At 31.6% G+C, this 72,089-nt stretch overlaps 2 protein-coding genes across 3 annotated transcripts; both read right to left on the reverse strand.

Moving 5' to 3' along the window:
• Nucleotides 1-19,094: 19,094 nt before the first annotated feature.
• Nucleotides 19,095-29,010, reverse strand: LOC139898192 (chloride channel protein CLC-d). The gene is made up of 23 exons (XM_071880918.1): nt 28,682-29,010; nt 28,527-28,599; nt 27,578-27,799; nt 27,436-27,482; nt 26,890-26,988; nt 26,254-26,328; nt 25,092-25,180; nt 23,772-23,912; nt 23,618-23,688; nt 23,447-23,526; nt 23,188-23,331; nt 23,024-23,083; nt 22,510-22,584; nt 22,051-22,202; nt 21,844-21,979; nt 21,640-21,771; nt 21,198-21,275; nt 21,055-21,110; nt 20,506-20,592; nt 20,248-20,404; nt 19,742-19,843; nt 19,597-19,643; nt 19,095-19,484 (listed from the first exon to the last, which is right to left on the reverse strand). The coding sequence occupies exons 1-23, from the start codon at nt 28,883-28,885 to the stop codon at nt 19,403-19,405; spliced, it is 2,409 nt and encodes an 802-aa protein (XP_071737019.1). The 5' UTR covers nt 28,886-29,010; the 3' UTR covers nt 19,095-19,402.
• A 1,013-nt stretch (nt 29,011-30,023) lies between these two features.
• Nucleotides 30,024-36,224, reverse strand: LOC139898193 (cyclin-T1-3-like). 2 transcript variants are annotated; one of them, XM_071880919.1, is made up of 7 exons: nt 36,050-36,224; nt 35,012-35,598; nt 34,849-34,930; nt 34,628-34,762; nt 34,041-34,216; nt 30,619-30,764; nt 30,024-30,293 (listed from the first exon to the last, which is right to left on the reverse strand). In XM_071880919.1, exons 2-7 carry the CDS (start codon nt 35,593-35,595, stop codon nt 30,262-30,264), a joined length of 1,155 nt encoding a protein of 384 aa, XP_071737020.1. In that variant the 5' UTR covers nt 35,596-35,598; nt 36,050-36,224; the 3' UTR covers nt 30,024-30,261. The 2 variants fall into 2 exon arrangements, 1 of the variants encoding a protein (XP_071737020.1); XR_011776911.1 differs by lacking the exon at nt 30,024-30,293 and adding an exon at nt 33,313-33,813 and having other exon boundaries at nt 30,634-30,764.
• Nucleotides 36,225-72,089: the final 35,865 nt, after the last annotated feature.

Raw genomic sequence — 72,089 nt, forward strand, 5'->3', positions numbered from 1 at the left:
ATTTCTCTCTCAAAATACTCTTAACTTCATACTTGATCATCTCCAAGCATTTTCCCCATCATTTAGCTTCAAAAACCTTACTTAAACACCATAAGAAAACCATACAAAAACACTTCAAGAAATCCTTCCAAGAACACAAACTTACTTCCAATCTTTCATCCAATTCCATCACCCTTTTGGTTCTAGCTTTATACTCCTCTTTTACAGCAACCTTGTCCAAGGAACTTGAGGTAGTATCTATGTTCATAACCTTATTCGATTCATATATATATATAGCTATCATATTTTGTGGTATACAATTTTAACAACAAGAACATAGTTTGAAAGTTTTCAAACTTGTTTGCAAACTAAATAGATCCTTCTAACTTAACTTTTAAAATACTTCAAGACCTGTAATATAACTTAAATATATGCTAACTTAACAAGGTATAACTTGGTTTTTCAAAGAATATCTTAAAAACTGTTTTTACGACGTCGGAGTGCAACCGGGGACTGTTTTGGGTTGGATAATTAAAAACCATTTTAAACTTTGAATTGGAGGTTTATTTTCTGGAAAAATAATTTTTACTATGAATATGATAACACATAAAAATTTCATGATTTAATTCAAAGTATAAGTATTTTTAGAAAAATGGTCATTAAGTGTTATTTTTTTGTAACAAAAATGTTTAACTTCATAAGTGTCACTAAAGTTTCACCTATGCCGTGTGATTTTGAATACAAACCAAGGTATTTTCAGTTCATAGTATTAAAGAGGGACTCGATCCAAGGAGATGGCAAGTTGAATCAACGAAAACGGATTTGTAACGAAGAAACTATGACCGAAACAAAATTGGTTATCCTAGACTTGTTTAACTTCGGGATTAATTGGGAAAAATTAAATAAATCACATATTTCTAAGATAACATGATATTTTATATATATGTACTTATAATTCAGTTTTATATGGTTCAGGATCACCCGTAAACAACACGAGAAGATTAATCATAAGATCCCATGTTTGTACGCAACACGTCATTTGACAACACCGGTACTTTATGTACGCAACACGTCATTTGACAACACCGGTACCGTGGGTCAAGATTAATCTCGACCAATACATATACGATGGGGTTTTATTTATTTCGTTGGGGGTTTTATTTATTTCATTGCGGGTATATTAAACATCTAAAAATGAACCATTAAAATTGAATTACTAACAACGAGCTGCTAACTACGGACTAAGGAATTATTCAAAGTATTAAAAGTATAACAAGTATATATATATGACGTTTGTTTAAAAAGAAAAGGTATTGATATATTATATATGGATAGGTTCGTGATATCAACCGGAGACCAAGTCAAATTATATATATCTTCAAGACGAAAGTGAGTATATAGTCCCACTTTTAAACTCTAAATATTTCGGGATGAGAATACATGTATTTTATGTTTTACGTTATGGACACAAGTAACTGAAAAATATATTCTACGTTGAGTTGTACCACTGGCATACTTCCCTGTAGCTTGGTAACTAATATTTACAGCGGTATTGTAAACGCGAATCCTGTTGATAGATCTATCGGGCCTGACAACCCCAACCGGACTGGACGACCAGTATTCAACGGTTGCACAGTACTTCGTTTCGTGACTACACTTGGTACAGTGTAGTAAGATTTCATATTAAAGGGAATATGCGACGTGATTAATTGTTAAGTATGGTTACCAAGTGCTCAACCACTTAGAATATTTTTATTAAAATGTTTATATATGAAATCTTGTGGTCTATATTTATATCGCTGTCGACATTAAACCTATATCTCACCAACTTTATGTTGACATTTTAAAGCATGTTATTCTCAGGTATGAATTAAGTCTTCCGCTGTGCATTATCTCGTACTAAGGATACTACTTGAGGCCATTAAGGACTTATATCATAAGGCGTTGCATTCGAGTCATTGAAGTTCATAGAGACTATTATTAAGTAAATGGCGGTTTAGGTCATTTGAATATTATGAAATGTCAGGCAAATATGTCAATTATGGATGTAACTATAGATTGCCTTTTAAGAATAAATGCAACGTTTGTAAGATGTATCATATAGAGGGCAAGTACCTCGCAATGTTATCAACTATTGTAATTCGTTTGTAATCAATATGGACAACGTCCGGATGATTAGTTTCGGATCCTTTCAGTTGGTATCAGAGCGTTGGTCTTAGCGAACCAGGCCTTGCATTAGTGTGTCTAACTAGTAGTTGTTAGGATACATTAAGTGAGTCTGGACTTTGACCGTGTCTGCCTGTCAAAAGTTTTGCTTATCAATCCTAGTCGGAAATCATCTGCTTATCATCCTTAGGGAACTGCCTGCTTATCATTCTTAAGTCTAGACACGTCTTACTGCATTTAGTGCATCGATAATGTATAGACAAAATTCATATCCTAGCGTATCTGTTACTATAGACATTGCCTGACGTATTTCAAAGATTCTCCGTAATTCATGGGATTTTGATATTATATATACATATGTAAATTATGTATTGAAGAGTACCAAACCCAACTCCTATAATCTATTCCAAACCAAAAATTCATTTCTCCGACCATACAAGATGGATTCTTCATCCAGCTCAAATTCCTCCGACTTCGATAGCTTCGCCGATATGGATTTCCATTCGAGCTCCGAGAACAGCGTTACCGGAATGGATCAACCAATTTCCCATCATCTATTCTGGATGAATTGGGGATGGGTTCGTAATATACTAAATTTCTGGAGTCAAGAAGAAGGTGATCCATTCCATCCACCAAATTGTCCTCTTAACGATGAACCTGAAGCACTTACCGGCGAACCTATTCGAAACACCATTTTCTCGCTCATTTCTAGAGTATCTCGTCATGATTACATACTATCCCATATTTCAAATCTTGTTCATTCGCTCGTTCCAACCGTCAATCATCCCGGTATAATAGAAGAAGTCAACGAACTCCGTGCTCGGGTAGTGGTTTTGGAGAATATGGTGCGAAGGTTACAAACACCAACAGCAGCACCAGCAGCATAATCCGTACTACCATCGTCAACGCCGACAGTACCTTTATCACCCCAAACACAACCGCGCCTTAAATCTCAACATCACAATCTGTATCTCGAATATCAACATCACACGACTCAATATCTGTACTTCGAGTATGATCTTCGTTCTATATATTGTTCTACATCGATTATCTTCGCTTTACGTATCGTATGACGATTATGTAATTTCTAAAGTCTTAGAGATTATGTAATCTAGAATTAACGATAAATCAAATGAGTTTAATATCTTATTGACTCATTAAATCTATGATTATCTCTGAAGAAAATATATATGCAAGTATATTTTCATAAAGATAGTAATTAAAAATTCCTTCGTACAAACTATTAATGATGAAAATATTTTAACGGGTGGGTAGTACCCGAGGAATATTTAGAATTCACATTAATAAGTTATATTGTACATTCTTGAATCTGATTCAACGGTTATCTATTATCTTACTTACAACCACCGATATTCGTATCCACTCACCCCAGAATAACCATTTTCAATCAAATTTCATATTCGGATTTTGACCTACCAGAATCCAACAAGTGGCATAAAGAAGAAAACATTGGACAAAATAAAAAAAAAAATTGTTAGAAACACACGATTTAACTAATTAAAAATCTATTAAGGATTCCACGCTAAGTGTTCCGGCTAACTCTGGACAATTAAAATGAATTAAAATGTTGATTGTAACATATGAAGCTAAACAATTCTTCAAGCTTGCCACTTGATTTTATCTTAAACCTCATTCGTAACTTGACGATTACAATTCGCATTCAAATCCTTTCATGATTCCTGAAAACACCTCGACCGAGAAGTTGAACCCGCCGCACCTCGCCTACGGAATGAAGATTTATACATACAGTTATACACCTGAAGAACTCTCGAACCCAAATTCATAATTTAACACATAACGTATTGAATCCTTTGCCATTTATTAGCAAGAACAACCCTACAATTCCTTTTCAAGAAGCTAATTTTGTCACAGCTCCACTTCGACTTTTCAGTGAGATTATTTCTATTATAATCATGATATTTATACCTTGTCCTTTCGCCGTCATTACCGGAAAACCTTTTATATCCCTCGACAACATCAACAGGTGCACCAGCAGATCGTTATCCTTTTGGCGAAATCAACAATCATTATTTTGAAAATCTCGCGGAACTTCTTCCATCATATCTATAATGTCTATCCCTAAGAATTTCATAATCTGAACATGAAGTTTCTGAAAAACACCCGGGACTATGAAATAGTTCTTGAAATGCTAACGAAGCAGCAAAAACTGTAAACGACTTTAACGGTCAAAAGTTTGATGACAAAGAATAGTAAGGTGGTAAAGCTGAAAAAAAAAAAGTTTGGAACTAGAAAACGGATGAAGCAAAGTATGAAAGAGGCTGTGGATAAATCACAGGGACTGAACCTGCTCTCAAAGAATACAAACGATTCCGTACCTCCTGAAACCATCAGTAAGAACCCTACTCTTTATTCAAAACCTTGCCCGGATGATATTTTTCATCATCATCTTATCTTAGATATTATAAGATATCTTCATATCATTCGTTATACATATTTTTCATATTTCTGGAGATATTTTTACAACTATTCCTATCTGCGATCATTTATCTCTCCGTAACATCTGCGTTACAATATAAAAGAAACTGTGTTAATTTCTAAATTCTGAAACCTCCGAGATTAAAATATAAATGATTTGAAGTAGTGTTGGGAACTGATGCATGAATTAGTATAATATAATGAAACTTGATCAACTTTATTATATTACAGTAAGTCATGTTAAGTTTCTAATGGAATGTGATGATTCACAGTACCGTCATCATGTGCCATGTTACACGGCTCTTACATTCTATCAAGTCTCCAAACATATTAGAACGTATCACCTTGATAGTTCTATTTTTCCGGAATATTCGAGTAATTTAACGAATCAAGATCGTGTCATTACAATTTCATTCTAAAACCAATAGCTAGGTTCATTCCAAATTTCCTACCTACGAATTTCGGACCATTGTTCGCTTGGCTCGAGGACGGGAAGAAGAAACGAAGGGACAAAACCTCAGAATAGAAATAGGAACATAAACCACAGCAAATAAGAGAGAGCATTAACTGTGGATGACAATGATTTTAAGGGACGGGAGTAGGAACATCGAAATATAAGGGAAGGTATAAAACCTAACAACAACCCCGAAACTACAAACCGTGCATATCAATACGTATTGCAACGTAAAGGCACGGGAGAATTAAAAACATTATAATTCCAAGGAAAGGATAAAAGAGAATAGATTCTTCTGGTGATAGATGAAAAAGAAGAATGAAAGATATGAAAGTTAGAAATATAACAAGGATTAGAATGGGATGGAGCATATTAGCGAATGTCTTAAAGTAGGAACTAAAGAGAAAGAATAGAAGATGTGGGAAGAAAGAAAGGGAAGGAGGTAAATTTATAGTGAAATATTCGACAAAGAAATCAAAACAGATTGCCGCGTTAAATCAAAGAAGATCCTGATCGCCGCAAAACTAAATCTTATTACATAAGATTTTCTTTAAAACCCTTAAATCCCGGAAATCGATCATAATCACGTCATCGATTACAACAATTCTATATTTACTCATTTCACTCTTTTGTGATAGCTTCGCTCGTGCGTCTCACATAACCGAATCGTTTTATCTAAATCTTTCAATAATGATAAAATTTAATTATTACCTCATATTCGTCATGAAAACATTCCTATTGTTATTTATGACAACCTCTACCAAATTTCGAGGACGAAATTTCTTTAACGGGTGGGTACTGTAACGACCCGGAAATTTCCGACCAAATTTAAACTCTAATCTCTATATGGTTCCGACACGATAAGCAAAAACCCTAAAGTTGACCCGCACTTTTTCGATCGTTCTATACTCATAAGATTGATATTTACATAAATTAAACCTTACCAACATGATAAGCAATCCAAATTGTTGAGACTTATGTTTTCGAAAAGAGTTTTACACAACGTTTGACCGTCTAGTTTGACCGATGATATCACGAACTATACAATATATGATAATTATACGTTTGTGTATATATATGTATATATACATATTTAACATGATCTAAGAATGTTTTAATATCTCATTTTGTATTAATAACAATAAGTTATAAGTATATTTTGAAACTACTAACTTAAGTTTTCAAAACGATAACCATACGTAACGTTATTTGACTTAAATACTTATGACCTATAATGTTTATACATATATCGTATAAGTAATGTATTTAATCACTTTTAAAGACTTAAATACATAAAACAATATAAGTATATTTACAAAAGATAGCTATATTTGAATCCTCGTTCCGTTTTCTCAAAGATTTCTATACGTATACCTAGGGTATATGTACCCGTATCATACGCAGCTTCTAGATGTATTTACTATTGGTATATACAATAAAAATCTACTCCTTAGCAGCCTTAAATGATTAAGAAACATGTGGAACCAACCATTTGTCAAGTAGCATGAATTATTTAGCAAGAAAACAAAGTTAGGTATTTTTTTTTTCCTTTATAACCTAAAAACGTTTTTATGCATGCACACCATTTCTTCACCCCATTTTCTCATACTTACACTTCCATTTCTCTCTCAAAATACTCTTAACTTCATACTTGATCATCTCCAAGCATTTTCCCCATCATTTAGCTTCAAAAACCTTACTTAAACACCATAAGAAAACCATACAAAAACACTTCAAGAAATCCTTCCAAGAACACAAACTTACTTCCAATCTTTCATCCAATTCCATCACCCTTTTGGTTCTAGCTTTATACTCCTCTTTTACAGCAACCTTGTCCAAGGAACTTGAGGTAGTATCTATGTTCATAACCTTATTCGATTCATATATATATATAGCTATCATATTTTGTGGTATACAATTTTAACAACAAGAACATAGTTTGAAAGTTTTCAAACTTGTTTGCAAACTAAATAGATCCTTCTAACTTAACTTTTAAAATACTTCAAGACCTGTAATATAACTTAAATATATGCTAACTTAACAAGGTATAACTTGGTTTTTCAAAGAATATCTTAAAAACTGTTTTTACGACGTCGGAGTGCAACCGGGGACTGTTTTGGGTTGGATAATTAAAAACCATTTTAAACTTTGAATTGGAGGTTTATTTTCTGGAAAAATAATTTTTACTATGAATATGATAACACATAAAAATTTCATGATTTAATTCAAAGTATAAGTATTTTTAGAAAAATGGTCATTAAGTGTTATTTTTTTGTAACAAAAATGTTTAACTTCATAAGTGTCACTAAAGTTTCACCTATGCCGTGTGATTTTGAATACAAACCAAGGTATTTTCAGTTCATAGTATTAAAGAGGGACTCGATCCAAGGAGATGGCAAGTTGAATCAACGAAAACAGATTTGTAACGAAGAAACTATGACCGAAACAAAATTGGTTATCCTAGACTTGTTTAACTTCGGGATTAATTGGGAAAAATTAAATAAATCACATATTTCTAAGATAACATGATATTTTATATATATGTACTTATAATTCAGTTTTATATGGTTCAGGATCACCCGTAAACAACACGAGAAGATTAATCATAAGATCCCATGTTTGTACGCAACACGTCATTTGACAACACCGGTACTTTATGTACGCAACACGTCATTTGACAACACCGGTACCGTGGGTCAAGATTAATCTCGACCAATACATATACGATGGGGTTTTATTTATTTCGTTGGGGGTTTTATTTATTTCATTGCGGGTATATTAAACATCTAAAAATGAACCATTAAAATTGAATTACTAACAACGAGCTGCTAACTACGGACTAAGGAATTATTCAAAGTATTAAAAGTATAACAAGTATATATATGTGACGTTTGTTTAAAAATAAAAGGTATTGATATATTATATATGGATAGGTTCGTGATATCAACCGGAGACCAAGTCAAATTATATATATCTTCAAGACGAAAGTGAGTATATAGTCCCACTTTTAAACTCTAAATATTTCGGGATGAGAATACATGTATTTTATGTTTTACGTTATGGACACAAGTAACTGAAAAATATATTCTACGTTGAGTTGTACCACTGGCATACTTCCCTGTAGCTTGGTAACTAATATTTACAGCGGTATTGTAAACGCGAATCCTGTTGATAGATCTATCGGGCCTGACAACCCCAACCGGACTGGACGACCAGTATTCAACGGTTGCACAGTACTTCGTTTCGTGACTACACTTGGTACAGTGTAGTAAGATTTCATATTAAAGGGAATATGCGACGTGATTAATTGTTAAGTATGGTTACCAAGTGCTCAACCACTTAGAATATTTTTATTAAAATGTTTATATATGAAATCTTGTGGTCTATATTTATATCGCTGTCGACATTAAACCTATATCTCACCAACTTTATGTTGACATTTTAAAGCATGTTATTCTCAGGTATGAATTAAGTCTTCCGCTGTGCATTATCTCGTACTAAGGATACTACTTGAGGCCATTAAGGACTTATATCATAAGGCGTTGCATTCGAGTCATTGAAGTTCATAGAGACTATTATTAAGTAAATGGCGGTTTAGGTCATTTGAATATTATGAAATGTCAGGCAAATATGTCAATTATGGATGTAACTATAGATTGCCTTTTAAGAATAAATGCAACGTTTGTAAGATGTATCATATAGAGGGCAAGTACCTCGCAATGTTATCAACTATTGTAATTCGTTTGTAATCAATATGGACAACGTCCGGATGATTAGTTTCGGATCCTTTCATTCTACATCTAAACACCCTTTAATTCGGATTATTAGTGTTCTTGAACAAAAATATACCTAATTTGATTTTGATGATTTCTAGTGTAATTGTGTTTAAATTGATTGTATATTATGCTTGTATAACATAGATTGATGCTATTTAACATGATTAGAAGCCTTAAACTTCAAATTTTGAGTAATCTAGGGTTTGTGTTCTTGAGCAAAATTGGAGCTTTTTGATATAAACGGGTTATGGCCGAATTTTGATGTTAGTTTATACTAAATTGAGTAGTGTATCATGTTTAGGTTGCTAAATGATCAAAAATTTGATCCTAAACATGATTTCCAAGTATTAAAGTAGACTTTTTGAAGAAAAAAAATACATGAACTCAATTTAATTGATATGAAGGCCATTTAGAACTTGTTTAATTGCTAGTAATGATTATTTTGGCATGTTATTTGAGATAAGAGCTAAAGAACATTGTATACATTCTCATATTTGTTCATTTGTAAAAGTATAGAATTGTTAATGTTCTAAAAATGCGTATAAAGTTTAATATGGATTAAACATGTCATTATGATTGTTTTGGTTTATGATTTTGCTAACACTAATGCATATTTGGATGCACAAAAATTGTGCTTAATGTGTTTTGCAGACTGAAAGGGGTGAATCTTCATCCGCATCTCAGGCTCATAATGCTCCTCCTGAGAATGCAAAAGAACAGGAGATTAATGACCAATATAGACAAGATCTACCGCATCAATTCATTTCATATTCAAATATAGAATTGGCAGATTTACATCCTAATTTAAGGTTTGATCGACATTGGATAGATTATCCAAAATACTAGAGGAACTTGCACATACTTCAGTCTAATGTTGTTGAAGTACCTAGAGTAATAGATTGGGAACCGTTAGAAACAGTTGGATTGGCTGGTCCAATCAGAGAATTACTTACACAAAGGTACGGTAATTCTACTTTTACTGATTGGGAACGTTTGTTTAATATACGTAGGCGTGTATATAGAGAATGGTGTGTAGAATTATTATGTAGTGTTGAAATAAATGATCGGGTATCTACCTTAACCGATCGTAGTTTTATTAGATTTTTATTAGGAGGTGTGATGCGCCATATGTTTCTACTAGACATGGCTCATGCTTTGTGTATATATACACCTGAGGAACTAGCATCTGCTGATTGTCAAAGGTTGATAGTTGAGGGTAGGAGGGTTGATGAGAATTTTGATATGAATGGTGTATGGAGTAGAATGACTAGGCATAACCGATTTCATGGGGGGGGGGAATAACTCTTATACTGATATTGATAGAGCTGAGCTAAGAGTAATCCATAGGTTCTTAGCAAACTCGATTACACAGCGAGGTAAGAACAAAGAGAAAGTAAATGAGAATGATTTATTTTATCTCATGTGTATTCGAGACCCACAGAGCGCTGTGAGTATACCTTATTGTGTGGGTTATTATTTATCATCTATAGTTAAGAGTATACGGCCTAATGGTATAATAGGAGGTGGTATCTTTGTTACTTTAATTGCTGAGTATATTGGTGTCGATAGAAATCGGGGGGGGGGGGGGGGGGGGGATTAATAATTGCAGCACCAGAACCCCGTGATCCAATTAGTTTGAAAGTATATCATGGTGCTAAGGTTTTAAAGAAATGACATAACGCTGCAGCACCATATGATGGCCAGCATCCACAGGTCGAAAGAGATCAGCAGCAAGGTAACGCGGGAGGGGGGAATGAGATGACAGAAATCTTTTTATGGCTCATCATGAGTATGAAATGGCTAGACAACGAGCATTTCAAGATTGGCAGTATCATCAAAACCAAATCATAAGTCATCGTGCACACATAAATGCAAACTACATTGCTACTCCAATGCCCGTATTTCCTCCCTGGACTATACAGACCCGACCACCGTACCCTACATATGACCCAGCTCAAGCATTCTATAGTACATACGGCTATGAATGGGATCCCTACTGGCACCATCCTTATCAACCCTGTTTTTTATGCCTATTTTTATTTATTTGGTAACTTGTAATTTTATACTTTTAATATTTCTTTTGATACTTTAATAGTTTTTATAATTTTCTAACTTTTCTTATTAGATTTTTAATAATTTTTGAATGTGGGGTGATATACCCAACTTAAAAAATATGTATATATATGTTTGTAGTTAATCTCATGTACAAAACAGGGTAAAAATCGCATTTTCAAAGACTGGCATTAAGTTCAGCAAAAGCAACAAATTTTGACGACAAGATGCAAAATATATGTGAAATAACAACTGCAGTAATGAACAAATGATGTGCACCATTTATCATTCAACAAACAAACACCAATATGTTTGGAAACTTTGATAAAATTTAATCATTTTTCTACGCTGATCACCCTCAATAATTTAAATTGTTACTGATTTCTTGCAAATGAGGGCATTGCAAGATCTTAAGTGTGGGAAGGGATTAAATTATTTCGGATTTTTAAATTTTTTTGACTTAAACACTTGGTTACCATTAAAAATACTAGTAATGCAGTAGTTGTATTAGAATCTAGTGCTCTCTGATAATAAAGAACAGTCCTAGTCTTATATACTGACTACTCAACTCTAGTAAAAAATTTTAAAATTTTCAAATAAATGAATTCAAAATCATGTTTATACATATTTATGAACGATAAAACTAGGTGTCAACACCGAAATTATTGTTACCTCGGAAAGGACATAAATTGAGAAACAACCCAAAATGTTAGAATTCATTTAAAATGGAATAGAGGACAATAAAAAGGCAAAGAAAGGAAAATAAAAGCCAAGTGTGGGAAAAATTTACCAAGTTCTTTAAAACATATATCACATATTGTGTACAAAGATACTTTTGTTTTGGACAAAATTAACCATTTTACACGGAAAATTGTAATATATTTGAAAGAAAGATGGATCTACACGATGAATCAATTCCATCATTAAAAGGAAGTAAAGTCTTCCGAAAAAGACACGCGCTTCTTGATTTAGGTCAGGAAGTTGTCGTCCAGACCAGTTGTAGAGTCTACGAAAAACCTTGAAAAGTTTTCTCGAAAATCAGCTGGAAATCCACAGACCTCAGCATCAAACAGGGTCGCCAAGTGGTCAGACTTATCCTAACCATGAGAGGATCTGTCTCGTAAAATGAGAAGGGCACCGTGCTAATTAGCTTGATAAGACTAATGAATCAGATCCCCAGAAAGGATAATCTCCTTAAAAGATCAAAAATCAGCCTTTAAGACTGATACTATTCAATCCTTGAGATTGACTTTTAAAGATTGAGAATCACAAACTCATGGAATTCGATAATATCTAAACTCGAGCTTGAACGAGAAAATATTTTGATCAAATTACAAACCGATTTGTTTTCTGAAAACCATATTTTCAATGCGTTCATTACCATTGAACGTAAAATCCTAGGAATTCACCTGGAATTCATTAGGTCACCTGAACCAAATTGGGTGTCAACCGTAAGAACGGTGGTTGCATAGCATGGTCAAAGACAGGACCTTGTGCCAGACCGAAAAACTATAAGGGTGAGCTTTACTATTGCTCCTACAAAGGATAGTAATTGCATCCGACACGATATAGACCATAATTAAAAGTATGTCAGGGGACATTGCCTTAACAGTTGCTTGTTCAAAGCTTTCCTTTACAACCGGACGGTAGTTTACCGAAAGGTAATATATGGAGCAAGTAAACTGGACGTGTTGCTTTCCCAATAAAAGGTTAGCAAGTGGGTGACACAAAACCATAAGTTTTGAGCTAAAATTTTCAAATCTGAAAACCACCAAACCCACAAAAACATTTTGTAAACACCGGTGAAGGGTTATTCCGGAAAACTTATCTAGGGTAAAAGCTAGATTGAATATTCAAAAGATCAAATGTTTTCATAAAGATCCAATTTCCTAAAGGATCTAAATTTTCATAGTCATGTGAGACTGTAAACCACATCGTTACTACCATTGTTCATACCGCCGTATAGAAATCACTGATGTACAAAGTGTGAAGAATAAAGAAGTGATTCTAGTATTTTTATTTCAAGACTATATTGCTTGAGAACAAGCAACGCTCAAGTGTGGGAATATTTGATAATGCTAAAAACGAACATATATTTCATAGCATTATCTTTCAAGAAAGACAAGCTTTTAGTTGCAATTGTTCTATTTACAAGTAATATTCGTTTAAATAATAAAAGGTGAAGACAAAAGACAGACTCGACGATTTGAAGACGCAAACGACCAAAAAGCTAAAAAGTACAAAGTACAATCAAAGTGGTTCAAATTATTGATGAGAAACATCTCAAAATTACAAGAGTACAAGACGCAAAACGCAAAGTACAAGATATTAAATAGTACGCAAGGACGTTCGAAAATCCGGAACCGAGACATGAACCAACTTTCAGTGCGCGACGTAACGGACCAAAAATTACAAGTCAAATATGCACAAGAATATAATATAATATATATAATTATATAAATTATATATATATTATATTTATATATTAAAAAAATACAACAGCCCACGTTTAAATCAAGAGATGAGCTGTAATCTATACCTCCGCACTCGCGGAACTTTTGTGAACAAAATATCCGCACTCGCGGAGGTCTACAGTGAAATGTGGGGCTATAAAAGTCGCTCATTCTGATAGAATTTTTTACATCTTTTTCTATTTCCTACTCTATATACATAATATATGTATCAATTATCACTCCAAATATTAATCTCAATTTGTAATTTTAATTTTAAGTTAGTGATAATAATAAGGTTAGGTTAGTCGAATGTTTTAAGGTTTTGTAAGTCGAAACTCTGTCCGTGTACCGCTACGCTAATAACACCCACTGTAAGTTATGTTTAATTTTGTTGTTAATTTAATGTCTCGTAGCTAAGTTATTATTATGCTTATTTAAGCCAAAGTAATCGTGATGTTGGGCTTAAATATTAAGACGGGGTAATTGGGCTTTGTACCATAATTGGGGTTTGGACAAAAGAACGACACTTGTGGAAATTAGACTATGGGCTATTAATGGGCTTTATATTTGTTTAATTAAATGATAGTTTGTTAATTTAATATAAAGATTTACAATTGGACGTACCTATAAATAACCATATACACTCGATCGGACACGATGGGCGGGATATTTATAAGTACTAATAATCGTTCATTTAACCGGACACGGGAATGAATTAATAGTTAATGGACTTATTAAAACAGGGGTGAATTATATACAAGGACACTTGGTGTAATTATAGTTTAAGTCCCCAATTAGTTGGAATATTTGACTTCGGATATAAGGATAATTTGACAAGGACACTCGCACTTTATATTTATGACTGATGGACTGTTATGGACAAAAACCAGACGGACATATTGAATAATCCAGGACAAAGGACAATTAACCCATGATAATAAACTAAAATCAACACGTCAAACATCATGATTACGGAAGTTTAAATAAGCATAATTTATATATTTCATATTTAATTACACTTTTAATTATCGCAATTTTATTTACTGTCATTTTATTTAATTGCACTTTTAATTATTGTACTTTTTAATTATCGCAAGTTTATTTTATCGCACTTTTATTGCAATTTCATTATCATTATTTACTTTACGCTTAAAATTAAGTTATATTTATTTTTAATATTTTACATTAGGTTTTAACTGCGACTAAAGTTTTAAAATCGACAAACCGGTCATTAAACGGTAAAAACCCCCTTTTATAATAATAATTGTAATATATATATTTATTTACAAATATAGTTTTAAAAAATATATAGCGTTAAACTTGGCGAGTTCCCTGTGGACGAACCGGACTTACTAAAAACTACACTACTGTACGATTAGGTACACTGCCTATAAGTGTTATAGCAAGGTTTAGGTATATCCACTCTATAAATAAATAAATAACTTGTGTAAAATTGTATCGTATTTAATAGTATTTTGTTGTAAAAATATAACTATTTTGTATACACCTCTACGCACATCAGACTCGATCACAACTCAAAGTATATATATTATTTTAGAATCAACCTCAACCCTGTATAGCTAACTCGATCATTACCGCATATAGAGTGTCTATGGTTATTTCAAATAATATATATAGATCCATCGACCACTCCTTAAACTCAAACATCTAAACCATTGCTCTACTTATGCCTTTCTGTATTATTCCCGAATTACAATTATATAACCAATCCGTCTGTTTGCTTTTTCTCCTCAATCACCATCCCAATTGGGTCACAGCCCATTAATGATTACAGCCCAAACATTGTAGAACCACGTAGCCAAAAAACAATTAAATGGATTGACAGAACTTTAGACATTGATATTAAATCACAAGTGGGGGAGGTAGGGTTAGTTGGTGTCGGCTAAGAAGAGGAATAAATAACACGCACTAACAGCTTCAACTCATTATCACCTCCTATTCGTAATCATCATCATATTTCCATTATCATCTTAATTATAATTATCTTGTCTTCATCATAATAATAATATCATTAATAATTAAATGATGGGTGAAATTTGTTGTTTGCCGAGTAGGAACCAAAGGAAAGAACGAGGACTTTAGCAAATCGTGGCCCATATGCTCCGCAGCTCAAAAGAAAACGGGTACATGGTGGTCCAACAATTATATGCATCGATTGATTCCAAATAAAGAGACTATGAGTGGAATTTTAGAATTCTATAATCAATTTGCTAAATGGGTCTACCATTTACATGAAGCTAGTCCCACTTTGCAAAGCAAATTTGCAATATATATATATATATATATATATATATATATATATATATATATATATATATATATATATATAACTGTGACCCATCATCTTTCATATATTATTTATCATTATTATCATCCCTTTTGGTTGAGATAGAAACACAAATAAGTGGCGTGTGGTTCGTGTTTTGAAACAGAAACAGAAACAGTATAGTTACAGCAGGAAAATGGCAGCGGTGGTGGTGTTTTAGGTTGGTTCTTGAGGTGGTGAGAGAGTTTGTAATCAAACAAAAATAGAAGAAACCAAGTGCAGCAGGTTATTGGGTGGCTATGGTGGGGTAGTTCGAAGTGGTGTATACAAGGTGGTCTCAAGGTGGTGTAGCAAGTGGCGGTTTAACATGGAATAGAAAGAAAAAGTAATACGTTTATAACATATGGTGATTTGTGATCTTGACTCGATTAGTAAACAGGAACACGTACCTTAGTACCTTTTTGGTGATCGTGAGGGGTGATTTCAATTAGAAGAAAATAATTCGTGAATCATAGAAGTGGTAGAGAGAGTAGGGTTGACAATTAATCTTGGTGATGGTGGTGGTGATCATGAAGAATAACAATAAAACCAAGGTGATGGGTTTATAAACGAAAAATATATCTGTACACAGTAGTAACGGTAATGGGTTTCGCTGGGGTTTTGTTGTAGATGTTGGTGGTTTGAGGTTGTGTTGTGATTTCATGGTGGGTGGTGAATTGTAAGGGTGGTGTTATTCGATGAAGAAACACTGGACCAAAAACATTAGACGTGTAATTTAGATGGGTTATGGTTGATGATGTTGCATACGTGTAGCATTCGAGTAGCTGTATTAACACCGAAAGAGAGTGGTTAAATGGGTTTTGAATAGGGTGGTGCTTTAAAGTGGACGAGTGTGGTTGAATGTTGTGTTGGTGTCTCTCGAAGTGCATGAAGAGGTTGATAGAAGTGGTGTGTAGTGGGTTATTATCTAACAAGTCTGAGTGTATATGTATATCACTATCGATATGCATGTGATAAGTATATATATAGAAATTTGATTTAGATAGATAGCACAAGCAAACAGGGCCACTTTCAATCATAATTTAAATCACGGATGTATCATTCAATTGAGAAAAATATCTATAATATAATATTAATTCTCAATCACCAAATTTAGTATAGTAAATCAAGTGGATATGAATTCAAAAAGAAAATTGTCCAGCCATTGGATGAATTGGATTATTCTACCGACAGTTTTTTCATGAATAGTAAATCGTACTCCATTGTTAATTAGTGGCAGATAAAAAGTTCACAAAAAAATCCTAAATTTTTAAATTAACTATATTTATTTATTTTGGTCATTATGGTATAAAATTCGATCATAAATTATTAAACAAAAATTACATCAACTGTCCTTCTCAATTCTGGGTAAAATATAAAAAGTTCTAAAATTTAACAAACAGCTCCTAAATATATTTTTAATAAGGGTGTGTTTGGGTGAGCAGCTTATTGAAGCTTATGGGAGCTTATAGGAGCTTGAGCTTATGATTTTAATAAGCTTCAAGTCATAAGTTTCGTTTGGTAGACAAAAAAAAAATAGAGCTTATGAAAATCATAAGCTCTGAAAAAATAAGCTACTTTTAGTAGCTTATGAAAAAAAGTAGAGCTTATGAACTAGAAAATAAGCTCCAGCTAGTTTACCAAACACTTATAAAAAATAATAAGTTCCAGCTAACAGCTTCTAAAATAAGCTCCAGCTCCAGCTCTATCTCATAAGCTTCAGCTCCAACTACAAGCTCCAGCTCCAGCTACTTTCATCCAAACACACCCTAAGTCTATAATTTGTAGAACTCATTTTCGAATCACCGTTTATTTTAAAATCATATAAGTTGTTTTTAACTTGTTTAATATCGATCGAATGACAATTGAGCGTTATTGTCGATTACAAAATAAATTCAAAACTACAAATTATTCAATATACTTTAAAACCTCTAATTACTATCTACACACACACACACACACATACACACACACACATACATACATACATACATACATACATACATACATACATACATACATACATACATATATATATATATATATTTATATATATATATATATCTATGTACATATTTAAATAACAAGTTTTATCAAATATATTTAATATTATTATGTATATTTACAAGTAATATTCATATATATGTATGTGTGTGTATATATATATATATATATATATATATATATATACAATAAAATAATAATTTCATTGTTATATTATTTTACATAATTATTTATAATAACAATTTCATACAAATAATTAATAACATTTCAAGTTATTATATAAATATATTTATTTATATATATACACATATCTATTTACAAATAGTTGTTCGTGAATCGTCGAGAACAGTCGAGAGTCAATTGAATATATGAAACAGTTCAAACTTTTTGAGACTCAACCTAACACACTTTGCTTATCGTGTCAAAGATATTAAATCGTATCTAGAGTTTGGTTTAAAATTAGTCGAAATTTTCTGAGTCGTCACATTTGTCTCATAAAAAATTTCGAAACAAAGCTTCGAAAACCTTCAATTTGGCCTTTTTTATTATGACTTTTGAACACACTTTTGACCGTTGATAACAAGCCGATTTCGCGTACTTTTCGTGCACATTGGTGATAAATCTAAAGAATCACATATTAGAATGTTTTATAGCAACTTAATCGGTCAAAAGTGCGTTTAAAAGTCAAAATTTATTAAAATGGCAAAATTGAAGGTCTTCGATGCCTCGTTTCGAAAAAATTTAGGGACAAACCGCCTACGTCAGTTTGCCAACTGATGGATCTCGAAAAAAATACACGATTGAAAAAAAACAGAACGATGACTAAATCGGAGCTACGTGTCAATAGATACGTTCATTCAAAGTTCTTGCCCAACAAGCATCATGCACCAAACACCACGCACATTGCGTGTTGCGTGATTTTTGGTGCGTGTTTACGAGCAAAAAGGGTTCTCTCGCTAAGTATCTCAGAATCACGCATCACGCATGGGTTTGCACGCATCATGCGTGATGCGTGATGCATGGTAAGGGGCATTTTTCGCAATTTCGATTTTTTAAGACCATATTATTAGAGACTTTTAAAAATGAGAGTATTTTGCCCAATTTCCTGAAAAACTATGATAATTGACAATGTTTACCATTTTAATAGAGTGGCCCAAAAATAATACCCAAAAATAATACCGAGGAAGACGATATTGACCCACTTCGCTATGGATTTTGATAAATCCAACTATGCATTATGCATTATGACTTGTGCACACATAAATACATAATGCACACATCAAAATTAACGGTGGATATCACAACAGCCAAATCAAAAAGAACACATAAAACCACCTATTTGAGAACATAACTACAAGTGTGATAACTCATGAAATAGCATATAGCTTTACAGGCTATTAATGACAATTACAACTGAAGACAAACAATATCTTAACAGCCGAATACCATCTACAATTAACATCCATATGTTATCCTTTAGACTTCAGGTTTCAAAACAATGTGCACAAAGTCTGTTTCGTTCTTATTGTGAACGCAGAAACTAAAAAGAAGATAAATCTCCTGCCTAACCTTTTATATGGTCACAAATGTTACACTTATCATTGTGAATATCTTCGTACAAACCCCAACTATATACACAATTTGTGTGGGGCCTATAAACTAATGGCACCATCTACCAAAAAGAATAAGAGGGATTAGACGTAAAACTATACGTGTTCAAATAATACTCGAAATATTAGTCCAGAAGACCATTAAGTAGCGGAGACCCATTATCTGATCTCCTTGTTCTGCTTCTACTACGTTCTCGATGTCGACCCCTGTATACAATTAAGTTCATCAGAGAACAGTTTATGTCAATATTATATAGCATTAAAAAAAAAAAAAACAGTTTTCATGACAATAAGGTAATGAGATACAGGATTCAGAGACCTTACACTAGTTGACTGGAGCTCTACAGAACCTGAATCATCATTGTCCTGGACATATAAGATTGTAATTTGTCAATGAACACCTATAACTATAACTTTACGACATGAATTTCAAAAATACTAAAGTTATGAAGTCCAATTATTACCTCAAATAATAAGTCCTTTCGGGTGATCATGCCAATCACACGAGAAGCACGAGGAACTACAAATACATGTCTCAACCCTAATTGACGGAACAGATTATACACCTGCAGAATTTACATTTACATTACATCAATAAGAAAACTATACCAAAACAAAACCTTTCATGCACTCATGGTATGATAGAGATGGTATATGGGTGGGTTGGGTAATGGGTTCGGGTCAAAAGTGATATTTTTTTTTCTTTCCTGGTTTGATTCACCCAAAACACTTTGTCCAAAACATTCTAATCGTTTATAAAAAAAATAGTGTTTCAAACTCGATACAGAAACTATACTCGTTCAACAGTGATCCAACTTCGAAAAAAAAAAAAAAAAAACATTTTGGAAACTTTTGATCCAATTGACCAGTTTACTTTCAAGGTATAATCTGGTTTTACCCATTTGACCCATTAGAGATAAAGCATAACCCAAAGTGACACATAAAAGTGTTTATGGGTTGAAATTGTCACCTTTGTTAATGACATATCCTCAGGGACAACATATGGCGATGGATTCACAAATGGGGCTAAATCTATGTACATTTCCAAATCATCAGCACTTAAATGAATATCATTGATCGATAATCCTTTACTAGAAACAGGCTTCACAAAGTCACTAAGGCTGTGCCTGCAATTCAAATATCCATATGCGATATGGTATTATTATTACAAGTGGATTGAAATTGTGAATGTTCAATTAACCTTTATATAGTATAATATATAATATACCTGATTGGTATAGATTGGCTTCTCATATCAACTGCAAGAGGGCTATGTTGAAAATCTGCCTTGGACTGAAGAAGTACCAACAAGTGACTGCATCCCAACAACACAAACAGATGTTTTTAATTCTTTATTATCACTTATTCTAAAATCTAAAAAACTTGCAATATGTTTAAACTTGCATTATTTGAAGAATTAATAAAATGGGCAACTATTTCTAAAATCTAAAAAACTTGCAATATGTTTAAACTTGCATTATTTGAAGAATTAATAAAATGGGCAACTATGGTCCTGCCATAAAGATAATATGCAATTCTAGTATTTAAACGATCAGAATAGGTAAGAACAATACACAAGTATCTATTAGGGAATACTAATGAGTTGTGATTATAGTATGCTTAATTAGATTATAGATTCAGGGTTAAATTGAGATTCAATGGGAGAAACGGTGTCGGTCAAAGCAAGCTGATTTACATCTCTGTAGTATTTATTTCAATTTCGATGCAAATTTTGGGTCTAATCACAATCAAAATCAAACACTTTTATTGTTTTTACCTGCGCAAGATAAGACCGATGACCATCGTTTCACCACTTCGTGATTGATCTACAACCTAAATGGCATGCGAAAGCATATCATTAAGATTTTTATAAAAGCAGAAACAAAGAACGGGTGATCCAAAAAACAGAAATTGACATACAGGGAAGCCATTGTGATTGTTAGCCCTCAAAATAGAGGCCACGTCAGCAACTTTCACCACGCGACTCAAGAAAGTAACCTATCCAGTGAAGAATGAAAACAAACAATGATTCTTAAACCTCAAAATGTGAACAATAAGTCAAAACTGGTGAATTTTGTGCATTTTACACAGAACTCAGTTTCGTAAACACGAAATACATTTTGTCCTAAATCTTACGTTTATTTACAAGTAATTAGTATGTAACATACAAATAGAAGACAATCCTATTATTTTGAAAAGAAGTACTTTGTATTAACATACTGAGTTACACTTTAAGATACTTCAACCCGTTTGACCATTTGAACCGTACATTCTGACACTACTGCATACTTTTAATCACTAGAAATAAAAGATAACCCAAATTGACCATTCACAGATAAATTAGTCGAAATAAAGTTCTTACCTTTTGATTGCCACAGGCCTCTTTAGCTGTCATTCTTCTCATTAAGTTTTTGGGTCTGGATTCAAGTAATGGAATACCCCTTAATCTAGCCTGTTCTTCATATAAACCTTCGTTGAAAGCATCACCAACAGCCTGAGGAAGTATAAAATCTCATAAAAACTTGCAACAAATTGCCATATCATCCATCAAAGATAAAAATGTTACCTTGGATATGAGAAGAACGAGCATGATTAAAGGTAAAAGCTTCAAGTTATTAGTAATTTCAACCATAATTACACACAGTGAAACTGTCATTCGCATCGAACCTCCCAAGAATGAAGCAGCTCCAAGCAAAGCATACCTGCAAATTACATTTTATTATCATACAAATTACATTTTTTGATTAACTAATGATAAAAGATATAAACTTACGTTCCTTCTTCAATGTTCATCTTTTCGTAAAGTCTGACAACAAACATGCCAACAAGGCGTCCATATGTTGATCCTATCATTATACCAGGAACAAACTGGCCAGCTGGCACAGCAGTACCAAATGTTACCACCGCTAAGCTATAGAACATAACCTGTTAAATCATCCATTATTTAATTGAATGTAAAAAAAAATCATCATTCAAATCTTCATAATTAGTTGCTATATAATCAATGTTAGATCTGTTTATTAGAATTATCGAGACATTATTTTACTTATATTTATAAATTAATATTTTTAAATTCAAACTTACTTTAATACTCCGTAGTTGTTATGATTGTCATTTCAAAGCATTTTCTTTCATAATATCGAATGCTATAGCTAGAACTATTACTTATCTCTTATGTTATTACTTATCTCTTAGCAAATTTTAAATGCTAAGTTAACGTAAGAAATTGTACCAAAAATGTCAGCAAGCTCTGGGCGCTATACTCGTGAAAAGTTTTTGCACTGAACAGATTTCTTATGGCATCATCCTGCATCCAGATAAATATATGTTGGTTTAATTACTACTGATTAGGATGCACATGATTAACATAAGAAGAAATGCTAGAAACACAAAATTTTACAAAAAAAAAAAAGGGAAAAATAAAGTAGATCAATCATATCAACTAATAGAGAAAAAAAAGAAGGTAATTTATTGGTCCAAATCTCGTGTATTTCGTACGAACCGGTTTGTAAACTTTTTGTGAGTCTAGCATTTCTGGAACACTAGAAATACCAAAGGGCATTCTAAAGCTGTATACGTATAAATCGACTGATTTCGGGTCCACAAAAATGTTTTTTTTCTTCTTGAAATGGAAAAGGTAAATTGGATCAACTCAATACATTTGATTGAGATATTTAATTTGCAAGTCACACATTGTTTGTAATCATAAATAAAGTGTTTATCAAGTAAAATGGAGAAAAACTGACCTGAGTATTGAAGAAGATGGTTGCAAGGTCGTTGTATTCATGGTCTTTGGTACAAAAAAACTGCGAACATAACCGACAAAACCACCAAAAAAGATGATCATTCAAAAAGATAAAACCCGATTTGAGCCAATACTAAAGTAACAATTTTTAATAGTTTAGCTTACATTAACATAATTCCCGTACATCCCGGGTGGACGAGGACATTCAATAGAGGCATCTGTATCGGGACACGGACTACATTTTCTAAAAAGAGGCAATCCAAATGAGATTACCGATGTAATAACCGAGATAAGACACGCTTCAATTATCTGTAATAATAATAAGTCACATGGTCAACATCGGCAATCATATACTGTGAAGATAAATATTGCTCAAGAACCATTTGAAAAAAAAATACTCCGTAATGTTTAACCAACATCTTACTTTGACTCTGTTTCCTTTCTTGTGTAGATAATTTCGGCGCCAGTGTGTTATATAAAGTGTCAGTTGGTTAAATAACGCACCTAGACATAACATAATATCCAATTTAGATAGATAGATAACTTTAACACCTTTTATCGTCCGAATAAGTTAAATAAGTGCGGTATTTCGTACCAAGAAGACCGCCTATAACACCGATAATAGCCATTGGTAATAACTCTGCAAATGAGTAGTCCTCTTGACCACTGTATTATTTTTAGTGAGAAACGAATAGCCAATATAAAGAATGAAATTAGCTGAAAAGGGAATATAATAATAATATTCTTACTCTGAGACGTCCCATATAATGAAACCGCCGGACCCAAAATGCCCACACTTTCCGCTCTTGCACCACCCCATTGCGGTACGCACAACTACCGCTACAACAGCGGATGTGAAGAAAACACGCCACATCAGCTGACTTCTCCACCTTCAATACAAAACCAAAACCATTGAGTCAAAGCAAGAATCAAAATGTTACATACTTGATATGACCGCTTCAACCCATATTCCTATTAATAGGATGATTCATGTTATGCTTTTATTCATATTGGTCACAACAACACATAAGTGGTGTATGGGGAGGTGAGATGTAGACAATCCTTCCCCTAAACGAGAATAAAGACAAATCATTTCTCCACCCAGAGTGAAAACACTCTCAAAAGTAGAGAAAGTCATCCCTCTCTCTATTCGATGGATAGAGAGATTGCTTCCAAGTGGACCTCCGGCCAGTAAGTAGGAAAAAAAATGTTAAAAAATAAAATTGAGACGCCATGAAAATGGTAAAATCAAATTTCCATGGGTTTTAAATCCTGCCTGAAATTTAATTTAGGCTCCAAGAGTCAGTCAAGTCGCCAATAAATCGACACTTGCTGTCGACTCAATAACTAGAGCCGTAAAATAAAGAAATTGGTTTAAGGAGAACGGGTCAAATGGTCTAAAATAACAGGATATGTATTTTATATGTATAACCTCGTGAATCATCTTAATCAAAATAATGAACTGATAAAAGAAACTACTTTATTCTTGAGAAGAGAGGGATGACTTTCTCTACTCTTGAGAGTGTTTCACTCTGGGTGGAGAAATGACTTGTCTTTATTCTCGGATAGGGGAATGATTGTCTACATCTCACCTCCCCCATACACCACTCATGTGGTATTGGGTTTTGTTGTTGTTGTTGTTGTTGTTGTACCAAAATATGTTTGTTTCATCGGTAAGAAAGTTTAGGGAACCTTTGTACCCTTTCCTTTAATTCGAATAAAGACATAAGAACCATCAATTGCTACCTAGGTTTATCTCAAACTAATAACTTAATCATTATACTAAAAGTTACTAACTATTATATTATACTTCGTTTTAAAGGAAAACAAAATAATGATTTTTCTAAAAACAAAACAGAAAGTAAACACCAACACAAACCCTTTACAGGCCTGCCCATTTATCCACCTCTAACTAGCAAATCAAGATAAGTGATTTAAAGAGGTCTCACATGGATATTTAACGTTAGCCATATGACAAATAGATCGAAAGAAAGATACATATTTTTTATATATATACTTTCATCGCCTGATTACCCTTTACCCAAAAGAAATAAAAATATAAAACTTACCAAGATGTAACTTCCTCAAGAGCAAATAATACACCACCAACTGGAGCTCTGAAAGCAGCAGCCACACCAGCTGCACATCCACATGTTACCTTTCAAACACATTTAACTCGCAGCATGAAAAAATACGGTTATAAAAGCCATCTGTTATTTTAGGCACATCAATTTTCTAAGGCAATGCAATAAAGCACGTGAAGGATAAGTTAGAAGATCTCTACTTAGTGTGTAAATTCTCAGTTCTCGATGCATGCATGCATGCATGCATGCATACATACATACATACATACATACATACATACATACATACATACATACATAGGGGTAGGATCAAGAGGGAAGTAACCAATCGGGGGGAAGCGGGGGGAAGCAAAAACTTTTTTTTTTCTTTTCGTTTTTTGAAAAAACTTTGTTCACGAACATTATAGATGGGATGAAAATATGAACATTTAGTAGAGACACTTTGTGATAAATGTTTTTATTTTGGCGGGAAAACGCTCGAAGAAGTAATATATAACAATTATCGTGTTTTTCGAGCGTATGTTGAGGTTTTAGCTATTGGGGTTTAGATATTAGGGTTTAGATATTAGGGTTTATAGGGTTTAGATATTAGGGTTTAGAAATTTAGGGTTTAGGGTTTAGATTTAGGGTTTAGATTTAGGATTTAGATTGAGTTTTTAACACGAACGGTTTAGAGTTTAGGGTTTAGGGTTTAGGGTTTAGGGTTTTGGGTTTATGGAATAAACCCAAAACACCAAACCCGAAACCCTAAACCCTAAACTCTAAATCGGGCTAAATTTTACTTCACAAAACATGAAAAAAAAAACGTTCATATTCTTCACGAACAATATTATCTTGAATGTTATTTTTGTCGATCGTTTTCCCGCCTAAATAATAACATTCATCACGAAGTGTCTCTTCTAAATGTTCATATTTTCGTGTGATCTTGATGCCGGAAAAAAAAATTCCAAAAAAAACGAAAAAAATAAAAATAAAATTTGCTTCCCCCCGATTGGTTACTTCCCCATTGATCCTGCCCCCCTATATATATATATATATATATATATATATATATATATATATATATATATATATATATATACATATATATATATATATATACTTATATAACATATATTAACATAATATTAAACTTAATATCACTTACAAGATCACGTCTATCACGGTCGCTCTTAAAGATCTGTAGCCACCTGCTACTCAAATGATATTTGGTCGATCCACCCTAAATGTTACATTATTTAATTTAACAAGATAATGTTAGCAAATAAACAGTGAAAGAATGATGAGTTACATTAAATTATATATAGAATATGAACAAAAGAGAAATGATTCAGTATAAAATAAAGAAAGTTTACTACTCAAATCAGCAAATACAAAATCATCAACAAACTAACCAGTAGACCTACACTAAAAACTACAGGACTGGCAAATCAAGATAGGGACAAATGTATTTTTCAACTAAGGTAGTATATAACTACTACAACTTCTATTTAATTCATTATCGATAAATAAACTAAGAGCCAATTAGAAACTTCAAAAGTAAATGATAAAACATTAGCATGCCAGTAAATACGTTCAACAATGATTACAAAAAAACATAAGTGGAAGATATGGAGACATAAATTTCAGACCGTTTGCAAGTAAAACACACTCATCAATCAAAGTTGCAATAGATGCATAAAATAGCTTTTTTGTAAACTAGGACAAGTAAACTAATTATTATAAATTGGCCTTTTAAAAGAACAAAAAAAAAAAAAAACAAATTATAAAATGTTGTGCTTACTTGTCCGAGTATGGAAGCAATACAAGCACCAGTATGAACAAGAGGCCCTTCTTTACCAAGTGCAAGTCCACCACCAACCGACCCGATGCTTCCAAAGATCTATTATATTGAACAACACATCCTCATAAAAATTAAGTTACGCGAAGAAGTGGTAAAATGAGCAGGTTGAGTAGCGGGGCAAACCAGGTTAAAGTTTAGAAAGAGTAAATTTTAGAAAGGGTTCAATCTAAAACAGGTCACATCAAAATCACCCACAAACACTTCTCCATTTTTTTATGAATATATAATCCGCTAACTAGAAATAAGAAGACAGTACCATTGCTTTATAATCCAAACCTATAGATAAACTGATTTAGGAGGCTATTTGTGTCCAAGATTTTTTTTCTAATATACACAGTGTGTGGGAATTAAAACGTTTTGAACAGTTCCATTTTTATTTATATTTATGATTTGACCCATTTGAGATAAAATATACAATATCGACCCATTTATAAGTAAGTGGGTCAAAATTTCCCCCTCTGATAAAAAATAACCTTATTGAACTACCTTTCCAATCAGGGTTCTAAAGAGAAGGATACCACGAGTATCAATCCCTGCACAATATAATATAAAAAAATTTAAGTTCAATATTTAATCCATGATAATCACTGACATCTAAAAAACAAGCACAATGAACGCAAAAGCTTACCATTCAAATATCCCTTTATTTCAGGTATACCAGATCCTGCTGCTGCCGGGGCAAATTGTGTAATGATATAAACGGATGAAAAGACCAACGCCAAGTTGATCATTGTATATAAAACAAAGCCAAGAACGTAAGATTTTTGTATCAAATTAAAAGTCAACGAGTACTTCCATCCAGCAAAATTCTCAACGGAGATATTAATTAGAACCGCAGCTAATCCAGTACCTAAACTCAACAAATCAACAAGAGTAACAAGTGAAAAATACAAAAATAACAACATAAATCCTTTATTTCAACATAAATAATATAAAAATCTATAGGTGTAGTAGCAAAATTGCAATATAAAACATGTACAGGGTCAATTTTCGACGCCTTGACATATTGATTCCCCTCATTTTTAGCATACCCTAAAGTTAATTCATGATGAAGATTGTTTATACACACAAACATACTGTCAACCTTTAATCCATAATCTAACCATTCACCCCCTCAAGTTCTTGAGCAATTTTAGTAGCAATAAATTGATAATAAACATAAACATGACCCTCATAATACAAAATACAGTAGAAAAAAAAATCATGAAGCTAGATATAAGTCTCGCTGATACCTAAAAGACACTCTTCAAGTTTGTTCATTTGAAGGGGAAATCAACATTATATACAACATATATCAACAACCAAAACTATCGAGCAAAATAGAATCGATTTATCATATCCAAACCAAGAGGGCATGGCATCTAGATGCTCATTTTGGAAAGTAATCATACATTAACGAATAATCAAAAATCACGGATAAATACTCGGCTGTACTTAAACACTGCGCACAGCGCACTAGCTAGATCATTATGGCTTAAAGTATACAAATATATGGTATAGTATATAGTATATATAGTATATAGTATAGAATAGTAAAAAATAGTAAGTAGTAATTAGATTGAATTAGTGTTAATTACCTATACCAATGAGCAAAGCAAAAAACCATTTAACTGCCACATAATACCAAACATAAAGCTTTCCTCTTCGAGCCTGCAATCAATTTCACATCACTAATCTAACCTAAAAATATATGAAATTAATTTAACATCAAAAAATAATAATAGAATAAAACCTGTTCTTGCCGATAGGCGTAATTTTCAATAACTTCATAATCGAGACTTTCAACAGCATCAAAATTAGCAGCAGAATCGTGTCTTAAAACTCCATCAGCATCAACCTCGTGTTCGGTGTCACTTAAACCATCTTCTGCGTTTGGTAATCGAGACCAGATCAGCTTTGCAGTCTCCACGCCGTTTTGAAGATGATTCGATAACATTATTATTATTATGAATTATGATAGATTATGATTGTCACCAGATCAATTGGAAAATTTTGGGGGTTTTTGAGATGAACAAGATTTAGAAGGTTGTTGATCGAATGTTAATTTCGATACAAATTCTATTTCTTGCCCACTGACCCAACTCAACTGATAGATGGTGGATGACGAGCACAACAGCAACTGATCTTAGATTTGCTAGTAAAAATTCTTAATTGTATACGGACGGACTACGGAGTATATTATTTTTCCTTTATATGTTTTACTTTGAATATTATTTTAATTTTAATTATAATTTTCAATATTAAAATATTAAATATTAATTACTCCATTTTTTATTTTTATTTTTTAATAAAATTTATAATACGGAGTATGTAATAAAAAATAAAAATTAATGAATAATGTAATGTGAATAAAAAACAAAATTTGCGTTCTTAATCAAGTGTCTTTTTTTTTTAATATTAAGTGGTTGACTTTATGATCCGAATTTAGAAACGATTACAAAATAACAAGATTTTTGAGTAGTAAAAGGTTTTTTTTAACGACGGTTAAGAGTCACTGACGAGGGTCCGAACGCGATGTCAGAACTCACCCACTTGATCATTTTCTCACACGAACATTACAGTCCTGCCGCTCATGAGTATCGAACCCCCGACCTCCCTTGTGGGAACCCAGATCATCACTAATAGACAACACCTTGAAGTTGTGCAATACAATGTTAAGTAAACGAATAACGAACGAACTTTTAGTATGGTCATAATCGTTTTGTACAATGCTAAATGGTGATTTAGGTAACGAATGAGAATGAATTTAGATTGAATGAGTTGGATCAACCTATACATTGAGAAATCACTCATTTAAGCCCCGATTTAAAGATTACATTACAGATTAATTATTACACACCAGTTCACAAGAGTTGTAGCTTAATGTATAACGATCATGGCACAATTTACAATTAGTATAACGATCCTAGCATAATTAGTATAGCAATAGCAATTGCAACACAAACTTTGATGTCTGCAGCAATTGTTGATTGTAACACAATTTATGCTTCATGTGTTATTAGACAGTACTGTACGATGGTAAGAGTGAAAGAGAGCTAATGTATACTTTTTGACTTCTATGGTGGTTACTCAGTAAAATTCACTCGAACACAACCTCTACATATCAAGTAAATAAAGCAATTTGTATAATAAATGTGATTTATTTATACTCAATTTATATAAAATATTTGACTCAATACAAAGTGATGACAGTTTCGACTATACAGCCATGTCAACGGTCAACCTCTGGTGTGTTCTCACCGCAAAATGACAAAAAAGCCACGTAAAAAGGCACACATATAAGCCACCAATTATCCAAAACATACAAATGATCTAGAACAGCTCCATCAACTGTTGAACAACATCTGCAACAAGAAAATAAAGTCAATATACAGAAGTAATCACAAGAGTCAAGATCAATTACATATAGAAGTGGTTAATGTGACCCACTTATGTTATGGGTCAAATTTAGGTTGATGATAATTTCCCTAAAAATGTGATAACAGAGACAAGTTACCCATTTAGGTGGGTCAAAATGGGTAAATCTTAGGGCGCGTTATGGTCAACACAATTTGGGACCTTTCAAGAAAAAAACACAATTTGGGAGGTTAGTATGCACTTGAATTAACATATGTTCAGGTAAACGAATTTAAGGTAGATTGATAGTAAGAAACAAACAAATTTACATACCTTTAAGTACAGAAGGTGGTGTGTAAAACTCTTGCCAAACATTATGAAATGAAGTAAGATCCATATTTACTGATCTTGCAGCAAGATATGCAGCTCCAGCAGCAATCTGATGGGGTTTGAACTGAAGCCAAAGTGAGCTACGCAACCTACAAATAAATTTACTCAATTTAAAAATATTACTGAAAAAATAAAATCTTACAGAACAGAAATAGAGAACAAATTATCTAGCAACCATCTGATAATTAAACACACCCTGTATAGCAATAGAATGAATGATCAAAATCAGAAACAATTTTTTTATATTACATCGCGCGAACATCAGCTTCAGAGTTTTCAGGCATTACCAAAGAGATAGGCAGGTGTAATGTGAGCGTACAAAAGGGTGAACCATGTGACTCAAGTAAGAAGGCAATTTTCTCTTACCAAAAAAGAAAGCAGCATCTGGTGAACATTATGCAGGTAACTTGTGCAAAATTGTTGACAGAGTAGCATAATAAAGATTTTACAAGCGATCTAAAACACCAAACCAGTTCTACTTTGATGCAGCACAATATGAACCCAACCATGTACACTTTAAAATAATATATGCAGAAGCAACTAATTTAGCAAATGTGGCGCCATTCTCCAATATGTGAAATGCTTTCCAAATATTCAAAGATAAAACTAAGAATTTCTTTATCCAGCAAAAACTAGTAGAAACTCTAAGCTGCAAGCAAAAAAAATTGCTATTTCCACTTTTAAAACCAACAGGTTGAGTTGTACTTAAAAATTGAAACTTTGCACAAGAAAATTTTTAGCGCAATCTTTTTTCATTTGCGCCAAATCATGTTGAGTTGTAGCGTCTGATTTGTGTAACAGCTATACATGTAGAGTCCTGAGGTTGATGAAAAACAATTCCAATTATGGAGCCCCAACCCATATAGATACCGTGGCGCAATTCGTCAATTAATTATAGATATAGTATATCAGTGAAAGTAAACCAAAATTACGAAGTATTGAAACAGGCTAACTAGTGAGACTAGACATAGGACATTTCCTAAATTCGAACCAATAATATAAGGTGTTCCTACATTCGTGTCCTTATATTTCTGTAACCATAATTTACTTCCAATTGTGTGCTCCCATTTCCATACAGGGTCGTTGATAGGGAACGACCCATTATTCTTGCTATTCAACTATCAGCCCAGGCCCATTGAATGAGTGAGTTCATGAAAGAAATAATGACACGTGTAGGGCTGATATCATTGAGTTAGTTGTTTGTTGTCTGAGAGAATTATAACTAGTGAAGTCTGCTGAGTGAATACTGAATAGGCTGTCAGAAAATTAGTGTGTTTAGTATTCGGCTCTTGAGAGCTTGGGCAGGAAGTGGCACAGTTGCTTCTTCTCTGATTAGGGCAGAGAGATATCAATTTGATGTGATTATCCTCTAAATTTGTATTATTGTTCTATATTCTATTTCCTTTCAATCAATTCTACTATCTTTACAATTCATTTAGGTTGTTCATTTTATCTACCTGCTGCTATAATTTCTATTTCCTATCAGTCATCATATGTCATGTAACCAATACGAGACATAGAAAAAGAAGTCAACTTCAAGATGATCTTGTGGTGGAGCCATCTCAGTGAACTTTGCTCCACAAATTAAGTGTTAGTTAAACCCATACCTCCTTTTTAGACACCCTTCAATGATAAGATGAAAATCATGCCAATTTGGCTAAAATACAAAGACTAACAGAAAACACGAACTCTGATTACGCACAACCCATACCTCCTTTTTAGACACCCTTCAAAGATAAGATGAAAAGCACGCTAATTTGGTTAAAATACAAACACTAACAAAAAAAAGGAACTCTGATTATGGACAACATAGAAAGAAAAAAATATATACATATTTATAAATATATATATAAGAAAAGAATAAGAATTGAAGGGTAAAAGATGACTTATCTTGAAAAATGAGACCTTCTAGGTGCATATCAGAATAACACTACCCATAGTGTTCTTAGAGTCATACCATCCCATAACGGAAAATACGAGAACTCTACTCAAAAGTTAGCTTCGTTAAGAAATTTTTCCCTTGACAATTCAAGATAATGAATTACGTACCAATACATCAACGAGAGCCCAACTAAAGAAGACTTAATTGGTCAACGGGTCAAAAGTTAACCAATAATATAACAATGTTTAGACTCCAAACAAGGCAAAAAGATATAATATTTTATTTTATTAAAAAAGGCTATAGGTGGTAAATACCATGTAAAATTAGGCCATGTATTTTTATAGCTGATCAGACAAGTAAAATTGAAAATTAAATAGGTCAAACACAGCTTAAGCATCGTATTATACTCGAATGTTACACCCTCCAATATTGCTTGATTGAATAAAATCGAATCACCAACTTAGCAGTTAGCAACAGTTTATGCGATCATACCTAATATTTGACCATTTCTGATATTCAGATATAAAGCAGACACGTGTTGGTGGGCCAACCAAAACCCTACAGATCTACTCTACAATTTACCCGATCAAACACAAATCCAACCCGCCAAAATATAAAGTCGGTACCGCATCATTTGTGACTAAAGAACGAGGTTAGCTGCCGACGAGGACCATTTTTGGCTAGTGAAACACATATATGATATGTACCGCCATAGATACATAAATAGCTAATGACCTGAATTAAGAAACACCAACCTTTATTTAAGGCTTGATACCAAAATTAATTTTCATTACACTGAAATCCCGAAGCTCTAAACAGATTCTCTTTACTCCTTTTTAATCAACTTGAACTTAATAGCAATACTTGGGATCAGGAATTTTAGTGAATATCATTGCTTATTATAGAAACAAAACTTCTGTAAAATAATCTGTTGCGACTATACCGGTTAACTGTTAGCTTAACCACATGTTAGACAGAACAGTTTAACCACTTCATGAGTTTAGAAAGCCCAAACCACATATATTTTTTGGGGATAAAAGGCCCGAACCACATATGATGTTAGCTTTGAGAATTCTCAAGATTTTGAGGTTAACTAAACCATAAAAACCCCTAGGTTAGACAATAAGTTTGGGAAGAATTTCATAGAAACTGCATCCAAACACATCGGTTGTTCAACTTCAGATGTCAAATAAACTGCATATCTATCCACCAGCTAAGAAAATCATACAGGCATGCATGTTACCCTTCTATAGCCCCTGCAATTATACGTTCCAAACAATCAATATACGATACACATAACTACATGGACCACGTGTGCAGAAAAAAGGGCAAGATTACTGGATCAAGCAGCATATCTCCAACGTAACATGCTTTCTAGAACTATTTCAAATTCAATATAGCAACAACCAGATAACATCAACTTAAATTTTGTAATAGTCAAACTCCTTAAAGTGTATATTAAGAATTAAGTATGATGGCTTACCCTTCACTGACCAAGCTCAAAGCCAAATTGACCAAAAGTGACTCTGCAAGACCTAATTTGCCAAGAATGGATGTAAGATGAGCATAAGGATGCTGCACGTTAAGCTCAAAGTTTAGAGTCGTCAAAATAATTTGCTCAGCTCCGGTCACCCTTTCTCGGTATTGATCAAACCAATCCTGTTATTATGGTGCATTAGACATAAAGAATCATTCAAGGTACAAGAAGTGGCAACTTTAAACATATAATTGTTCATGGGTCAATTTGGGTTGTGTTTTATCTTAACGCGTAAAACTAGAAATACTACAAACAGATAAACGGGTCCAAATGGGTCAAACCGGAAATGCATATAGCCTGCTAAATCGCTTTAAGTTGAACATGTTTTAAAAAGTAAAATTGCAATCATCAGCTATTTTTAGCACTAGCTATTTATATTTAACAAACCATTAAAAATCTACGAAGCCAAACCCACCCATCCCGGCCTGTTCTGACCCATTGCACTATTGCACACCCTCCTTGAGATGCCCATCTTTTCACCTCTGATGTATACACTTATATATTATATATGTAATAAAAAATGACGTACTCACCATAGGCATTAGATAGCAGAGTACATTGAAATCTTGTTTGTATAAAAACTCAGAGGATGCTCTCAAGACATCATTTAAAGGGCAAGGTGTCTCCTCGGACTTTGCAGCAAGAAAAAGAGCAGCAGTAGCAATCAACTAAAAAATGCTCTATCAGTATCAATAATAACATAATATAGCATGACTGCATTTAGTTTTTTACTCAAAAAGAAACAGTAACTTACAAATCTATCATTGGATGCATGTGAACGCCTGACAAAAAAACGATGGCATAAAACCATAGCAGTTCCAATAGTAGTTTGTGGCCTGTGATTATATTACATAACAAGAAGTAAGTATTTGCGGATCAATCAAATGCACGTGAAAAAACTTAAATGCTTTGCTTACAGCTCAAGACGAACTCCAAGATGCTGAAGAAACGCACAATAAGAGTATCGCAAATGTGTTTCCTGTGTGGCATCGATTCCATCTTTTCTAGAAGGGGAAAGCCTCTCAATTTGATCCCTTGACATAAACTCAGCATCTTCATCTTCATCTTCAAATTGTGTACGATCACGCTTATAGCTAGTAGATGTACCAGTTCTAGCATGAGCATCAGATGATGCTACATGAGGAAGATATGCAATCTTGGAGTTTAAAGTGGAATATGGATAACTGACCGAAGAAGACTGATTATAAGATGACCCGTAGCTTTCCCAATCAGTAGCAGAAAACTTCCTTCTTTTATGAGAGGGTAAAGCTTCAGGATCAACGTAATTATACATGTTATATTGTGGTTGAAATTCATTAGATAAGAAGTTTTGTGGATTGCTATTGTTTCTTCTATGGTTATTATTAACGTAACGCCTGTTGACAGTAATGGCTGATGTGGAGCCTGATCCATACATGAAAGGATGATTTATTCCAAAGGAAGTTCTAAATTCGCCTGAAAATCGACTATTTTCTGCATGATGAGGCACGGCAATCGACATTTTCTGAAGAAATATCAAAACAAGAAATTAAAAAATATACTGGCTTAGGCTAAATACAGGTAGTAATAATATTAATACTTTATATTATGAGAGAAACAATAACATTAGAACTACAAGCATCAACAATATATAATATCTTTAACAAATTGCTGAAAAAAGCTTAATCAAATACATCAGATAAACATATCATCAAGCAATTCAAGTACGGATCTTCAGCAAAAAGGATAACTCGATACAAGCTTAATTTAATAAGTATATCCGTACAATCAGCTAAAATTAGGTTTGAAGGATAAATCCTTTCTATAAATGTAAAACTCTATCACATCAAACAGGAATTCAATTTACTTTTATTAGTATTAATTATTATTATTATACTTGTGAAAGCAAAATTTAAGCTAAAACGTCAATAATAAATTATCGGTTAAATCAAAGCGATGAATTAACAGGATCATACCGACTATAGTCACTGATCGATCGATTGAGGTAGAAATATACTTGATACCTGCAGATAAACGTTCTGAGATTTTGGGAAATTGGGGGAAAATCGTGCCGTAAGATAAAGTGGTTTCGGACCTTTCGGTGTGGAAAAAAAAAAGAGAGCAGGGAATGGAATCCAGGATTCAAACAGATCTTCTAATATCCAGAAAAAGGAAAATAAAGTGTTTTAAAAAATAATCAATTAATCAATTAAAATTAATTAAATTAAATTAATTTGAATAACACCTATTTTCCACCACGAAACACTTTTTTCAATTTATATTTCAAATTAAATTAATTGTTCACTCTCATATAAAAAATATAATAACAATCTTTTGTGCCCCTACTTTATTCTGTAGGACAAAAAGATAAGTAAAAAATAAGAAGTAAGACTGGAAAATTAACAATAAAAAATACACGTGACGGGTTCTTAACTTTAAACTATGTGTTTTTTGTCTGGAGACAATACATTTGAGATGAATGAAGTACTATTTACTAAAAGAGAAACTTAATGAGGTCATTACAAAGCATTTTCAAAGTGTTAAAGATCTAATATGGACACATCTATATCAATCTATATCTATATATATCTAAAACTTGACTCCTATTGTCATAAATTAGTCCATTTATTTCACATATTTACCCTATTTTTTTACCCATCTTCTACACTTACCCACATGGTAAATGACATTTATTAAAAAAAAAAAATTTAATATTCTTTGGCTTTAATATGGTGATAACTCAATTTATGCTTTTAAAGTAATAATATGACCTTTCAGTTACGAGTACAATGTTAAGACAAAAATAGTTTAAGTATAATAATAATGTGACAACTCAAAAGTTAAAAGCATTTATCATTGCATTAATAACCACTTACATATATTTGTTGCATTTATCATTGCATTAATAACCACTTACATATATTTGTTAAAACAACTTAAACGACTTCATATGCAATCCATATTTATATAAACAATCCTAGAGAAGCATTGTTTAATTCAAACAAGAGATTTTTAATATGTGTGAGGATATAAGAAGTCGTAAAAAGTTGAAGATCTTGGTAAATACACGAAGGTAGAGTTCGAGAACAGTATAATAGTTATAGTTTTATTTTTCACTTCTCATATTTTATACTTTTCTTTGCAAAATCGCAGTAACCAATTTAACATCAATATGAATTAATTGCATTCAGTATGTTGTATACTCGGTCTCTGTATCAGGTTTTACTTTTCATTCTAATGACCAATTTTTTATGTTATTTTGATAAACCGTAAATGTTTAACTGTTTTTTCCTAAAATTTGTGTTGTAAGTGTCTATCATATAAGGTGAAATGATTAACGGAGATTGATGTTACTGGATGGGTCTACGGTAAACATTCTTTGAATATTCTAAAACAAATTTAAATTTATGTGCGTTTTAATTGTTATTGTGTTATTTACTTACTTTATGTCATTTGTTATAAGAATTCACTATGTTTTCATTGGAGTTATTTAGAAGCAGAGTTTATTGACAACTACGGGTTGTGACAATTGAAAAAAAAAATAGGTTGTAATAAATTTATTTAAGTTACAAAGGTTAATATATGTAATTAGGACGATAAGGTTATTGGCATGTAGATGTGTTACCCCTTGACCCTCCATCTAACATAAACATAAATTTGTCATGAATTGGTACTAAAAGGAGACACGTAATTAGTCTATTTGCATTCAAAATATTCTTAAAATAAGTGAATTGTCTCTTAAACTTAATTTGAACCCTTAATCTTTGAGTGCTTCACACTATACAATATTTTATCGGTGCCTAATATTTTACGACCTACATAACGTTTCTTTTTTTTCTTCTCAAAAACTATAAATTTGAGATCACACAAATAAATGAAGAACTCACAAGTTAAAGGAAAAAGGTATGTTGTTAGAATGTTTAAATTCGATGTTGAAGAACCTCATTCAATACGAGTTAACAAATTATATATAAGTTATGTATGTATTTATGTTAGATAATATCGCATATATTAGTTCTAAATTTAAATTATTGTATATGCAATACATGATCATACTAACTATTTGCTGATATATCCATTCAAGCAAAATAAAATTTATGTTTCTAATATTTGTTGGATGTAAATGCTGATTTTGGTTAGTTTATTATTAATAGATGTTAACAAACCTTCCTACTTTCATTTTTTGAATCATCTTATGTTTCTTTATATAAAGTTTGTTGATAGATGGATATTATTTTATATCTGTATGTTCTATTTATTTTAAATTTTGAGTTGGTTACGGGCATAATCATTTGTGAATGATTATTACTCTCTAAGTTATTATATGTTTGCTTCTTCCATATTTCACTTGAAAATTATATGTATCGTAACTTATCAATAATATATCAGTTTTTATTATTTGAATGTTTTGGTGTACTTATATGTATTAGGATCTTTTTGCATCTCTTTTCACCTTTTTATCATCTTGATTTATTCTCTTAGAGACAATTGTTAATTTGAAATAGAAAACAATTTTTTTATTGCAGTAATCAATTGCAATCGATTGAAAAAGAGTAATGACAATTAAATGAGGGTTTTTTAGGGTCTCTTTAAATCAAGTGGTTAAGAGTTAGTGAGCTAATTTTTTTGTCAATTATTAGTTATGTGAGCTGGTGATTTTGAAGGATTGCAAATTTATCAACTTAACATGTTAATGCTTAAAAATGATAAGGGTTAAGCAAAAGATCATATAGTTCTCTACACTGCACATTCACATAGTAACTTTTGTTATGTTTCTTTCCTAATTATATCGGTTTTATTACTCTTACTCATTATTAAGCAATGACCAGAAACTCAAGAGCCATGTCACTTCAGCTATTAATGGTGTGTGTAGTCTATTCTATGAGTTTTGTGGATGTTGACTTCCATTAATCTGAGATGCTCATCTCATTATTTTTGTAACCGATCACTTTTTATTGATAATGTAATGACTTATGTACCTTTTGGATTCCCCTAATCATTCACTAATCTCATTTATTTTGTAAGTGACTTTACATTACTATCTTAGAGATGAACAACCTTCCGCTTACACTGGGATCTAGGCTCACTTAATTTTATTAATAACATCATAAATACAGTAGTACTAAGAATTTTAACCTCTTACTTACCATTATATACCTTAAATCATGTAATTATCGTGTTCATTTCATACATTATTCTATTTAAATTTAATGTCTATTTACACATTCTGTTACCCTGAAACATGGTTCTCATTCATGCAGATCTAGCTTAGCAATTGTATATTTTCCCTCAAGCTGAGACACAAATCTGTAGTTGATTATAAGATCTATAAGCTCCACTTTACATTTCGTTTCATGAATACTTATGATATATGATCCGGAGTATATTTAACCCCATACATTTTGGCCGGTAAGTGTATTTATGATGCACATACTAATATATTGTAACAAGGGTTAACACGTGCAACGCACGGGCATTGCCCACTAGTGATAACTGGGCGATTATTTATGATGTCATTAATAAAAATTAAATTTTTCCTATAGAAAATGATTTTTGAAATGCCCCGTTCATATGGATTATAAACGTTACATAATAATTGATTTTATTGTGAGGTATCTGACCTCTATATGATACATTTTACAAACATTGCATTCTTTTTTTTTTAAAAGACAAACTTTCATCACGTCGAAAGTTGACGGCATGCATACCATTTCATAATATATCCAACTATAAATGACTTAATAATATTCTTGATGAACTCAACGACTCGAATGCAACGTCTTTTGAAATATGTCATGAATGACTCCAAGTAATATCTCTAAAATGAGCAAATGCACAGCGGAAGATTTCTTTCATATCTAAGAATAAACATGCTTAAAAATGTCAACCAAAAGGTTGGTGAGTTCATAGGTTTATCATAAAAAATAAAATTCATAATTTTGATAGACTACAAGATTTAAATGTGCATGGTACAAATGGGCCCGAATCATATACCCACCTGTAATGTACATGCGATTTCTTTTAAATACAGTACACATATCTCATGTACGAAACCATTTTCCAACAATTCTTAATAACCGTACATGTAGTGACCCGAACTTTTCCATGTTTATATATATCAAATGAAATTGATATTTATATGATTAAGTGTTTCCAACATGTTAAGCAATCAAACTTGTTAAGACTTGATTAATTGAAATAGGTTTTATATAGACAATTGACCACCCAAGTTGACCGGTGATTCACGAACGTTAAAACTTGTAAAAACTATATGATGTCATATATATGGATATATATATAGTTAACATGGTATTATGATAAGTAAACATATCATTAAGTATATTAACAATGAACTACATATGTAAAAACAAGACTACTAACTTAATGATTTCGAAACGAGGCATATATGTAATGATTATCGTTGAAACGACATTTAAGTGTATGTATATCATATTAAGATATATTAATACATCATAATATCATGTTAATGTAATAATTTAACATCTCATTTGATATAATAAACAATGGGTTAACAACACTTAACAAGATCATTAACCTAAAGGTTTCAAAACAACACTTACATGTAACGACTCAGTTAAAATGTATATATATGTAGTGTTTTAATATGTATTCATACACTTTTGAAAGACTTCAAGACACTTATCAAAATACTTCTACTTAACAAAAATGCTTACAATTACATCCTCGTTCAGTTTCATCAACAATTCTACTCGTATGCACCCGTATTCGTACTCGTACAATACACAGCTTTTAGATGTATGTACTATTGGTATGTACACTCCAATGATCAGCTCTTAGCAGCCCATGTGAGTCACCTAACACATGTGGGAACCAACATTTGGCAACTAGCATGAAATATCACATAAAATTACAAAAATATTAGTAATCATTCATGACTTATTTACATGTAAACAAAATTACACATCCTTTATATCTAATCCATTTACCAATGACCAAAAACACCTACAAACACTTTCATTATTAAATTTTCTTCATCTAATTGATCTCTCTCAAGTTCTATCTTCAAGTTCTAAGTGTTCTTCATAAATTCTATAAGTTCTAGTTTCATAAAATCAAGAATACTTCCAAGTTTGCTAGCTTACTTCCAATCTTGTAAAGTGATCATCCAACCTCAAGAAATCTTTCTTATTTACAGTAAGATATCTTTCTAATACAAGGTAATACTCATATTCAAACATTTATTCAATTTCTATAACTATAACAATCTTATTTCGAGTGGAAATCTTACTTGAACTTGTTTTCGTGTCATGATTCTGCTTCAAGAACTTTCAAGCCATCCAAGGATCTTTTAAAGCTAGATCTATTTTTCTCATTTCCAGTAGGTTTATCCACAAAACCTGAGGTAGTAATGATGTTCATAACATCATTCGATTCATATATATAAAACTACCTTATTCGAAGGTTTAAACTTGAAATCACTAGAACATAGTTTAGTTAATTCTAAACTTGTTCGCAAACAAAAGTTAATCCTTCTAACATGACTTTTAAAATAAACTAGACACATGTTCTATATCTATGCTAACTTAATGATTTAAAATCTGAAAACACGAAAAACACCGTAAAACTGAATATACGTCGTCGTAGTAACACCGCGGCCTGTTTTGGGTTAGTTAATTAAAAACTATGATAAACTTTGATTTAAAAGTTGTTCTTCTAGGAAAATGGTTATGAACATGAAACTATATCCAAAAATCATGGTTAAACTCAAAGTGGAAGTATGTTTTCCAAAATGGTCATCTAGACGTCGTTCTTTCGACTGAAATGACTACCTTTACAAAAATGACTTGTAACCTGTATTTCCGACTATAAACTTATACTTTTTCTGTATAGATTCAAAAACTTAAGTTCAATATGAAACCATAGCAATTGGATTCACTCAAAACGGATTTAAAACGAAGAAGTTATGGGTAAAACAAGATTGGATATTTTTGCTTGTTGTAGCTATGTGAAAATTGGTAACAAATCTATATTAATCATATCCTAGCTAACTTGTATTGTATTATACATGTATTCTAATATATTATGTAATCTTGGGATACCATAGACACGTATGCAAATGTTTTGACATATCTTATCGACCCATATATATATATATTATATGGAACAACCATAGACACTCTATATGCAGTAATGTTGGAGTTAGCTATACAGGGTTGAGGTTGATTCTAAAAATATATATACTTTGAGTTGTGATCTAGCCTGAGACGTGTATACACTGGGTCGTGAATTGGGTCAAGATAATATATATCAATTTATTTTCTGTATATCTAACTATGGACAACTAGTTGTAGGTTACTAACGAGGACAACTGACTTAATAAACTTAAAACATTAAAACGTATTAAAAATGTTGTAAATATATTTTGAACATACTGTGATATATATGTACATATTTGTTATAGGTTCGTGAATCGACCAGTGACCAAGTCTTACTTCCCGACGAAGTAAAAATCTATGAAAGTGAGTTATAGTCCCACTTTTAAAATCTAATATTTTGGGATGAGAATACATGCAAATTTATAAATGTTTTATGAAATAGACACAAGTAAATGAAACTACTTTATATGGTTGAATGATCGAAGCCGAATATGCCCCTTTTTAGCTTGGTAGCCTAAGAATTTAGGAACAGACCCCCAAATTGACGCGAATCCTAAAGATAGATCTATCGGGCCCAACAAGCCCCATTCTGGAATTTGGAATGCTTTAGTACTTCGAAATTATCATGTCCGATGGGTGTCCCGGAATGATGGGGATATTCTATATGCATCTTGTTAATGTCGGTTACCAGGTGTTCACCGTATGAATGATTTTTATCTCTATGTATGGGATGTATTGAAATATGAAATCTTGTGGTCTATTATTTCGATTGATAAATATATAGGTTAAACCTATAACTCACCAACATTTTTGTTGACGTTTAAAGCATGTTTATTCTCAGGTGATTATTAAGAGCTTCTGCTGTTGCATACTAAAATAAGGACAAGATTTGGAGTCCATGCTTGTATGATATTATGTAAAAACTGCATTCAAGAAACTTATTTTTGATGTAATATATTCTTATTGTAAACCATTATGTAATGATCGTGTGTAAACGGTATATTTTAGATTATCATTATTTGATAATCTACGTAATGCTTTTTAAACCTTAATCGATAAAATAAAGGTTATGGTTGTTTTAAAAATGAATGCAGTCTTTGAAAAACGTCTCATATAGAGGTCAAAACCTCGCGACGAAATCAATTAATATGGAACGTTTATAATCAATATGAACGGAACATTTCAGTACACATATCTCGTGTACAAAATATCATACACATAACCTGTGTATAAAATCATTCTCTCGATATATAACATTCACTTTGCTTTCTTTGCTTGGTTTGGTAATCGACCTTAACATATAATGCGCATCAATAATATCCCCAAAATAAATAGAATTTTCAGTCTGTAATAAATATATAAACCTCGAAGTACTAAACACTGTAGTGACCCGAACTTTTCCATGTTTATATATATTAAATGAAATTGTTATTTACATAATTAAGTGTTTCCAACATGTTAAGCAATCAAACTTGTTAAGACTTGATTAATTGAAATAGGTTTCATATAGACAATTGACCACCCAGGTTGACTGGTGATTCACGAACGTTAAAACTTGTAAAAACTATATGATGACATATATATGATTATATATATAGTTAACATGATATTATGATAAGTAAGTATCTCATTAGGTATTTTAACAATGAGCTATATACATAAAATTGTGTTTATTGAATTAAGAAACTCGAAACGATATATATAACGATTATCGTTATAACAACGTCTTACTAATTACATATGAATCATATTAAGATATTGTTACACTATGTTTAATCAAGATAAATGATAAGTAAACATGTCATTATGTATATTAACAATGAACTACATATGTAAAAACAAGACTACTAACTTAAGGATTTTGAAACGTGACATATATGTAACGATTATCGTTGTAACGACATTTAAATGTATATATATCATATTAAGATATATTAATATATCATAATATCATGATAATATAATAATTTAACATCTTATTAGATATAATAAACATTGGGTTAACAACTTTTAACAAGATCGTTAACTTAAAGGTTTCAAATCAACATTTACATGTAACGACTAACGATGACTTAACGAATCAGTTAAAATATATATACATGTAGTGTTTTAATATGTATTCATACACTTTTGAAAGACTTCAAGACACTTATCAAAATACTTCTACTTAACAAAAATGCTTACAATTACATCCTCGTTCAGTTTCATCAACAATTCTACTCGTATGCACCCGTATTCGTACTCGTACAATACACAGCTTTTAGATGTATGTACTATTGGTATATACACTTTAATGATCAGCTTTTAGCTGCCCATGTGAGTCACCTAACACGTGTGGGAACTATCATTTGGCAACTAGCATGAAATATCTCATAAAATTACAAAAATATTAGTAATCATTCATGACTTATTTACATGTAAACAAAATTACACACCTTTATATCTAATCCATATACCAACGACCAAAAACACCTACAAACACTTTCATTCTTCAATTTTCTTCATCTAATTGATCTCTCTCAAGTTCTAAGTGTTCTTCATAAATTCTATAAGTTCTAGTTTCATAAAATCAAGAATACTTCCAAGTTTGCTAGCTTACTTCCAATCTTGTAAAGTGATCATCCAACCTCAAGAAATCTTTCTTATTTACAGTAAGATATCTTTTTAATACAAGGTAATACTCATATTCAAACTTTGATTCAATTTCTATAACTATAACAATCTTATTTCGAGTGGAAATCTTACTTGAACTTGTTTTCGTGTCATGATTCTGCTTCAAGAACTTTCAAGCCATCCAAGGATCCTTTGAAGCTAGATCTATTTTTTTCATTTCCAGTAGGTTTATCCACAAAACCTAAGGTACTAATGATGTTCATAACATCATTCGATTCATATATATAAAACTACCTTATTCGAAGGTTTAAACTTGAAATCACTAGAACATAGTTTAGTTAATTCTAAACTTGTTCTCAAACAAAAGTTAATCCTTTTAACTTGACTTTTAAAATCAACTAAACACATGTTATATATCTATATTATATGCTAACTTAATGATTTAAAACCTGGAAACACGAAAAACACCGTAAAACCGGACATACGCCGTCGTAGTAACACCGCGGGCTGTTTTGGGTTTGATAATTCAAAACTATGATAAAGTTTGATTTAAAAGTTGTTCTTCTGAGAAAATGATTTTTCTTATGAACATGAAACTATATCCAAAAATCATGGTTAAACTCAAAGTGGAAGTATGTTTTTCAAAATGGTCATCAAGACGTCGTTCTTTCGACTGAAATGACTACCTATTACAAAAACGACTTGTAACTTATATTTCCGACTATAAACCTATACTTTTTCTGTTTAGATTCATAATATAGAGTTCAATATGAAACCATAGCAATTTGATTCACTCAAAACGGATTTAAAACGAAGAAGATATGGGTAAAACAAGATTGGATATTTTTTGATTGTTGTAGCTACGAGAAATATTGTAACAATTCTATACAAATCATATCCTAGCTAACTTATATTGTATTATACATGTATTCTAATATATTATGTAATCTTGGGATACCATAGACACGTATGCAAATGTTTTGACATATCATATCGACCCATCTATATATATTATTTGGAACAACCATAGACACTCTATATGCAGTAATGTTGGAGTTAGCTATACAGGGTTGACGTTGATTCCAAAAATATATATACTTTGAGTTGTGATCTAGCCTGAGACGTGTATACACTGGGTCGTGGATTGATTCAAACTAATATATATCAATTTATTTATGCACATCTAATTGTGGACAACTAGTTGTAGGTTACTAACGAGGACAGCTGACTTAATAAACTTAAAACATTAAAACGTATTAAAAATGTTGTAAATATATTTTAAACATACTTTGATATATATGTACATATTTGTTATAGGTTCGTGAATCGACCAGTGGGCAAGTCTTACTTCCCGACGAAGTAAAAATCTGTGAAAGTGAGTTATAGTCCCACTTTTAAAATCTAATATTTGGGATGTGAATACATGCTATTTTATAAATGTTTTACGAAATAGACACAAGTAAATGAAACTACATTATATGGGTGAATGATTTGATAATATATAGATTAAACCTATAACTCACCAACATTTTTGTTGACGTTTTAAGCATGTTTATTCTCAGGTGATTATTAAGAGCTTCCGCTATTGCATACTAAAATAAGGACAAGATTTGGAGTCCATGCTTGTATGATATTATGTAAAAACTGCATTCAAGAAACTTATTTTTGATGTAATATATTCTTATTGTAAATCATTATGTAATAGTCGTGTGTAAAAGGTATATTTTAGATTATCATTATTTGATAATCTACGTAATGCCTTTTAAACCTTTATAGATAAAATAAAGGTTATGGTTGTTTTAAAAATGAATGTCGTCTTTGAATAACGTCTCATATAGAGGTCAAAACCTCGCGACGAAATCAATTAATATGGAACGTTTATAATCAATATGTGAAATGCCCCGTCCTAATCCAACTGGACGAAGTCATCAACATTTGATTCCAGAGCGATGATCGACTCCAAGTAATGTCCTTAAAATGAGCAAATGCACAGTGGAAGATTTCTTTCATACCTGAGAATAAACATGCTTTCAAGTGTCAACCAAAAGGTTGGTGAGTTCATAGGTTTATCTTAAAACAATAAAATTCATCATTTTGATAGACCACAAAATTTAAATGCTGCATGGTACAAATGGGCCCGAATCCTACACCCACCTGTAATGTACATGCGATATCTTTTAAATACAGTACACCTTTCTCGTGTACGAAATCCATTTATCATAAATCTTAGTAACCGTACACATATCTCGTGTACAAAAACTAATACACATAACATGTGTATAAAAATCATTCTCCCGATACATAACATTCACATCAATTGGTGGCAATTATCATGTCCACATAATTCAATGGTGTCAATTATCATATCCACATAATTCAATGGTGGCAATTATCATGTCCACATAATTCAATGGTGGCAATTATCATGTCCACATAATTCAATAATAATCTGCAGAACTTTTGTCTGCATAATAATTCATTCGAGGAATGTTTTGTTTGTGTCTATCTCGTCAAATATTTATAAAAGCATTTCATGTATTCGCAGTTCAAAATATATTTCAAAAGCATTTAATAAAGCAGTTGTAAAAACAGCGCATGTATTCTCAGTCCAAAAATAAAAAGAGTAAAAGGGAGCAAATGAACTCACATATTGTATTTTGTAGTAAAAATACATATGACGACATTGAACAAGTGTAGGTTTGGCCTCGGATTCACGAACCTATATCAATTGTATATATCTATTAAAACATATAATGAAAATCACATAATTTCATTTATTAATATATATTATTTATATTTTTGTGGTTATATATAATTTATACTAAATTCCATTTAAAAACGTATACTTATATTATATCTTTAATTATATGTTACATATAGTTATTCGTTAAAATAATAGTTTTGAAAATAAGGATTTCTTATATTTATATTCATGGTATAGTTATCCTATTTTCTATTTTTCTTATTATGCATTTACTAATAATAATAATAATAATAATAATAATAATAATAATAATAATAATAATAATAATAATAATAATAATAATAATAATAATAATAATAATAATTATGAAATGATAATAATAATTAGAGTTTTTGTAATAACTACCTCAAGAGCTTGTTCTAAAAATAAATGCACCAAATGGGTTTCGAACCCGTGACCTCTAGTTCCCCCATAACACCCTCAGACCATCCCACCATCCTTGTTTTTCTGTTTTAATACCCAATGATTTAAATATGAACCGTATATATTTCTGTTTATATTTTCTTTTTCATTATTAGGAATTCGAATCAGGATCCATCAATCATCATCATCTTACTAATCTCGTGATCATCATCATCATGATATCATATCATAATCGTGTAATCCATCATCATCATTCTCACTCGATATCATCATCATCTCGACATCTTTTTCTTCATGATCATTATCGCCTAACAATCATCATTATCATTCTTATTATCATCAATCTTTATCATCGCCTGTCATATTCACGATCATCTTCATCAATTGTAATCGCCATCATTTCATATTTATTTCAACAAATGGGTGACGGGTTCAGTCCAAACGATTTAGAGCATGGCCCAAGCGATTTATCTAAGCCCAACTTGGAAAAAAATTATCCACGGCACAAAACACTCGTTGGCCCAACTGAATAAATAACTTTCGAAGAAAAAAAAATAAAATAAAATCTCATCGACCCAACTACTCTCCTTCACGTCGGTTCCTGCTATCTTCATTATATAAGGGAGAAAAAAAATATGGATTACATATCCCATGATTCCTGTCTGCCATAATCTTGAAATTTGTCCCACCACTATGTGATAAAGCACCACCTAGTTGCTTTATAATCAAGTTGACCAATAATTTAACTAGTAATCTGTAAACTTATCACACCCTTTTTCTTTTGTTAAAGTTGATTAAACTTTATGGGTTGTGGTTTTCGGAAAGAGAAGGATATTATATATTAAGTGGTTTATTGTTTTCGTTGACGGGAATAACAAACTCAAGATTGGAAGTAATTGTTGTCGTTGGTTTAGAAAAGGAAAACAAGATGATGATTACTTGTTTCGTTGAAGATGAATGGTGGTGATACGGTTCGAGTTGAAGACGGTGTGATGTGGGTTTCGAATAGAAACATGTTCAACCATAGTTTGATGGTGAATGGTGGTGTAGTAAGGTGATACTTCTCGGTTTTGTGATGGTTGTTGTAATAACCATGGTGATGGTGTCGAGTTCACTAAGAGTAAAAGAAAGAAAAGGAAGGAGAGAGATATATCTAGAGAGAGAAAAGTGGCTGTGATTGGAGAAACAAGAAATGAGAGTTGTGGTGAACCTGGTTCGTTGCTGGTGGCGTGTGCGGAGCTCGACAAAAATCAAGAAGGAAGCAGGAACAATAGATGATCGAATGGTTTATTGCTCGGTCTCGGTTTAATAGCAAAACTCTATCAATCTTAAGGTAACAGTTGAAGGGTGTTCTTGATAATTGAATGGTGGTTGTGATTATGATTTTATGTGGGTTAAATGGAAGAATAACGGTGACCGTGGTTTGTGATGGTGGAAGTGGTGGAAGAAAGTATTAGACAGGAAACAGATGAGATAGTATTCCCCTCAGTGAATCTAGCAAATATGATATGATCGATTATGATACATACTTGAGGGAATCGACAATAATGTTCTAGCCAAGGAGAAACAAACAAGAAAATAAAGCATATGATGACTTTCATCAACTTTTGTTATGTGTCAGATAAATTGATCTTAATTTGTACTAATTTTGTTTGTTAATGACTAAATAGAATCGTTTTGTACCAGATGATAAACACCAAAACAAATTATGATACAGTTTGAAAGTTCAGTGTAACTGACTTTGATTCCCATTTTTTTTGTACGTAAGAGTTTTTATATTTATTATTAATAATTTAATAATTATAATTTATGTTAATAATAATTTAAACACAAATAATATTATTATTAATATTTATTATTAATAATGAAATACAATAACAAAATAATAATAATACTAATTAAAATAATACTAATAGTAAAAAAAAATGATATCGCTTTTAATAGTATTTAATAGTAATAATAATATAAATAACCAGAACAATGATATTTATTAATAATAAAATTAATAAAAATATTAATAATAACCTTAGTAACTATTAATGAGAATAACTACAATAATGATATTAATAATAATAACAATAGTATTATTAATGATAATAATATTATTATAATAATATTAATATTATATATGATAATAATTATATATGTAGTAATACTATAACACTTATATATATCAAATATCATATATATATATATATACTGTTAATATAACTTTTATAATTTAACTTGTGATTACATATAATATTTTAACCTTATATTTTATTAATTATGTAATACTTATTTTTATATAATAACATATGTGAGTATGTAACATTTATATATTTATATATATTACAATATACATATTAATTATGTATAACAGTCACATCTAGATATATATAGATCCATTTTAATACCAGTTTAATTCTTTTGCATGTTACTTTATATCATTAAATCAAATGATTAAATTGTATTATGTTAATTCAAATTAATATATACTGTTATATTTATATTTGTATATAAATTATTTACATACAACTGTTCGTGAATCGTCGAGCATAGTCAAAGGGTAATTGATTACATGAATATAGATTTCAAAACTTTCGAGACTCAACATTACAGACTTTGCTTATCGTATCGAAATCATATAAAGATTAAGTTTAAATTTAGTCGAAAATTCCCGGGTCGTCACAGTACCTACCCGTTAAAGAAATTTCGTCCCGAAATTTGAGTGGGGTGGTCATGGCTAATAATAAAAATGTTTTCATGACGAATATGAGTTGATAAATAGAGTTTTATCATCATTGAGTAATATGGCAAAAATGATTCGATTAATCGAAGCGTATAAATGAAGCTATCACAAAAGATCGAGATGAAGAAATGGAGATTTTCCATAACTTTTGACGTAGTCGCGATTGAATTTAGAAAACAGGATGCGTCTTAACTTTTGACGTTGTTTTGGTTGAATTTCAGAATTTAAGGGATTTGTAGAAAATCTTCAAAATCTAAAAGATTTGATTCTCCTGCGAATAAGGAAATTTAGATTTCTATAATTAAATGCGGTGATCTGCCTCGATTCCTCTGTCTGATATTTTCACTATAAATTTTACCTTTTCCGTTCCATTAATTTTCACCACTTCAATACTCAATTCCCAATTTCAAAAGATCGTGGAAATGCTTAATCCAGTTCTGATCCTTGTCCTTATCCTAATTATCGCAACAATCATTCTCCTTTTTCAACTTCCACAAGAGGAATCCGTTTATTTCTACTATGCTTTAGGGATTATTGTATTTATAATCCTCCCGTGTCTTTATATTGCTATACGCACTGATATCCACGATTTGTAATTTCGGTGTTGTTGTTGGGCTTTATATTTTCTCTTATATTTTGGAGCTCTTTGCCTTTTTATTATCCTCCCGACCTCTAGTAAAGCGAGTAACGGTCCAGAATTCGTAAGTATGGAATTTTGAATAAACATCGTGTCTTAAATAAGAACTAATGTATTAGCACGATTTGATTTATCAAATTACCAGAGTCACTGAGAATAGAACTATCAAGAATATACTTTCTTGATATGTTCAGAAGTTAAGCATAATGAAAGATTTATGTAACATGGCATGTGATGATGTTAGGATCTGTGAATCATCACGTTCCATTAGAAACTCAGCATGACTTACTGTAATATAATCACGTTGATCAAGTGTCATTATATTATACTAACCCATGCATCAGTTCCCAACATTACTTCAATAACATTCATATTTTAAGCTCGAAAGTTTACAGAATATAGAAACTAACAGTTTCTGTATGATGTAATACTGATAGCACGAAGAGATTAATGATTTCAGATAAGAATAGTTATAAAAATATCTCCAGAAATATGGAGGATATTTATAATGAAAGATACGATAATATCTCGGAATATCTAAGATCAGCGGATGATAGAAACTATTGTCTGCAATGGTTTAGAGTAAGGAGTAAGATATTCACTAAAGACTTTAGCAAACATTGAATCATTTGGATTCTTTGAAGTCAAACTTATTCTTTGTGATTTGTCCACGGCTTTCTTTATAGTTTCGCATAATCTGCTTTTCGGTACTAAATTTTCTATTGAATGTTTCCAATATAATGATACACAGGAAGCACGAAGAGGTATATAATTTCGGACGAGAATATTTATGAAAATATCCTCAGAAATATCGAAGATATTGATGATGATATTTTGGAAATTTCTAAGTTCGATGGTTGATGAGGAAGACTTTTCACAAGATTTTAACATGAGTACGGAGCAAGATATTCGTTGAGGTTTCATCGGATCCAGAATTACCTGGATTCTTTGAATATATGCTATGGTCCTTGTATTTGTCCTTGGTCTCCTTCGTGATTAGCTCAATCCATTTTTCAGTTCCAACTTTTCTGAGCTTTTCCAACATACTATTCTTTATCATCAAACTTTCGATGATTAAGGTCATTTACGGTTGTCTATGGTTTCTGCTGCTTCATTCAGCTTTTTCAACATTCAGAGTATTGATTTGTGACTGAGTGCTTTTCAGAATTTCAAAATGAGAGATCATAATTCTAAGAGATAAATGTCATACATATAACTGTTGATGTAGATATGCTGTGACTTTTCAAATTACTGATTGCTGATTCCTGGTAATTGTTATGGCAGTTCTCGTTACAAGATGCGGATGAGTACATGACGCGACTTCAATAGATAAATATAGGGATTTGTCGGCGGGATTTAAACTAAGGAGCGACAAGGTTGCTGTTATATTTGCTGGTAATGTGGTGGAATATAAAAGAATTCTCCGGTATTAAAAGGGTAATTGTATATATCAGGATTATAGTAAGGCTACTTCGAATGAAGAGTCGAAGTTGACTTGCTGGAGCTGTGACAAAATTTGCTAATTTGAAGAGAGATTGTAAAGTTACTTTTGGTAATAACAACGTCAAGGAGTTAGCACAGATACGTGTTAAACGTTTACTCAGGTTCCGAGTGTTTTCAGGCGCATAACTATATGCATCAATCTTTCTTCTTCCGTAGATGGAGTGCGGTTAATTCATCCTATCGATTGAAGTGTTTTCAAGAATTATAAAAGGTTTGAATCGCAGATTGTAATCGTCAAGATATAAATGAGGTTTAAGATGAAATCAAGTAGCAAACTTGAAGAATTGTTTAGTTTCATATATTATAATCAATATTTTAATTCATTTATTGTCCAATCTTATTAGTCTACAGTCAATAGTCCACAGTTGACAGTTCAATAATTCATATAAAGTTTAATATATAATATTCGAATTAATTACTACGTATCGTGACCCGTGTACATGTCTCAGACTCGATCACAACTCAAAGTATATATATTATTGTAGAATCAACCTCAACCCTGTATAGAGAACTCGATCATTACTGCATATAGAGTGTCTATAGTGATTCCAAATAATATATATATATATATATATATATATATATATATATATATATATATATATATATATATATATATATATATATATATATATATATATATATATATGCGTCGATATGATATGTCAAAACCTTGTATACTTGTCCCGATATTTAAAGAGCGTAAAATAAATAACAAAAATTAAATGACGATAAATAAAGTGCGTAAAGTAAATAATAGAAATTAAATGACGATAAATAAAATTGCGAGAATGTAAATTGCGATAATTAAATTGCGATAAATAAATTGTAATCAGTTAGCTAGGAACAATTAGCTAGGAACAGTTAGCGTGGATTCTCAACAAAATTTCTCATAGGTAATTTGTCTGTTTCTAACAAATTTTATTTTGTCCAATGTTTTCTTCATTATGCCACTTGTTGGATTCTGATAGGTCAAAATCCAAATATGAAATTGAATGAAAATGGTTATTCTTTGGTGAACGGATTCGTATATCTGTGGGTGTAAGTAGGATAGTAAATGACTGTTGAACCAGATTCGAAGAATGTACAGTGTAACTTATAATGTGAAATCTAAATATTCCTCGGGTATTACCTACCCGTTAAAATATTTTCACCATTAACAGTTTGTACAAAAGAATTTTTAATTACAATCTTTATGAAAACATATATACACATATATTTTCTTCAGATGTAATACAGATTTAATGAGTTAATGTAATATTAATCTCATTTGGTTTACCGTTAAAACTAGAATACATAATCTCTAAAACATTTAGAGATTACTTAATCGTCATGAAGAACGAAGATAATCGATGTAAAATGATACGTAGAACGATGATTATACTCGAGGTACAGAATGAGATGTTGAGGCATAGATTGTTGATGGTACTGGTATTGATATTGGTGATACTGTTGATGTCGGTGATGTTGCTGAAGCTGGTACGTTTTGCATCATATTTTCTTTCAAGGCTACAACTCGGGTGCGAAGCTCGTTGACTTATTACTCCGGGATGATTGTCGGTAGGAACGAGCGAATGAATAAGGTTTAGAATTGTGGATAGAATATAATCGTGTCGAGCTACTCTGGAAATGAAAGTGAAGTTGGTGTTTCGAACTGGTTCACCGGTAAGTGCTTCAGGTTCTTCGCCAAGAGGTAAATTCGGTTGGTGGAAGGGATCGCCTTCTTCGCGTCTCCATTGATTATGTTGACTACGAACCCATCAGATGAATTGGGGATGGCTGATTGGTTTATTCATTCTGGTGACGCTGCTTCCAGAGCTTAGGTGAACATCCATGTCGGAATAGCTATTGGAATAACTATCGGAATAACTATCGGAATCTGAGGGACTCGAACTGGTTGCAGGATTCATCTCGTACGATCAGATGAAGGATTTTCGATAAGAAATAGATTATAGGATGTAGATTAGTACCCTGCAATACATAATTTACATATGCATATATAATACTAAAATTCCATAAGTTACGGAGGAATCTACGGAAGTTGTCAGGCAAAGTTACAGTAACAGATACGCTAAGATATGAAGTAGCAGATACGCTAAGATATGAAGTAGCAGATACGCTAAGATATGAATTTTGTCTATACACTATTCATGCAGTCAATGCAGTAAAACATGTCTAGACTAAGAATGATAAGCAAGTGATTCTCTAAGAATGATAAGCAAGTAATTTTCGACAAGAAATGATAAGCAAAACTTTTGACATGCAGACACGGTCGAAGTCCAGACTCACTAATGCATCCTAACGACTATCAGTTAGACACACTAATGCAAGACCCGGTTCGCTAAGACCACCGCTCTGATACCAACTGAAATGCCCCGTCCTAATCCAACTGGACGAAGTCATCAACATTTGATTCCAGAGCGATGATCGACTCCAAGTAATGTCCTTAAAATGAGCAAATGCACAGCGGAAGATTTCTTTCATACCTGAGAATAAACATGCTTTCAAGTGTCAACCAAAAGGTTGGTGAGTTCATAGGTTTATCTTAAAACAATAAAATTCATCATTTTGATAGACCACAAAATTTAAATGCTGCATGGTACAAATGGGCCCGAATCCTACACCCACCTGTAATGTACATGCGATATCTTTTAAATACAGTACACCTTTCTCGTGTACGAAATCCATTTATCATAAATCTTAGTAACCGTACACATATCTCGTGTACAAAAACTAATACACATAACCTGTGTATAAAAATCATTCTCCCGATACATAACATTCACATCAATTGGTGGCAATTATCATGTCCACATAATTCAATGGTGGCAATTATCATGTCCACATAATTCAATGGTGGCAATTATCATGTCCACATAATTCAATGGTGGCAATTATCATGTCCACATAATTCAATAATAATCCGTAGAACTTTTGTCTGCATAATAATTCATTCGAGGAATGTTTTGTTTGTGTCTATCTCGTCAAACATTTATAAAAGCATTTCATGTATTCGCAGTTCAAAATATATTTCAAAAGCATTTAATAAAGCAGTTGTAAAAACAGCGCATGTATTCTCAGTCCAAAAATAAAAAGAGTAAAAGGGAGCAAATGAACTCACATATTGTATTTTGTAGTAAAAATACATATGACGACATTGAACAAGTGTAGGTTTGGCCTCAGATTCACGAACCTATATCAATTGTATATATCTATTAAAACATATAATGAAAATTACATAATTTCATTTATTAATATATATTATTTATATTTTTGTGGTTATATATAATTTATACTAAATTCCATTTAAAAACGTATACTTATATTATATCTTTAATTATATGTTACATATAGTTATTCGTTAAAATAATAGTTTTGAAAATAAGGATTTCTTATATTTATATTCATGGTATAGTTATCCTATTTTCTATTTTTCTTATTATGCATTTACTAATATTAGTATTAGTAATAATAATAATAATAATAATAATAATAATAATAATAATAATAATAATAATAATAATAATAATAATAATAATAATAATAATAATTATGAAATGATAATAATAATTAGAGTTTTTGTAATAACTACCTCAAGAGCTTGTTCTAAAAATAAATGCACCAAACGGGTTTCGAACCCGTAACCTCTAGTTCCCCCATAACACCCTCAAACCATCCCACCATCCTTGTTTTTCTGTTTTAATACCCAATGAATTAAATATGAACCGTATATATTTCTGTTTATATTTTCTTTTTCATTATTAGGAATTCGAATCAGGATCCATCAATCATCATCATCTTACTAATCTCGCGATCATCATCATCATGATATCATATCATAATCGTGTAATCCATCATCATCATTCTCACTCGATATCATCATCATCTCGACATCTTTTTCTTCATGATCATTATCGCCTAACAATCATCATTATCATTCTTATTATCATCGATCTTTATCATCGCCTGTCATATTCACGATCATCTTCATCAATTGTAATCGCCATCATTTCGTATTTACTTCAACAAATGGGTGACGAGTTCAGTCCAAATGATTTAGAGCATGGCCCAAGCGATTTATCTAAGCCCAACTAGGGAAAAAATTATCCACGGCACAAAACACTCGTTGGCCCAACTGAATAAATAACTTTCGAAGAAAAAAAAATAAAATAAAATCTCGTCGACCCAACTACTCTCCTTCACGTCGGTTCCTGCTATCTTCATTATATAAGGGAGAAAAAAAATGTGGATTACATATCCCATGATTCCTGTCTGCCATAATCTTGCAATTTGTCCCACCACTATATGATAAAGCACTACCTAGTTGCTTTATAATCAAGTTGACCAATAATTTAACTAGTAATCTGTAAACTTATCACACCCTTTTTCTTTTGTTAAAGTTGATTAAACTTTGTGGGTTGTGGTTTTCGGAAAGAGAAGGATATTATATATTAAGTGGTTTATTGTTTTCGTTGACGGGAATAACAAACTCAAGATTGGAAGTAATTGTTGTCGTTGGTTTAGAAAAGGAAAACAAGATGATGATTACTTGTTTCGTTGAAGATGAATGGTGGTGATACGGTTCGAGTTGAAGACGGTGTGGTGTGGGTTTCGAATAGAAACATGTTCAACCATAGTTTGATGGTGAATGGTGGTGTAGTAAGGTGATACTTCTCAGTTTTGTGATGGTTGTATTAATAACCATGGTGATGGTGTCGAGTTCACTAAGAGTAAAAGAAAGAAAAGGAAGGAGAGAGATATATCTAGAGAGAGAAAAGTGGCTGTGATTGGAGAAACAAGAAACGAGAGTTGTGGTGAACCTGGTTCATTGCTGGTGGCGTGTGCGGAGCTCGACAAAAATCAAGAAGGAAGCAGGAACAATAGATGATCGAATGGTTTATTGCTCGATCTCGGTTTAATAGCAAAACTCTATCAATCTTAAGGTAACAGTTGAAGGGTGTTCTTGATAATTGAATGGTGGTTGTGATTATGATTTTATGTGGGTTAAATGGAAGAATAACGGTGACCGTGGTTTGTGATGGTGGAAGTGGTGGAAGAAAGTATTAGACAGGAAACAGATGAGATAGTATTCCCCTCAGTGAATCTAGCAAATATGATATGATCGATTATGATACATACTTGAGGGAATCGACACCAATGTTCTAGCCAAGGAGAAACAAATAAGAAAATAAAGCATATGATGACTTTCATCAACTTTTGTTATGTTTCAGATAAATTGATCTTAATTTGTACTAATTTTGTTTGTTAATGACTAAATAGAATCGTTTTGTACTAGATGATAGACACCAAAACAAATTATGATACAGTTTGAAAGTTCAGTGTAACTGACTTTGATTCCCATTTTTTTTGTACGTAAGAGTTTTTATATTTATTATTAATAATTTAATAATTATAATTTATGTTAATAATAATTTAAACACAAATAATATTATTATTAATATTTATTATTAATAATGAAATACAATAACAAAATAATAATAATACTAATTAAAATAATACTAATAGTAAAAAAAAATGATATCGCTTTTAATAGTATTTAATAGTAATAATAATATAAATAACCAGAACAATGATATTTATTAATAATAAAATTAATAAAAATATTAATAATAACCTTAGTAACTATTAATGAGAATAACTACAATAATGATATTAATAATAATAACAATAGTATTATTAATGATAATAATATTATTATAATAATATTAATATTATATATGATAATAATTATATATGTAGTAATACTATAACACTTATATATATATATATATATCAAATATCATATATATATACTGTTAATATAACTTTTATAATTTAACTTGTGATTACATATAATATTTTAACCTTATATTTTATTAATTATGTAATACTTATTTTTATATAATAACATATGTGAGTATGTAACATTTATATATTTATATATATTACAATATACATATTAATTATGTATAACAGTCACATCTAGATATATATAGATCCATTTTAATACCAGTTTAATTCTTTTGTATGTTACTTTATATCATTAAATCAAATGATTAAATTGTATTATGTTAATTCAAATTAATATATACTGTTATATTTATATTTGTATATAAACTATTTACATACAACTGTTCGTGAATCGTCGAGCATAGTCAAAGGGTAATTGATTAAATGAATATAGATTTCAAAACTTTCGAGACTCAACATTACAGACTTTGCTTATCGTATCGAAATCATATAAAGATTAAGTTTAAATTTAGTCGAAAATTCCCGGGTCGTCACAATATGAACGGGACATTTCAAACACCACGCTCACTAGCTCTTCCGTCTAATGAACATTCTGTGTGGGGGTGTTAAACCCGGTAGCTACCTTTAGGATTCGCGTGAATTAGGGGCCATACCCGTTTCCTAATTCTTAGGTTATCAGGCTATAATAATCAAGGGGAAATATTCACATCAATTAGTGGCAATTATAACATCCAACTAATTCAATAATAATCAACAGAACTTCTGTCTGTACAATAATTCATTCGAGGAATGTTTTGCTTGTGTCTATCTCGTCAAACATTTATAAAAGCATCTCATGTATTCTCAGTCCAAAAATATAGATTTCAAAGGCATTTAATAAAACAGTTGTAAAAACAGCGCATGTATTCTCAGTCCCAAAAATGTAAAGAGTAAAAGGGAATCAAATGAACTCACTATACTGTATTTCGTAATAAAAATACATATGACGGCATTGACAAATGCAAGGTTGGCCTCGGATTCACGAACCTCAAAAAATGAGTTCCAAAAGAAAATAACAGTCCATGCCCGGGCTCGAAACCTCGACCTTTCGTTAACCCGACATGCCATCAAACCAACTGATCTGTCTCACTTTTCTGTTTTATTTCATATCCTAAATCTATTAAACCCATAAATTTCATGTTTCTATTTTCTTCTTCATCTCCACGACATTCAATCAACTGGTACCAGTTTACACATATCAAGGAATACAAAAATGATTTTTACAATTCATTAATAAACAGCCACGTTTTAGTTGGTTGTTTGAATAATCAAAAAAATAAAGAAAGAAAACAGCAGCTCAGCTCGTCGCTGGGAGTATATGAAACTCAAACATTGATTTAAATTTTAAGACAGTTTTGACTTATAATTATAACATGAAATAGGTTATAAACTACTCCTAGAAACTCTCTGTAACTTCAATTGAACCTAAAACCTCAAACTAAAATCAAATTTCGCGATGAACAACCCGTTTGACTTTTGAAATAAGAAGTTTGACTCCAAAATTGGAATTCGTTATGAGGAATTGAAAGCTAAAACTTTGCAGAAAGTTTGAATAGATGATTCCTAACAATACTACATTTAAGGATTTTGAAATGGGATTTGAATTCGAGGTTTTTGTAAAAAGGTTTCAAGAACAGAGGATACGTTTATGTTCTTGGGTTTCTGATTTTAATTTTCCCAATTGCAGTCTGTTTGATGGCATTATATATAGACAGTAATTGAATAATTGATGTAATGATATGATACACTCAATTTGGTTGAGTACAGACTATGGGATCGATATATTCAATCAAGCAGATAAGAAGGACAGTAAAAATAAGATAAATAAATAAATTGATGTTGATCTGTACCTGATTCTTGTTAGTTTATGGATTGAAATCGACAAGTTAATTCAATCAGAATAAAAATTGAACAAAGTGAAAGGGATTGGAATAAACTCGTATGATTATATGCCTTTATATATAATTTATAATAATCTATAACATATTATAAATCATGAAAATAAATCTGACATGTCAGACCATTAGCACCTTCTAATCTCTGTTGCTGACATGTTAATCCATCTTTAATCACACTTAAGAACTAATCATGCCACGCTGTCAAGGGAAAAAATACACCTTACGTTCATCCTCATTCTCCTTCGTCGTCTCTACACCCCATCCATTACAAACCCTAAATCTCAAAAATTCAATCTGAAAATACAATAATGGCATAATTGATTTAAGGGGCTTTGCGCTATCTTAATTAGGGTTCCACAAGAGCAAGATTCACAAAATTATTTTAACCCTTCTGATGATTAAAGAAGCCAAAAACCATGAAGCGTAATTTTATCAAATTAAAATTAGGGTTCTTCGTTATCAGATGCATATCGATATACAATTTAGGTAAATTTTGAATTCGAATCTATATTCATCCATGTTAATCATATGTGTTTCTATTTAGCACTGCTATAATCGATTGAAAATTGCTATTGATCTTCATCAAAAACTCATGCTATAGCTTTTAAGTTACTACGTATAGATATTCTTAATATTTCAATCTTGATTTATTCATTTTTATTAAATTATGTTTTAATGAATTAATTTTAATTCAAATATTAAGACTATTTTTAGTCATTTTTTGAAGACTGCATTTGGAAGCATACAATCTAATGTCATTTGTCACATAAAGACAGTGTATGATGAATTAAACGTATTAAAATTTTGTCATATTTTTTATCCTTTGACCTGGATCTATTTCAAAACTGCATCAGAATCACATCTAAAGTTAGTACATTTACTCCAATCAGGAATAGTTTGGTTGATTTTCATATTATTTGTTTGATAAAATGGTGATACAATGTTGAACTATTGTTTAAATCTCGTGTCTTTCTTTCTTTAACGACGGAAGTTGTTCATGTCAATTCAAAGTTTCAAACTATGGCACCCATACTAAATTTGATCGTGTGTTTTGTCTATTATAATTTGGACGATTTGGTGACTTCAAAAAAGTGCAGGTTGAACAAATCTATAAACATCATTAGATTCTTCGCGTAAACTTCATGTCCTGGTACGACGTTTTCATTTACTTCATTTTTAATAGTTTTTTGATACCATAGGTGTGAAACAATTTCCATTTTATGTGTTGCAGATTTTGTTCCACCTATCTTAAGGAGTTAATGATATTTCAGAAACAATAGCTCTAACGACTAACTTTTGTAACATTGATATACAAGTGTGACTATGGGGAAGATATATATGCGATTTGAAAAGGTATGTTGATCATACAACATGGCTGAATTCGTATGTAACCCCTGCTACCCGAGTAACCCCTGCTATCAAAGATGAATGATCATGTCTATTGTATTTCTGTTAATTTATAACAAAAATCTCATGCCCATTAGTTTCGTCTGCATTTTTTATATGCATGTTTATGTGTTATTGGGCATATGTATTTTCGTTTTGTTACTTTTATCATAGTGCAGGAGAGTTTCTAGGTGTTTTGAGATTTTTTTCGCGTTTGTTATCTTCAGAAGCAGTTGGATTGTTGGAGATTTCATGGTAACTTTGTATTTTAGTGGATATAAGTATAGATGATAGTATTGTGGGATTAGTTGCTTTAATGCCACATATGTAATATTGCAAAGTCGGACTACCATAACTTATATTGCGTAGTCCATGTCAATGTTATATTGCATAGTCCATGTCATGGTTGTTTTTTGGTTTTCGATTTTAACTTATGGTGTTGTTTATGCATATTCGTGCAGGTTGTGGTCCTTGGTCTACTTGGTTGCCATGTACTTCGGTTTCTTGCATAGGTGTTCAGCATTTGCCGCTGTCTGATTCTCCTGTTCAGCTTTATCAGCTCGATCCAGAAGGTTTGTATTCTCAATTTTGATATTTTCATACAACATCTTTTGTTGACCTATGTATGGCTTTTGGTCTTGGCAGCTGTCTAATGTGACTATTGCTCCCAGTTTTAGTTGGCCATTAGGTTTTTTGGGTGTTTGTTTATATTCTTGTGCATCGTTCTGCCTCACAATTAGGTTCCATATACATGTGTTTCATGTGTGTTATTGGGTAATAGGAGATATTTTTTGTTTGTTAATGTTCTAGATGAAATCTATGTGGTGCCTTATTTTTTAGTTACATTTTTAACGGTAGTTACTCTCATTTAGCCATACAAGATGTAACGACCCGACAAAATCGTCATTGACGGCGCCGTTAACTTAGGTCCCGTTACGTGGTCATAGTCCCTAAATGAGACGCGTTTGACCAAAATTATGTCGCATCATTTGAAAAGTATGACTTGCAAAGTTTTAAGTTACCAACGGTTCGACAACAAGTTTAAGTTTACAAAAGTTGCAAAGTATAAATAAAATAACTTGCGACATAATATAAGTTGTAAATTACGAATGCTATCAATAGCGTAAGTATGTATGTATGCTTGACTCCAAGCAAGTAATCAGAGTGTATGCATGTATGCTTGACTCCAAGCAAGTAATCAGAGTGTATGCATGTATGCTTGACTCCAAGCAAGTATGAGTGTACGCGGAAGCATGTATCAAATAACCATTCATGAACCTGAGAAACATATAGAAAACTGTCAACGAAAAATGTTGGTGAAATCATAGGTGTATTTGTAAAGTATGTTTTTGAACCACAAGATTTAGTATAAACCGATTATCAAGCGTATACATCTCAAAAGATGTGTTTGTATCACGAGCATCCAATTATCAAAGATTAACTGAATCTTACCTCTGCATATAGTGTTAGAACCTACACTATTTCGATAAAATTATATTTCGTCCGCTAACGGTAGCGAACCGTCCGAATGAGGGTTCGTTAAACCCGTATGGCCACACAACATAAGTTCACGCTTACACCCTACAAGTGTAACTGATGATAATTGGACTTGAGGATTTTTGTTCTAACTCGTACGTATCTTTGTTTTCGTATTTGTGTTCAAAGTATAAGAGTATAAACCGTATAAAATGTATACAAAGTATATGTTTCTCAGCCCATGATTTAAAAGTATAAAAGTTATTGAAAAGGTGGGACTATGATCTCACCTCGAGTGCACGAGTATAAATGTACTTCACAAAGTAAACGTGTGCATGAAAGTTGCTTAGTCTTGACCTAAACAAGTAAGTTGTATCAATTAACCGGTCAGGACACAAGGTAGGGTGAAATGTGTTCGATTAGTCCTATGGCTCGTTACGACTCGAATATATAGAGCATGTGAATCACGTTGTCAAGTTTCATGCAAGATATAAGTATAAAAGCATGTTAGAATGATCGCATAAGTATTTGGTTAAGTTGAATAAAAGTCAAACTTGGTCAAAGTCAATGAAAAAGTCAACACGTTCGGGTCGGGTCCCGAACTATTTTTCTAAGCTTAGAAGTCATATATGAGCATGTTGGCCAAATTTCATGTCAATCGGGGGTGCGTAGCATAGTTAGAATTAAACGAAAAATGAGATTTTTGGGCAGTCAGCATCAGATGCGCCGCATCCCTCTCAGATGCGCCGCATCTGTGTCTGTTTCAGCAATTCTGGGCAGTTGAACACTTACACGAATCCAACTTCAAACAACCATAACTTATGAACCGTAAACATTCAAAACACGTATCTTATATCGTTGGAAAGGTATTTTGACGATGAATACAACTAAACACATTTCATCAAACAAAAACATCATTTACAAAAAAAAACCTCGTCGAATGATCGTTAAATGTTCAAAATCAAAGTTTCAAGTTCATAAAATGCATTTCTTGACTCGGGAATCCAATCTACACATACGATATGCCGTTTCGAAGGTAATTAAACATACCATACAATTAAACACTTACTAACAACATTTCATACCATTCAATGCATCAAAAGTTCATTTCAAAGTTCATCAAACCCTAACCAAAAATCATGAATTCAACCATTTTGTAAATGGAGCTTTTCTAAATCAACCAACACATCAAAATGAAGCTAATAATGCTAGTAACACATTTAATACATGAACTTTAACATTTAAACAACATTTAATCATCTAAAATTCAAGATTAAGCACACCCATTTTAAGTTCATGCTAGTTTATGCAAAACAACAAGATCGAGCAAATAAATCATATATTCATGCTAGACACGAGCCATAGACACTAACTAACACCATTTCAAGTCAAAAACACGAATTAGAAAAATCTATAGTTTTAGAAATGTTACCCAAACGAGATGAAATTGGTACCAAAATATAGAGGATGAAGAGAGGATCACGAATATGTAATTTGTTTTGATGTTTGCTTGCTTGAATTGATTTAGATGATGATTCTTTGAAGATGTTAAAAAGTGTTCTTGAGTTAGAAAGAAAAAAGAAAGGAGGGAGGTGGAAGTATGAATGAATGCATGAGATGGGGTTGACTAGTTAACCTAGTCAACTAGTTTGGCCCCTTGGTGAAAGGACCCGTCCTAATCTATCCGGACGAAGTTCATATCGATTATAAACGATTCACAACAGTTGATTACATCGCGAGGTACTTGACCTCTATATGATACATTTTACAAACATTGCATTCGTTTTTGAAAAGACAATCTTTCATTACATCGAAAGTTGACAACATGCATACCATTTCATAATATATCTTACTATAATTGACTTAATAATAAACTTGATGAACTCAACAACTCAAATGCAATGTCTTTTGAAATATGTCATGAATGACTCCAAGTAATATCTCTAAGATGAGCAAATGCCCAGCGGAAGATTTCTTTCGTACCTGAGAATAAACATGCTTTAAAGTGTCAACCAAAAGGTTGGTGAGTTCATTAGTTTAACATCAATAATCATTTCATAATTTTAATAGACCACAAGATTTCATATTTCCATTTCTCATAAACATACGTCCCATGCATAGAGACAAAAATATCATTCATATGGATTGAACACCTGGTAATCGACATTCACAATATACATATAAGAATATCCCCATCATTCCGGGATCCTCCATCGGACATGATATAAATTTCAAAGTACTAAAGCATCCGGTACTTTGGATGGGGCTTGTTGGGCCCGATAGATCTATCTTTAGAGTTCGCGTCAATTAGAGTGTCTGTTTCCTAATTCTTAGATTACCAGACTATACATGGGCATATTCGATTCGATCATTCAACCATACAATGTAGTTTCGATTACTTGTGTCTATTTCGTAAAACAGTTATAAAAACAACGCATGTATTCTCAGTCCCAAAAATATATATTGCAAAAGCATTTAAAAAGGGATTAATGTAACTCACCTAATATATTTTGTAGTAAAAATACATATGACTATATTAAACAATTGAACAATGCAGGGTTGGCCTCGGATTCACGAACCTATATCATTTGTATATTTATATTAAAACATATAATTGTAATTGAATAAATATATATATTTTTTCATTAGTGATGTAATTTATATCATTAATAATTTATAAGCTTCATTATTTATTTATATATTTTTATCTTATATAAATATATTTGTTAATATAGTTAGGTTATGTGTACCAAGTATATTTATATACAAAATCTTTATTTTTACTTTTGTGACCTTAATATCGTCATTAGAACTTTTAGTTTAGTAGCCATAATTATATTAATAATAGTGATATAGATAATACTGATACTAATAATAATAATATTAGTAAAATAATAATTTTAATAAAAATGATATATTTAAAAAGTAGCGATACTTTTAGTAATAATAATAATACTACTTATATTTATAACAATGATATTAATAATAATGTTTATGAAAAATAATAACATAATATATTGTTTCATAATGATAATAATATTAATAATCCTACTCATAATAACAATAATATTAACAGTCATAATAATAATTATAATAATAATAATAATATTAATAACAATAGTTTTTAATGAAAATGAAAAGTTTACTAACTAAGATAATGAAAATAATACTTTTGGTAATAATACTTAACACTATTTTTATAACGATCTTATAACTAATTATAATATTAATAACAATACTACTTACTAATACTACTAAGGGTAATAATATTAGTAGTAATAATAATAATAATAATAATAATAATAATAATAATAATAATGATAATAATAATAATAATAATAATAATAATAATAATAATAATAATAATAATAATAATCACTATAATAATAATAAAAATAATGAAAAATAAAATATAAAGAGTATACCCTTTTGAAGGTTTTTCCAAAAAGAACTGCTCACGACAAGGCTCGAACCCGCGACCTCCCGCTAACAAGAAAACTCGCCTAACCATCCATGCGACCCATCTTTTCTATTTTAAATTGCGATTTAAATTTGTTTAACTCTTTTTCTGTCTCAGTTCATCCTTAAAAAAAATAATACGGCCCTTGTTACAAGTAAATGCCCAAGTCACTAATCTCAACCCAAGTAAGTAAATTTAAAAGCCCACGAAGCTAGTCCAGTTTTATTCCCACAGCCCAATCCCGAAATTAATTTAATCAAACCCAATAATCATCATTTAACAGAAACAATTTCAATCGGTTTCTTTCTCTCTCTTTTTTTATACGTGAATAGGGTTTGGCTTAGCAGGTTATAACTTTTGGAGTTCTTCTTTTGGCCTGGTGACTATCGAACGACAAATAGACGTGGAAACAAGAAATCGAAAGCAGTCATCATCATTTACAATCGATCTTCATCATCATCTTCATCCTATAACGTATATCATCAACTTATATCATCAACTATCCTCGATTCATCATCATACATCATTCATCTTTGTTCAATCAAAAACAGAAAATAACGAAGACAATGGTTTTGAAGAAAGAAAAATATATGATCAATGTTGGGTTTGTCTCGGTTCAAACACTGCAGCAGTTTAATTTAAACGATGGTGTGGTGGTTGCTGTGGGTCACGAAAAAAGGAGAAGAGTGGTGATATAGTAGTGGCGGTTTGTGTGGTTAACAGAAAATAATACAAAGTGCAGCAGCAGTCTTAAATTGATGGATGGTGGTGTTATTTAGTCATAGTGATGGTGGTGATTTAGTGATGATGCAAACGAAAGAGAAAGCAAAATAAGAGAAGGAGATAGTTAGAGAGAGAGGGAAGAGAGAGAGATATATAGCGGCTGTGGAGTGTCGATGGTGGAGGTTGTGGTGTTCAAATACTATAGAACAACATATAGAAATCGAAGGATAAAGTAGCAGTTGGTTACGAGTTTGATGGTGGTGTTCAAAGGCATTTTGATGATGGAGGTTTGAGATTGGCTGACTGTACGTTTTGAATAGAACCTGCAGCAGAAACATAAATAGTAGTAGCAACAATAACACGCATGTGGTTGTGCAGGGTGTCGTGCAAAGAAGAAAGGAGGAGAGAGATTCACGGCTGTGTGGTGATCGAGTATAGCAACGGTTAAAGGTGGGTTCGATGTGTGCTTGAATGAAAACAGAAAAACTCACGTAGTAGCGGTTTGGGTGATGATGATATGTGGTTGTTTGAGGTGGCGATGGTGGTTTGATGGTTGCCGAATGGTGTTATTGTATGTGTGGGTGTTTGATGGTCGTTTTATGGTTCGGGCTAAGTTAGTGAGGGTGGTTCTTGAGGGTGGTTAATGGTTGTGGTAGTCGATGACCAAAAGGAAAAAAAAACAGTTTGTAATCGGGTCATAGAAAAAGATTCAAAGATGGTGGTTGTTTTAAAGCTTACAAGATGAATATGATGGATATATATGGTGCATGTATATATAATGCGTAAGTTTATTCTTTGACTAATAACAACAAACAAAAGGAGTCTATTAAATATAATTAAAATTCTCATCCACATAAATAATATATATATAAATAACTTAAACCCACATGCTTAAAGAAGGATACAGTTAGCCTGCCGACAGTTTTTCGGAGCGTGCCCATTGCTAAACAGTTGATGTATAAAAGTGTTCCTAAAAATCTCAAACTTTTAGATTAAATATATTTAATTATTTCACTCATTAATTGTTTGAAACCTGATCAAAAAGGTTCGATAATTGTTTATTTTCTGTTCCAATTTATATGTACGGAGTACTAATATTTAAACTTAAAAATGTAAAAAAATATTTTTAACAAATCTAAAATCTTCGTAATCAATTTACAATCCAACTTTTATCTTAATCATCCATGAACATGTATTATATCTATATTAAAACTAACGAAACGTCAACCGAGTATTACTGACGTTTACTAATTAGGCTCGAAATAAGTTATTTTTAATATATTCTCTTTCTATATGCAAACAATTTTAAATAGCAAGTTTAGTTACTAAAATAAATATATTATAAATTTTTAACAAATCTATTTAATATAATTATTGTATATTTATGAATAGTATTTATATACATTTTTAAATATATACTTATAATAATAGTTTTCATTACCTCGAATTATTTTACATATTTATTTCCTAAAATTAAATCATATATTAGATAATAATATTTTAAATTATTATTATATGTATATATATAATTAAATATCTATGTATCTATTTACAAATAGATGTTCGTGAATCGTCGAGCATAGTCAAGGGTAATTGATTACATGATTATAGATTTCAAAACTTTTGAGACTCAACATTACAGATTTTGCTTATCGTATCGAAATCATATATAAAGATTAAGTTTAAATTTAGTCGGAAATTCCCGGGTCATCACAGTACCTACCCGTTAAAGAAATTTCGTCCCGAAATTTGAGCGAGGTCGTCATAGCTAACAATAAATGTGTTTTCCTGACGAATATGAGCTGATAAATAGAGTTTTATCATTATTGAATAATACAGATAAAACGATCCGATTATTGTGAAGTGTACGAGTGAAGTTATCGCAAAAGTGTGAAATGAGAAAATAAAGTTCGTCATAACTTTTGAAGTATACGTGGTTGAATTTAGAAAATAAGGCGTGTCTTAACTTTTGATGTAGAGGGCTGAATTCTGGAATTCAAGGAATTTAAAGAATTTCTTCGAAATCTAAAAGATTTGATTCTTCAGCAAATAAGGAAATTAAGATCTCTTAAATGTGATGATCTGCCCCAATTACTACGTATGATATATCCATTATAAATTTACCTTTTCTGTTCGATAAATTTTCCATCACTCCTATACCTTCTTTCTCAATTCATATACCCAAAAGATTATAATAATACTTAATTCGTTTCTAATCCTTGTTCTTATTCTGACTATCGTAACAATCATTCTCCTTTTCCAACTTCCACCGGAGGAATCTGTTTTCTTCTACTTCGCCCTTGGGGTTATCGTGTTTTTAATTCTCCAGTCTCTTTATGTTGTGATAAATATTGACATACACGGTTTGTAATTTACGTGTTGTTATCGGGCTTTATATCCTCCTTTATATTTCGGAGCTCTATGCTTTTGTTTTCTCTTCCCGACTTTAAGTTAAGCGAATAACGATCCAGAATTCATAGATATGAATTTCGAAATGAATATAGTTAATGTTCTAAGAAAGAAATGTTAATAGCACGATCTTGATTCGTCAAATTACCAGAATATCCGAGAAAGATAGAACTATTAAGAAAATATGTTCTTGATATGTTTATATATCAGATAAAATGTAAGAGTCGTGTAACATGGCACATGATGACGTTATGATCTGTGAATCATCATGTTCCATTTAGAAACTCAGCATGACTTACTGTAATATAATCACGTTGATCAAGTGTCATTATATTATACTAACTCATGCATCAATTCCCAACATTACTTCAATAACATTCATATTTTTAAGCTTGAAAGTTTACAGAATATAGAAACTAACAGTTTCTATATGATGTAACACTGATAGCACGAAGAGATTAATGATTTCAGATAAGAATAGTTATGAAAATATCTTCAGAAATATGGAGGATATTTATAATGAAAGATACGATGATATCTTGGAATTTCTAATATCGAAGGATGATGAAGAAAATTTGTCCGTAAGAGTTTGGAGTCAGAAGCAAGGTATTCGTTATTGACTTCAGCAGGTACTGAATCATTTGGATTCTTTGAAGTCAAACTTATTCTTTGTGATTTGTCCACGGCTTCCTTCATAGTTTCGCATAATCCGCTTTTCGGTACTAAATTTTTCTATTGAGTGTTTCCAATACTCCATTCTTTATCATCAACTTTCGACGGTTAAGGTCGTGTACAGTTTATGCTGCTGTATTCAGCTTTTTTCAGAATTTGTGGTATTGATTTGTAGACTGGGTGCTTTTCAGAATTTCAAAAGGGAAGATCCTAATTCTAAGAGATAAATGTTATATGTTTACATATAACTGTTGATGTAGATATGCTGCAAGATTTCAAAATACTGATTGCTGATTCTCGGTATTTGGTATGGCAGTTTTCGTTACAAGATGCGGATGATTACATGATGAGACTTCAATAGATAAATATACTGATTTGTCAGAGAGATTTAAACCAAAGAGCGACGAGGTTGCTGGTACATCTGCTGGTGATATGGTGAAATATAAAATGTTCTCTGGTAACAATAATTGAGCACGCATATATATCAAGGTTATAGTAAGGTTGTTTCGAATGAAAAGTCGAAGTTATCTTGCTGGAGTTGTGACAAAATTCGCTACTTTGAAAAGAGATTATCAAGTTATTTTGGGTAATAATAACACTAAGGAATTAGCACAACTACGTGTTAAACGTTTACTTAGTTTCCGAGTGTTTTCAGGTGCATAACTATATGCATCAAGCTTTTCTCGCGTAGATGAAGTGCGGTTGATTCATCTTCTCGATTAAGGTGTTTTCAAGAATCATTAATGGTTTGAACGTAGATTGTAATCGTCAGGATACAAATGAGGTTTGAGATGAAATCAAGTGGCAAACTTGAAGAATTGTTTAGTTTCATATGTTATAATCAATATTTTAATTCATTTTAATTTCCAATATTATTAGTCCACAGTCGATAGTTCACAGTTGACAGTCCAATAATTCATATATATTTTAATATATAATATTCGAATTAATTAATACGTGTCATGACCCGTATACGTCTCAGACTCGATCACAACTCAAAGTATATATATTATTTAAGAATCAACCTCAACCCTGTATAGAGAACTCGATCATTACTGCATGTAGAGTGTCTATGGTTATTCCAAATAATATATATATATATGCGTCGATATGATATGTCAAAACTTTGTATACGTGTTCCGATATTTAAAGTGCGTAAAATAAATAACAGAAATTAAATGAAGATAAATTAAATTGTGAGAATGTAAATTGCGATAATTAAATTGCGATAAATAAAATGTAATCAGTTAGCTAAGAACACTTAGCTAGGATCTTGTTAGCGTGGTTTCTTAACAAAATTTTATATTGTTAATTAGTCTGTTTCTAATCAATTTTTATTGTGTCCATTATTTCTTCATTATGCCACTTGTTGGATTCTGATATATCAAAATATCAATATGATATTGAATGGAAATGGTTATTCTGCGGTGAATGGATACATATATCTGTGGAT

The sequence above is a fragment of the Rutidosis leptorrhynchoides genome, chromosome 3 (assembly GCF_046630445.1).
Source record: "Rutidosis leptorrhynchoides isolate AG116_Rl617_1_P2 chromosome 3, CSIRO_AGI_Rlap_v1, whole genome shotgun sequence".
Classification (NCBI taxonomy): Eukaryota; Viridiplantae; Streptophyta; class Magnoliopsida; order Asterales; family Asteraceae; genus Rutidosis; species Rutidosis leptorrhynchoides.

Bases quoted from the DNA above. Each gene is read 5' to 3' on its own strand.
- LOC139898192 (XM_071880918.1), bottom strand. From the start codon at position 28,885: ATGTTATCGAATCATCTTCAAAACGGCGTGGAGACTGCAAAGCTGATC. The intron at 23,689-23,771 runs GTAAGAATATTA...AAAATAATACAG, and splicing joins ATTATATGGGACGTCTCAGA to TGGTCAAGAGGACTACTCAT. The intron at 21,111-21,197 runs GTATGTCAATTT...CATGCCATTTAG, and splicing joins ACAATCACAATGGCTTCCCT to GTTGTAGATCAATCACGAAG.
- LOC139898193 (XM_071880919.1), bottom strand. From the start codon at position 35,595: ATGTCGATTGCCGTGCCTCATCATGCAGAAAATAGTCGATTTTCAGGC. The intron at 34,763-34,848 runs GTAAGTTACTGT...AGCATTTTTTAG, and splicing joins ATGCATCCAATGATAGATTT to TTGATTGCTACTGCTGCTCT. The intron at 30,765-34,040 runs GTAAGCCATCAT...ATTTATTTGTAG, and splicing joins TTGAGCTTGGTCAGTGAAGG to GTTGCGTAGCTCACTTTGGC.